The sequence below is a fragment of the Rattus norvegicus genome, chromosome 11 (genome assembly GCF_021556685.1).
Source record: "Rattus norvegicus strain SHRSP/BbbUtx chromosome 11, alternate assembly SHRSP_T2T, whole genome shotgun sequence".
Lineage (NCBI taxonomy): Eukaryota > Metazoa > Chordata > Mammalia > Rodentia > Muridae > Rattus > Rattus norvegicus.
Window position 1 is genome coordinate 46,088,115 of NC_141544.1, and position 72,089 is coordinate 46,160,203.

Genomic DNA, 72,089 nt, shown 5'->3' on the forward strand with positions numbered 1-72,089 from the left:
ACAACACACATACACACACACACAAACACACACACACACACACACACACACACACACCTGTTGCATACATGTTATGGTAGAGAAGGCATCGGTGCTGGAAGCCAAAGATAAGCAGCCCAATGGAAGCACTCTTCTGTCTCACTGCTGCCATTTTCACGGAGGCCGTGTTGCCCTCTGTCCTGACTTCCATGTGATGTTTGGCTAGGGTGCCTGTCTAAGGGTCCACCTGCAGTGTGGCCCTCGCCAACCTCCAGCTCTGGCTCTTTTGCTGAGTTATTCACATCCGCTCTAAAGACACCTCCTTCCTGAAGCCTCCTCTGACCACGTTCCTGCCAGCAACTGACCTCCAGGCCCCTCTATCTTAGTCATAACCTATCCAACTTCATTACTTTGTTCTACAGCACAGATGGCCATGTGACACCAAGGTCCGCTGGGCTACGGGCTTCCTCTCCTGTCCTCATCTTCCTCATGATTAACAATGACTGTCAACATTACAGGACCTAGACCCTATACATGACAAGACCCTGGGATGCCTTGAGGGACTCCCTAGATTAAATTAGCTGATGTGGGAGTACTCATTCTAACTTGTGTGACAGTATCCCATGCACTGGAGTCCTGATGGAAGGAAAGCGAGGAAGGGAGGGAGCACCAGTTCTCACTTATCTCTACTTCCTGTGTGAGGATCGAATGTGGAAAGCTGTCACTCAATGTTGTCACCATGCCTTCCCTGTCACAATGGACTGTATGTTCAACTGTGGCCAAAACAAGGCCTCCATTACGTTGTTTTTACCACAGTAACGGGAAAAGCATCTAATATCCCCCACATGCATTGAAAGACCCATTGCTTAGATCCCTTGTGCACCAGGGTCTCTCAGGCACCAGGCACAGGTTCCTGGTACTCCAGTGATCTGTCTTACACTACACAGGGGAGGAACAAAGGCCGCAAGAGATGAGATGGCCAACCAATGTCACCCAGAGAGAAAAACACGGAATAAAAAAGGAAGAAACAAGAGAAGAACTTGTCCAGATTTTTCTTCCCCAAAGGGAGCCCAGAAAAGTAGTCGTATCTTCTGAAAACAGCTTCAATATTTCAAGGAATTCTGGACTCTGACTTTGCCTTCCCTGGGTAGATTAAGAGACAGAGTGACTCCCGCACACGGAGATGCTGTAGGCCAAAGACTCATTCCTCCTTCCTCTGTTACTCTTGGCTCTAAACTGAAGGTTTAACACCACCGTATCCCAAGCCCCTAGGGCAACCAACCTCCTTCCCTCAAGGTCCATTGTTTTGTTTTTCTTTAATTAAATTTGTTCTCTGACAATTTCAAGTATGTCCAGGAAGCATTCTAATTGACCTCCTTTCTCCCTCCCATCCAACAGCCTTCTTGTCTGCCCTGTCCCATTTGTGAATGTTTGGTTTTGTCAGCAGAACTCGAAGTGTAACCAATGAAGAGCTCTCCCTGAGAGACAGGGGGATAAAGACCAGATAGGATATCTTCTCAGTCCCAGCTCTGTCCAGCCACAGAACGCCACGCATGCTGGGACGATGGCTATATCCCGTGATGTGCAGTGATGACCCAGAGCTCTTCCAGACAGCAGAGAGAGCAGGTGCCTCCCCCACACAGAGATGATACAGGGACACTACCAGGACCAGAGTTCTCTCAGAACATCACAGGACCCTTTTCTGAGGACCGGTCTCCTAGATTTAATCTACAAGAACAGAGTGCGGTAGTTACCTTCAAATGTTAAACAATGGATATACATTTACTTTGTGTGTGTCATCCACAAGGTTTGATGACCCTAGCTATAAGGAATGCCCAATGGTCACCAAGTCTCTCTTCTAGGCCAACCATCGTAGATGCCATGGCAATTGGAACCACTCATCCTCAGATGTCCCAGTGATGGCTTTTACAACAGGGAGGCAAAGAAAGGCTTGTGAAGGCCAGGTGGCACAGCTACCACTCCTCCATAACACCCTCTATAATGTGAACAGAAACCTCTCGTGTTGAACATGTAAGATGTCTTCTCTCAAATGTAAATCACGTATTTTCTCCTAATTTTCAAGTTACATATTCTTCCCATTAAAAAAAAATAGCTGACATTCACAGACAAGCTGCTCATAAGTGCATAACACAAACATTTCCCTCTCTGTCTTTACTCACCCCACCGTCTGGTAAGATACTTGTTCCTGGTTGCAATGGCCCACATAACCAGTCCTGTCTTTCTTCTCACTATCAAAAGCAACCATTCTGGCCTTGAAGGAATCACAGATATTTAAGATTTCGCAAGCACTGTTCTTTCAAAGTTTAGGAATTCTAGGTCTATACAAAAGACTATTTCGAAAGGCTCCAAATAAATGGCCATGAGTCAAGCACTCCGTGAAGGGGGTTAAGAAAGCCCATCTAAGTGGGCCTATCTGCCAGTGGAAGACGCAGCCGGAGACAGCCAATGCATGACTCCCACTCTTTTGTTTCTCATTGCATCTCTGTCCTATCCTTTTGAACACCATTGATAATCTTGTAATCTTGCCTCCTACGCAGGAAAAAGCTTAGTCATTGAGACACATGGCTCTGACATTGACCTGCCTTAGTAGAACATGTGTAGAAACACATTCAAATGATACTCCCATCAAAGAATTGTGTTCAATTAAGTCGGGAAGTGGGGCCAGGGGAGGGTTCCCTTGGTAAAGTGCTTGCTACACAGGCATGAGGACCTGAGTTTGAATTCCCAGCATCCCTTGGCTTTTGCACAGGGAGGAGCTGGCTCAGGAAGTGGCAGACAGATCCCAGAGGCTCCCTATCATCCCTAACACACACTAGCTCTCTCTCTCTGTCACTCTCTCTCTTTCTGTCTCTCTCTCTCTCTGTCTCTCTCTCTCTCACTAAACCACATACACACACTAAATTATACACCACACACACACACACACACACACACACACACACACACACGAACTAAACCATGAAACACAATACATTATGTACAGATTGTGTAGAGAATCCTCTAAGAAACTTCAAACCTGCATCTTAGGCAGAAGCTTATCTGACCCAAATGCAGAGGTTCTCAGAGAGCCAGAAGAATGGCTCTGTCCGCTCCATCAAGTACTCAAAAGTCTGTAAACATGCTGTCAGAACTCCAGAGCTGGCTTACAGATTACAGACATCAGTAGATCTTCCACTTAAGACCAGAGATGACAAAACAGGGCCTGGGGTGTGTCACATGCTAGAATCCTGGCCTGAGTGCATGGAGTCCGGAACTCCATTCCAGCAGCTCAGGATTCAGGGGCAATGGTGCAAGCCTAGAATCCTAGCCCTTGGGAAGAGCAGGCAGGAGCTTACGGCAACATCATAGTCCTGCTACAGAAAGAGTCCGAGGCCAGCCTAGGTTGCCCAAGACCCTAACCTGAAAGGAAGAAAGGAATTTGATAGCAATTTATTTTCCAGAATTTAGACAAGGATTGTCTACCTATCTCTTTGTGCTCTCTCTCTCTCTCTCTCTCTCTCTCTCTCTCTCTCTCACACACACACACACACACACACTCACACACACACACAATTATATATATAGTATATAAAGAAATATATTATCAAGAAAAAAATCACTAGCTTGATAATTCAATCTAACAGGAACAACTTTATTCAAAATTGTTTTTCAAACTACCCACATGAGCATAAGTGAGAAACTATATTGGCCTGGAAGATGAAGGCCTCAGAGATTTGCTCACAACCACCCATTCTCCAAATCCTTCCACTCCTCCCTGGCCCATGAGCACCCCAGATGAACCGATGGATCTGTCCATAGAGAAGCTTCTGTACTTCTGCCATGACTGGCTACTCTAGGACCAGCCCTCATGGGACAAGCTCTCCGCTGTCCATCAGCACAGCTCCTGACACGCTTTGCCCTTTGACATCAGAGACGGAACACTGGGATGCCCTGTGCCCAGCACTGGCCTGGGGCTGCACCTGTAAATGGAATTTCAAAGGCTTCCAGAGCAAGATGAGGAGAGACACCTGCAGAAGAAGCCATCAGCGGAAGTCAGGAGGAGAGCTACGTGGCCGCTGAGTCCGGGGTTTTCTCACAGAGAGAAGACAGTTGGGGAAGAGAAAGAGGAAGAGAGAGGGGCTGAGATCATAAAGTATCTGTTCTCCTCAAAGAACAAAAACATTTCCTAGAAGCCAGGGTGGGAAGTCAGTTGTTAGAGGTTCTAACATTTCACAACTTCTGAGGGTGCAGGTGCTTAAACGGACGTACACATTTCTGAGACAGCGTCTCCCGGGCACCTGAGCTCACAGGGGTTCTGTGTCCACTTCTCCACATCACAGAAATACTTGCCCCTGGAGTCCTTGTCACTCACTCCTCATATGAAATGTGTAAGAGAGTTTCTATGGATACGAAATGGTCTTGGAATGCATGGGGAGCCTGAGTTGTAATTGACACCTTATAATTACAGAGAAAAATACCCACAGTTTTGAGATCATGCAAAAAAAAAAAAAAACCCAACCTTGCATTATCATGGTAGCACTTGGGGGTGTATTGATTAAAAACTCCAAGTTATAAAGTATTTTTCTCATTTTCCTATATGTAGTGGCTCAGCTGGAGTTTACAACTGATACCTACGAATCGAGTGCTTCTCACTGTAACTCCCATTGTTTTCTGAGGTGTTCATTGTTTTCCGTAGGTGAGACACTTGGCATATGAACATGGGGATTGAGTTTTGATCCTCAGAAAGAACCCATGTAAAAGTCAGACATGGTAGCAGCACATGCCTGCAATCCCAGCATTCCATGGGTGAGGTGAGAAGCAGAAACAGGAAAATCTCTGGAACATCCTGTCTCAAAGGAGGTGGAATGCATCCAAGGCCATCCTCCGAGCACCACGTGTGTGTCGTGTCATACACACACGCATGCACACACACATACATGCACAGAGAGAGAGGAAAGAGAGAGAGAGAGAAGAGAGAGAAAAACAGAGAACAGAGAGAGACAGAGACAGAGACAGAGACAAAGAGAGGCTTCGTGGTGGAAACTTGGTGTGAAAAATTTAGTAAAAATCCAATTTAAAATGAAGATTCTAACTGAAAGGAATTTAACTATAAGTTTAGGGGAAATGTGCTACTTTAAGATATTTTTCCTACAAGTGCAACACTTGGCAAAAGGGTTTCCTTACCTACCTTGTACTCTGAACATCAGAGCACAAGGAGACCTTTGCCCCACTTACTGATCCTTACTGATCAGAACTGGCTGTGACATCTGTACCTGGAGACTTCCATGTGTGGGAGAGCACCTGTCCCCTTAGCTAGCAGGAGGGGGTGCAGTAGACTTGCTTCCTGTACCCATAGGACCTTTCCCTATTCTTTTTATTTCTCCCAAGAACAGTGTTTCCCAGGCCGTTTGAGGAACTTGGGTGGCTGATTTGTGACATGTGATGAGGACTTTAGTTCTGCATCTTAGTTACCACATTAGCACTAGGGATGGGACAACAGGATACCATCTTAAATACATATTTCCAAACAGGAAAAACAAATTTCAGTGTTATTTCCTGACAAAGGAGCCCTGTGTGGATCTTCTTCCTTCACAGCCGGGGCATGTCGTGCCCTGCAAACACTTCCCTTTGGTGTGATTTCCTACTTCTTGTGCTCCTGAAGTAAACCATGAATCTAGAACTTCTGTAGGCTCCGATTATTTCATACTGTAAACAGGAAGTCAATGCCACAGGGTGAGTGGCACCTGAAACGCAAAGCCTCTGCTATTTCAGCAGCAGCAGCAGCAGCAGCAGCAGCAGCAGCAACAACAAGAAAAATTAACATTACAGGCTACCAAATTATTTACCCAAAAATGAGAGCTGAAAGGGCATGGCGTGTGCTGATGTCTTCTTGAAGGACCACTACCACACAGGTGAGATGGCCAATAGATGCATTGTTTTGTTTGTTTTTTTTTTTTCTAATCAAGGAGTGACATTGTAAAAGTGGCAGAGGAAACTGAGACAGGCTACAGAGATGTGTCCGGGCGATTTGCTTTCAGACTTTACCCAAGAGAAAGGGACTGCAGAGTTGCCCAATCCTGCTATCATGTTTCTGGCTGTGACAGGAAGCGATAGATCACAGAGATAAAAATGGAAAATGTGAAAATAAAATAAAATTTTCTAAGAAAGGCAAGGCACAAGTCCCAGCTGCAGGCCTTGTTACAGGAAGTGACTCCAGTCTAAACTGGAGGAGGGAGGCTCAACCATGCTCCGACCGGGCGACACTGGGCTATGGAAGCCAGAAAGCTATGGACCCTTCCCAAGCTCCAGGATCTGTGTGGGCAGCTCCATGCCCAATGCTTCTCTTGGAATGTCTAGGTACTCTATCCTGCCGGCCCTTCACAGACTTGCAAAGCCAATTCCCCATCTGTGCTTCACTAGGAAAGCAGAGATTCTGCCTGATTGTGGTGTGTTCCTCAAACCTTGCACAAGCTAGCTAAGCTCCTTGTGAAACAGCCTCAGCTCCTTTGAACTCTATGGGTGGCAGAGAGTCATTATCCAAATTGCAAACAATCCATTCCCTTGCACACAAGCTCCCATGATAAGGGATCCAGCAAATACTCAGTTGCTTCCATCCCAAGGACACAGGAGGGACTCCTAGTTTAGAAAACAATTCCAGCAATTATCAGCTTAGCCTCCTCCTTGGAGAAAGAACACAAAGTCCTTAAACCAACCCCCACCCGGGGGCTACCAGCTCAGGGCCAGCACTGAGTGTGGATCTGTAGATATGTGGATTCCTGAGCAAATGCATGAACTGGCAAATATTACCCAAGGCAGAACGTGCCTTTTCTCATAAACTCATCTGTTCTGTTCACATGAGGCACAAGACTTCCCTGAGAGATGGGCAAGTTAACACTGGGAACACAGAGCTGTGTTCTTGGAAAAACATGATAGCAGCAAGAGGAAGGGGAAGTGTGGTTGTCGTTTGTTCTGAGAGAGCTGGGCCTAAATCAAACATGTCTGATGACCCAGATGGCTTCCAAAAACAAAGACAGAAATTTATTGCCCAAGGTCCCAGGCAGACCTAGGATGAGCAGACTTGCCTGGGTTCCCATTTACAGATGAAGTACAATGTGCCCTAAAAGAAAATCATGTGGGTAAATTGGAAAGAGTCTTGGGATTGCCTGGCTTGTGGGAAATGCGCCCCCCCCCCCCCAAAAGTACCTCAGCCTGAAATCTTCTTGTGGGCTAGTGGCTTTCATCAGAAAATTTTGGAATAAAGGAAATTAATATTTACTTTAAAGACAAGAAGAAAGTCCCTGGCCCTGTCACTAAGCAGATGGCATGGTCATCTCTGTGACTGACACACAGGGGCCACCTGAGTAAGAACAGCCTGCCCACAGCCTATACACCAAACTACGTGCACCCTGGCTTTCTCTTCAGAGGCTCAGTAGAAAAACAAGAGTCAGAATCACGCTCTAGGGGCAGTGACAGTGACCTGATACACTTTACATTTTGTGTGGTACTTTTTGGTTGGCATAGGCAAATATCTACATATCAAATGGGTAGGTACACAGATAGATAGATGATAGATAGATAGATAGATAGATAGATAGATAGATAGATAGATAGACAGATTGATTGATGGATGATAGATGATTGATAGAAGATAAAAGATGATTGATGTTTAGATAGATAGATAGATGATAGATACATAGATGATTAATAGATGATAGATACATAGATGATTGATAGATGATAGATACTAGATTGATAGATGATAGATTGATTGCTAGATAGATGATAGATGATAAATAGATAAATAGATGATAGATAAGTCATTGATAGATGATAGATGATATATAGATAGATAAATAGATGATAAAAGATGATAGATTGACAGATGATTGTTTGATAGATAGATAGATAGATAGATAGATAGATAGATAGATAGATAGATAGATATCTCAGTAAAACCTGTGACACCCCTAAGAGATAAGCATGCCAGATACTACAATTCCCTGCCTAAAAGAAGATGCCTACAGAGCTAGGGGATAGCCTGGCCTGGCTTCTATCCTGTGGTAGTCTAAAGTTCGGAGCCTTGACCAATGAGCCTCCAAAGAGAGAGTACCTTACTGACGACTGGGATGGGACCACTGCTATAGCTTCCATCCTGGTCTCTACTTAAAACAGACACCACAGTTACATTGATGGCCTAGAAATTCAGCTCATATCTTCTCAAAGACTTGAGGTAGGCACATTGTGGGAAAATAGCCCATTAAAAGGATGTGGAGGAGAAGGCTGGTGAAATGGCTCAGTGGATAAAGTGTTTGCCATGCAAGTATGAGGACCCAAGTTCCCATCCCCTGAACCCATGTTATAAGCCAGAGGTGGTGACTCAAGCCTACAGTCTGAAATCTAGAGAAAGACAGGAGGATCCGTGGTCTCATTCACAAATTAATCTTGCTGAAATGTGACAGCCCCGGTTCAGTGAGAGACCTTGTCTTTAAAAAACAGTGTGGAGAAAGACCCAGACCTCCACCTCTAGCATCCACATGCATGCACATACACATGCACACGTGAACATGTGATGTCCTAACACACATACATGTGCACACACATAAACATGTGATGTCCTAACACCTTTCTGGGTGATCTGGCATGAAATGAACCCACTATCTAAAGGTTAATTTATGCTGATGAATCATTTCATACAAACCTTTGTGAATGATTTCTGAATGAACATGCGCCTGTTAGGAATGTGCATTCTTGGAACTAAACCATTGGGGCAGTGCTGAAAAGCTGCTGAGGCCTCTCCTCTCTGCTGGGAGCTTCTGGTTCTCAAGCCAGGCCCCTCCACTGTGCATTAGGATTTCCTGTGTAAGAAGGTTGTCTGTGTACAATGCATAGCTACCAACTTTGAGACCATACTTTGCATAACAGTATATAACTGACCTACTTTCTAGACCTAGAAGGAAAGCAGACAAATAAAACAATATAAGAGTCTGCAAAACCAATGGATAATCAATTTAAAAAAAAATCCACATATGGGGAGAAATATATAAGAGGTCATTCACCCTCATTTTCATAGTCTAGATATGGGTATGAGCAAGCTAAAGGAATAACACAAGACTGTTTTACACCCAAATGCCAAGAAGCAATCTGTAATGAGGGGCAAGGTGGCAGGTTGAGGGGGCCTAGACGGCCTGTCATCACATCCTGACTCCACGCACAAACTGTGAGGTCTGGAAGCTACCATGTTATTAAATAAGAGAGTAATAACTAGTATTTGGGATACAGTGTACAGGGAGGGCAGAGTGATTCTCCATGTACAACAATAACGGCGAGCTATAGGAAACCAGAAGCAGCTCTGGGGACTGGCTGTCACCCTGCTCTAAGACTTGGGGAACAATTTGTCAACCCTCTTAAGATTCCAAGAACAACCTTTCCGTGAAGGACTCCACCATTATCCCTGTGACGTAGGGGTAAATCAGTACACACACCCTCAAAGAGATGGGAATGTATTTTCCGAGCAGCACTGTCATTCTTTTTAAAAGGGCATCTCCGTAATACTAAGGGTGATTTTTACGTGGGGTGGTGGACATGACCACTTTCTAGGCAAGAGAGTCTCCATCTTTGAAGATACTTTCCCATTCCTGGAGCAGGGTCCATAGAGCAGACTAGCAAGAGAGTAGAGCATGGCCTGTACTATCCAGCACCATTCCAAGACTGACTAGAAGAGGAGGGTGTAGAAGAGGGGGGAGGGGAGGGAAGATGAATGGGGAATAAGAGGGGGGAGAAGGGACAGAAGATGGTTACAGAGCCCAGAGCGAATGCTCATACCAGCAGTGAGAAACAGAGCTGACAGATGCTCCAGGCCGAGACTGGTGCCCAGGGTGTGTGTGCTTACCCTGCTCTGTGCTCTCTATGGCTATGTGTCACTTTATCTTTTCTCAGAAGTACAGAGGGATCATAAATGGGAGCCACCATGCAGTGTATGTAGAACCCCAGTTTCCATTCAATACACACAGTGGGCGAGTGCTGCTAGCCAGGGTCAGTCCTGGATCCTTCAGTGACTAGCAGTGCGGTTGCTCTGCCCCTCTGGGTCTCAGTGTTAAGACTCGTGTTCAAATCCCCACTCTCTGTTTGGCTATTATGAGTTACCTAATGACACGGAATCTAAGGAAGTAGCACATGTCACCCCAACCACATGACACACTAACGGTCAAGCCCTTCCAAACTCAAACTCCAACAGTTATCATTCTGCTTATGATAGAGTCCTTGGAGCATTCCAAACCATCAGTTCTACGTGTGGGTATCATAAATATCAGACCATCTGGAGATGATTCAACCTCACCAGAACCCCCACTACAAAGTCTACACGGCCCATTTATTATTACACATAATAACTGATCACACTAGTCATCGACCTTGGAGGCCAAGCCATTAAAGCAACAGGATTCTTAATTTACTTAGTGCAGAGTTTATCAGTCTGTGCGCAAAAGCTTCCTTACTCAGAGGCGCTACATCACCCAAGCGTGCGGTTGGGTAAAGTCACCTCCCAATACAGCAAGCCTTATCTCCTGCCCAGCAGTTTCCAGAAGTAATTCTTCCTAAGCCGGAGACCTGTTATCTGCTGGCTCCTTCCTAATGTGTTTCCTGGAATAGGTCATGAGCAGTTGAGTCAAAAGCTTCCATAGAATTAACTCCACACTAGCGGAGAAGAGTCGCTGTGGAACCCTCGGAGGCGAAGTCTCCGAGGCACAAAGTAAACTTCAAGTGTGCCAAAACAGCAGACAGCGAACTGCGTAACTGAAGTACTAATGTTTCGAGCAGTCTATGTGTTTAAAAACCTCCGGTGCCAGAAGCGCAGCACCAGGTGTGTAACCATGGAGAATTGCTTGCCTAACTAATACTCGCTTGTGTAATTACTTTGGATCACACAGCACATTTTGTAATTTCAATCCACACGCAAATCAAGTCCCACCTGGTAAGCTGGGAATAGGAAAAACATAAGCTCTCACATGCCCTCCCTTGCTGCTTGAGGGTGGTACCTTAACACTTCCACCACGCTCCGAGAGAGTCAGGAAAGGGAGGTCTGGGTTTGCGGTAAACTCTGACATATTCTGTACCTGTCCCATCCTTCTTGGCCTCTTCTCTTCTTCCTGTCCAATGTGTCACAGAAGAATAAACACAATGGATTTTCTTAGATCAGATGGGGACTCTTGGGGGATGAAGGCTTCTTGGGAGTCAGATGGGGATCCTCCGGGGATAGAGGTTCTTGCTGCTTCCTTTGCTAAGAACAAGCAAAGGACAGGTTGGGCTGCATCCCACATCTTCCCCTCAGCCCTCTGATGACCCCTCCTCTGGCCCTGACGCCGCTTGGATCACTTCATCCCCATCCTGCCCCCAATCGAGAGGCTTCGAGGAATAATGCCCTCATTTTCCTTTCCTTCCAACTCTACACTGATCCTTTTCTCTTTGGTGTGTTTCTGGGCGGGGGAGGGGGTGAGTGCTCATTTGGGTCCTAGAGATTGAACATGGTCCTCACGCTCACAAAGCAAGTGTATCACTGTCGGAGATGCCCCCTGGCCCACTTATGTCAACCTTAATTAACCCCGCTCTATAGCGCACCTCATTTTAGCAGATCATGTCTTCATCATCTGAGAGCACCATCTGGGTGCTCCATTTCCTTGGAGCCATTCCCTAGAAACGGCTCCCTTACCCCCATTTCAAGCCAGAGGTGCTTTCTGCCTTCTTGCGTTCTACTGAGAATCCTTCTTTGTCTTGTCCATGCTATATTTGTATTTTAAATGTATTATACCAGTGTGTTGGTGAATACTCGTGCGCCCTAGCCATCTCTTGCCCTTCTTGTTTTCATGTTTCCCAGCAAAGCCCAGACTCCCTTCCCTATCATCCTACTAAGGGGCTTCTCTAAAGAGTTACCTACAAAGCCACAGGACCTTTTTCAATCACACCTTACCTTGGGACTCTCTGGAACATGTCTTCCCACTTCTCATCAACTGCCGTCCTTAGAGATGATCCCTTGGGTTTCCCTGCTTAGCACACTGTGATCTCTCCCCTCTCTTCACTGTCTGCCCCCTATTTTCCTTCTTCTCCATTACCATTTTTGAACTGATGGAGGCCTTACCTGGCCTCCCCTCTCCACTGTTCTCTCAGCCTTGACTTCAGCAACTCCTTCCCTCTTCCTACTGATGATAATTTACTTTCAAAGTATTGAGCACCGTACACTCCCTCCCAACCCTCCAAGTCATCAAGGGCATGTCTTTCAACTTGTATCTCCAATGTTCTTAACCACTTCAAACCTAATCCTTTCAACCTGACCCCTGCCTCTGCCTCAGCTCCTGCTCCCAAATGCCTCCCTTATTTTGCTAATAGGCACCCAGATGCCCATCAACCAGGGCCAAAACCTAGGACAATTTTTTTCCTTTTCCATGATGGTCCTTACATTCATCCTAAACACCAAGTTTTTGTGTTGTCCAAATGTCTACATTTTCTTCTTGCTACATGTTCTAGTTTGCTTTGTGTTGCTGATAAACGTCATGGCCTAAAGGAATTTAGGGGGAGAAATGGTCTATTTCAGCTTGTACTTCCAGATCATAGCCCATCATTCAGGGAAGTCAGGGAAATGCAAGCAAGTGCTAGAGCAGAAATTACTCACTGGCTCATGCCCAGCTGGCCTTCTTATATAGCACAAAACGTCCTGCCTAGGTATGGTGCTGCCCACAGTGGGCATGGCCCTTCTACACCCAGCACAAACCAAGACAATATATCACAGATATGGCCACAGACCAATACCATCAATCAATCTAGTAGTGTCAAGTTGACAAAGAAAACTAACCAGGACAGCACAGTTTTGTTTTGTTTTGTTTTGTTTTGTTTTGTTTTGTTTTGTTTTCATTCCTGTCTCTGGTCTCTACTGACCATAACCACATTTTAAGGAAATCTAAGATTACTCTTTGAGCCACATCAACCATCTCTACTAATTACAGTTATGAGATCAAATACGCTCTTAGTTTAGTAAAACACTGCCCGACCTGGCTTTTCATGACACTTTATAAACCCAATTTCTCACAATCCTCAGGATAGCCATCACACACTTCCTCATGTCCACCTTATGTCCTCTGTTTCTTGGACTTGAAGATGGTCCGTCTGCTGTCAGCAATCACACTCCATCATCACCTGTACCAGTTCCGATACCTTTAAAAGCCAGATCAGGCAATGTCTTTCCTTGCTAACACAGCCTTACTCTCCCAGCAGGCTGTTCTCTCCTCGTGCTGTGCACCCAGCCATCTCTTTTATGACTTTAAGCTGCCCTTTATTATACACTGATGCGGGCGTCTGTGTTCTTTCCCCAAACATCATGCTTTTCTCTCCTCTGTTTCCTAACAACTCCTTGCTCTCAGCAGATGCTCAATGAAGAGGGGTGGATGTATCAGTCATTGATCGGGGTGGTTACGAGTCAGAGGTAGCGCTGACACGAGACTCATGAGATTCTGGTCAATTCCCATCAGGCTCTCTAGACTTAGTACCGTACACATAAGATATAGATAAAAGGTTGCTACCTCTGAGCAGGACGGCAGTACCGAAGTCAAGTGACGTGCACAGGAACCTCCTGCTTGGCACCTGGTATTGTGATACTGTTACAAATGTGTATCAGGAAAGTTTGTCTTGAAAGTAGCCCAGGCTGACCTGAAACTCTCTAGATAGCCAAGGATAACCCTTGAGTTCTGTTACTGCTTCCACTTCTATTGTCTTGGATATACAGATATGCAGAGCCACTCCCATTTTATTAGTCCTGGGGACTGAGACTGAAACATTATGGATGTCAGGCAAATATTCTGCCACCTGAGCTGAAGCCATAGCTCTGGGGACTTTTGTTTGTCCGTCTGCTGCTTTTACTTTTCAATCTTAATTAGAAGACTTAAATGTATATGGTGACAACTAGTAAAGGATAAAAGGGCATCAGGATGAAAACAAGAATGAAACTCAACATAAACAGTGAGCTGTGCAGACTCGGCGACACAGGACAGCGCCTCAGTTGCAGTACCCTCAGCAGAGGGAATACATCTGACATAGAGAGGAATGTTTTGTAGAGATTCCAAAAAACATCAGAAATTTATCATTTTCATACATCAATTGCTACTTATGTTTATTTCATTTACTGTGTTTGGGGCTTTGGGGGACAGGGTACCATGTAGCTCAGGCTAGCCTGGATGTAGCTAAGGACGGCCTTGAACTCTTGATCCTCCGATTTCATATCATGAACACTGGGGCTACAGACATGAGCTATTATGCCTTATTCTTTATTTCTGTAAATATTTCCCCCCTCTGGGCCACAGATATTAACGTTATTAATGAATATGCACCGACCACACATGGTATTAACATTCTTAATGAATATGCATGGTATTTGACCTAGGGATTCAATTTCTGGGAACTTCTATTAAGGAAATAAGTGACGTCCAGCACTATGGCTATCACTGAGCAGAAATGCACTCTGCTGTAATGTTATGGAGGGAAAACTGTTTAAACTGCCAACAGAGTGACATCAAGGAACCGAAGCTTATTGCATCTGTAAGAAGAGCCATGGGCAGCTACCACACGCACTTCCCGACCAAACTTCACAGCATATGTTAATGGCATTCCATAAAGGAGGAAGTTCAAGGTCAGGCTCAGGGACTTGGTAAGTTTAAGGCCAGCATAGGCTACTGAATTCCTGCCTTAATCGTCCTTAAAGGTACAAAAAGCCTTGTCTACCAAATCACCCTTCACACACATGTAGCTAAAAAGTGGCATAAACGTGTGTATATACAAACACACACACAGTTGACAGAGTCACCTGGACGTTAAATGGCTTTTTCTTTCCCCATATGCTGTCTGCTTCTTTGAATTTTGGTTTTCGTATGCTCTGAGGCAGAGTCTCATGTAGACTACAGGGCTCTCAAACTGGTTAGACAGCCGAGGCTGACATTGAACTCTGATCCTCCTGACTCTATATCTGGGATTCTAAGCATGTGCTATGACATCCGGTATGTGGTACTGGGATGGAATTCAGGGCTACCACTCCAGGCAAGCACTCTACCCACAGGGCCACATCCCAGCCTCTTGTACTTTGAGCATAGACATCTTTCTTTTTTTCCTGCTAAGCATTGAATATTACCAATTACTCGTATCTTTATTCATTTTTTTCAGTTCAAGTGCTGCCTAAAAATAAAGGTACTATACTCTTTTTTTTTTAAGTTCTATTTTTCGGAGCTGGGGACCGAACCCAGGGCCTTGCACTTCCTAGGCAAGCGCTCTACCACTGAGCTAAATCCCCAACCCCGATACTATACTCTTAAACTCGCCTCTACTAGATCTCAGAATCTATCTTTCTCCCTCCTGTCTCTCCAACTGTCCAACATTCCTCCTTGGCTTGTGGGTAAAACAAACTCAGAGAAACAAAACCAACAGAGATGAAATCAAGACAAAACTCATGGCAGGAAGCCCTCTGAGATTGCTTTAAAGTCTCACTGCAGAAATGTGTGCAGACAGTACTGCATCCAGGCCAGCATCCCGAGTGTGTTGAAAACGAGCCGTTGTTCTGGGTGGTACTATCATACCATAGTGGTTGACCATGCTGACAATGGAAGAGCAACCTGGATTAAGGTCACAAGGAGGTCCAGAAATGGAAAATTCCTAGAATTGCTCTTGAGTTCAGGAGGACAACATAGCACGTAGACAGACAGGAAACTACTCTGTCTACCAAGCAAATATTGATGATGGTTTTCAAGCCAAATTGATTATTAAAACTTGAGTCAAAAGCAAAAATGCAGGAGTCACTAGAATTTCGACAGTCCAGGCAAGGCCTACACGTGATACTTCAGGTGTGCCCAACATTCTAATAACAAGAAGTTGGTACCAGGGCACACACAAAAAATAAAATCACAGTCTCTGGTGTGAAAGTATGTTGCCTGCCAACTGGCCTGGGAAGGAAGAGTGTTGTGCTGCTTCCTTGGCAAAGAACATAGATAGGTATGGTTCTTGCTTTTCAAACTCTTTGCAGAAATGGAAGCTTGTGTCAATGTAACATGCTGGAGAAAGCAGTTATTAGAATGGCCAAACCAAAGGCAACTCAGGGACCCGTTCAGGAGCCAGAGTTCATGCATCCTCCACTGGGTAATTGTTAATGCACGGTGACATGATGGGAGAACACCAGATGCTCCCACTGACCATAATATAGTTCTGAAGTAAGGACTGAGGCTTCCTGACCATGGTGAGCAAGTGCACCGGTCAAACATCAGACGTAATCACTCTCGTTATTTACCTCCCCCACCTTCAGAGATGTGGCAGGCCTTTCTCAATACACAGCAGAAGCAAGATGACTAACCGTTGGACACACAAGTCCAAACAGACTGGAAGGTATAGATTTCACACGTGCATGCATATGTGCACACGTGCAATGCATCTGTGTGCAGGTGTGTGTGGACACCAGAGGATGTCTGCTGGTGTCATTCATTGGGAGTCATCAGCTAGTTTTGAGATAGGGTCTCTCAGGGGCCTGGAACTCGCCATGTTGTCTAGGCTGGCTGGATCTCTGGGATCTACTGTCCCCCATCTCTCTAACATTCTATTGTAAGAGTACACTCACACACACACAGCTTTATATCTTTGTTTGTTTGTTCCTTTGTTTTTGTGTGATAGGGTTTCCTGGAACTTTCTCTGTAGACCAGACTGGCCTTGAACTCAGAGCAATCGGCCTGCTTCTGCCTCCTGAGTGCTGGGATTGAAGGTGTGCACCACTAAGCCTGCTTCTCGCCCAGTTTTTTTGCTTGTTTGTTTGTTTTTGTTTTTTGTTTTTTGTTTTTTTTTAAATGAGTTCCAGAGATGAAACTCCAATCCTTACAAACAAATTGATTTACCAGGTAAGCTAACTCAGCCCAGACATTTCTGATTCCACACCATCACCAGTGACCAATTCCTTGTGGTTGTCATGGTGATAAATTGAAGAGTTGCCCTCCCTTTCAAAATCCATCCCAAACATTGTTTTCTGTCAAGGTCAGGACACGGAAGTGGTGGGGTACACAGCAGGCAGGTGGGCACTTGTGGTCCTCACATTCTTTCTCAAAGAGTTGAAGGAGTGAATTCTCCACTTAGCCAAGAGCCTCAGGGAAACAGTGACAACTCAAGACTAAGGAAGAGACAGCAACAGGGAGCTCCCCACGCAGAATCCATGCAAGTGATTCTTCTTCCTCCAGGGCATTAGAAAATGAGACAGGGGCACATGGGCTGAACCCCTGAAAGATGCACTTTTAAGTGCTTTTCCCCCCTGAGAGCAGAGAGGGGGAGAGAGAGAGGAAGAGCTGATGAGTGTGTGGAGGGCGGGGGGCTGGGTGGTTAGGCTCCAGGAGCCATTTAATAAATGACTGCTTGTCCCTGGGCAGCTGAGCGATGTTGGAAAACAAGAGAGAAGGCTAAAGGGCAAACTGAGCCCTCTGCCCCAACTGAGCTTTTCACTCTGCTCTCTCATGAGGGATGGAGGCTGAGGGGAAGTGCCATTGAAGAACCAAGCCAAGAATCTGGGCTGAGCATTGCCCCATTTCTTCCCTTCCCCTTTTTAGTCATAAAAATACACATTTTAATTATGCTGAAATTAATAGAGACCATTTCCACTGAGGAGAGATTAAATTACTGCTCAGCTTTGTTTTTGTTCCAAACTGAACTAAAATAACATCCTAAATTTCAAGTGGCCTTGAAACAAGTACTCTCAGGGCTCATCCTGAGACAGGGACTCACAGGGGAAATGACCTTTGAAGGTCAAAAGTATGCTGCAAGGACACGTGTTGATTCTTTATCACATTCATCCATTCATCCATTCATTCCTGTATGTGGAGGCATGTATGTCTGCTCTAGTGTGTGGGTGCATGTACGACACAGGTCATGAAGGTCGGAGGGCACCTTGTTGCGTTCAGTTTTCTCCTTCTAATTGTGGACTCCACGGATCGAACTCAAGTCGCTTGGTTTCAAGCAGCTTTGCAGGTTGAGTCAAAGCCTGTATTTTAAAACAAACAAAACACAACAAAAACACCTCACAGCTTTCCATATAAGATGTAGATCTCGGTAAGCTGAGAATACATCAAGGTTCTTAAAGGAGTCCATGAGAGACTGGTCACAAGGCGTTTAACAACAATGATCGAAGACAAATGTGGAGAACTGAGGCTCCTCTTGTACACACACACACACACACACACACACACACACACACACACGAATGCATGCATGCAAATACATGCACACACATATACACATGCATACATGCACACACATACACAAATGCACATACATATACACACATGCATACATAAACACATACACACATGCACATACATGCACACACATATACACATGTATGCACACATACACACACGTGCATGTGCACACATACACAATGGCATCTTGGCTTAGACCTAAGTCATCCTAAGAGCAAATTTTCACAAGGAATGTTCCTGAGGTCTTACCGCTCCCTTACTATGTGGCAGAACTGGCTTCATGCTGGTGCCAGTCTTCCTTAGAGAAATCAGATGACAAAAAGCACAAAGTCAAGTAGAAAATATGTACAAAGCCGAACTCCATTTCTCCTGGAGTTCAGTAGAGAAGGGAGGGGTTGTCTCCTGCTAAGTTACCGTTCTGTGTTGTTGATTAAGACAGGATACATATGCCTGCATCTGCTGCACTTTCCATATCTAAGGGGTCCTGAGAGGGCACTGCATCCTGGGCTGGCTCTAGTGGCAGCCAGCACACACCATTAGAGACAGCACTGGGTAGCAGGGTCCTTTAGGGCAGCTGGCGTCGCTGTGGGATGAAATGGTCCCTAATTGGACTATTGATTTTCTTCCCTTCTTTAATGGATTGCTCCCTCCCAACAAACTCCAAGTTGAGACTTCCCCATGTCACAGCCACACTGCCATGGGTGCACGTGAGACTGTACATTCTAAGTATGTGGGGCATTGCTGTGTGGGTCCTGCAGCCACGAAACACCCAAAAGGAAGGACCACGTTGAATAGGCACACGTCTATGTGAGTACCGGGCAAGCTAACACTGTGTCTTTCAACTTTGTTTAGTCCCTGGAACACTGTTGTTATGTGGACTTTCTCCTTCTGTAGATGGAAAGCAGGAGCTTATAAAGGCAAGACGTGCACCCGTATCAAACAGCAAAATGCAGAGCCCGCATTTCCCAGAAGAATGCCAATTCCTGTGTGTAGAAAGCAGTGGACAAAGGAGACAGAAGAGAAAAGGGAAGGGAAGGGAAGGGAAGGGAAGGGAAGGGAAGGGAAGGGAAGGGAAGGGAAGGGAAGGGAAGGGAAGGGAAGGGAAGGGAAGGGAAGGGAAGGGAAGGGAAAGGAAGGGAAGGGAAGGGAAGGGAAGGACAAAGTGCAGTTGTTGGGGGCAAATGAGGCTTTGGGTTTTCACTCCTCACACAGATACTGTCAGGGCCTCCCTCTGAACTCTTGGATGTGGAAGTCTATCTCCTAACAGGATGGGAATTGGAGACAGGAGATTTAGGACATAATTAAGGTTCTATTGGGTCATGGAGATCGGGCCTTCACAGTAGGATCAGTGATCTATAAAGAAAAAATGGAAAAAAAAAATCTGTGTGAGGAGGATACAGGGAACAGGGTGATTGACTGCAAGCCAAGGAGAGTCTTCAAGCCAGCCTTAGCCACACGCTGCTCAGCACTAGAAGCCTCCAGAAGAATGAGTGAGAGACGGCTTTTCTTCAAGGCACCTGTCTCTTGTGTCTCTTTACTCCCGTAGCAAAGAGAAATTGTCGAGACACTGTGGGTGAGCTGGGTGGAGCTCATGAAGCACAGTAAGGAGATATCTATGAGTACAAATTGCTAGAGCAGGCCGCTGGCAAGCAAGCACAGAGGGACACTTGACACTCACTGTCTTTTCCAAGCCTTGGACTCTGGAAGAGCATGGGAAGTGGAAGGTGAAATGGCTACTTGGTTCTTGATTTGAGTAGAATTGCTGATGGATGGCATCAAATCCTGTTCAGTGTACTACAGAGAGCATTCTAGATCAACTTAGCTCTGTGAAAATCTCACTCCTCACACACTACAACCCAGAACACTTGGCCCCCACACCACTCGGCAAACCACCAGCCTCACCGACTACCCCACTTCAAACTTATCTCCTTCTGCATCAATTGACTAATATTTAGAACATGATAGGCTTCAGAGGAGTTGTGGAGAAAGCTTAACCCTTTCCACAGCCCACCCACCTCACCCCCTCCATGACTAACACCTTTTATTATGGTGGATCACTTCTCATTCCTAACCCTATAGTCACAGTGTGACCATCTAGAGCCCACAGTGTGCATTAGGCTCCTCATTCAGTGATGAATGTCTTGTGAGTTTAGACCATCCAATCTAGTGCTGTTATAGAACAGAGTCACTGCCCTGAAGAACCACCATTATGGAGTATCATTATAGAGTATCATTATAGAGTACCATTATGGAGTATCATTACAGAGTACCATTATGGAGTATCATTATAGAGTATCATTATGGAGCACCATTATGGAGCACCATTATGGAATACCATTATGGGGTACCATTATGAAGTACCATTATGGAAATATCATTATGGAGTACCATTATGGGGTACCATTATAGAGTACAATTATGGAGTACCATTATGAAGTATCATTATATTCCTTTCGCCACCTACAAAGTCCTCAGCAACCCCCAGCCCCTTATTCCCTCTGGTTTTGCCTTTTCTAGAACATCACAAAACCAGAACCAGACACTCTGCATCCTGTCAAATTGGCTCTGAGCTGGTCAGAGGTTTTCAGCACATCTGGCTAAGTCAATGTTGCAGCAGCCATCACTGTTACCCGTTCCCACGGTAGATTATGTCTAGCTTTGTAAGAGACAGCCTGATTGCCCAAGTCTCCTGGTCCCTGTTATCACTTGACCTTCTTCTGTAGAACCATGATGCTCAGGAATTTGTGCAACCACACTGGTCTGGTTCCACCCACAGAGATAAAACTGTGGGACAGGAGGAGGGCTGGAAGGAAAGAGTGGTACTTCCTTGGGTGCTGCTTGTGATTTCCAAGTGACCACTGGGGAGTGAGGATCCTTCTGATTGTTTCCTGGGTTGCAGACTTAGTGCCGAAGGTCCCTGGAATCATCACTTCAGGGTGCGGATGCTGCAGGCTTCTTCAGGGACATTCACAGTGACGCAAGAGCCCAGCTGCACAGACACAGTGCATATGAAGCGGGAACAGCCTTTTCTTCTCATCGTGAGTGAGATGCAGTTACCTCTCCTGCTTTGTGAGCCCTGACTGATCACAGAGCCTGCTTTTAGGGTCAAAGCTAAAACATCAGACTACAAACAACACTGCAACTTGCTAAACAAAACAGTCTAAGCGGTCTAGAGATAAAGCCACAGCGTATGTCTCCTGTGGGAGAAGAAGGCCAAGGTTCTATTCCAGCTTTGGGCACACTCCTCTCAGAATGTGAGAAACATCTCTGCCCCCTTCCACTGTGGCTGGGCAGCCTGAAATGGGAATTACAACCCAGACAATGCAGGCATGGCCTAGAGGATCATCAAATCACTTCCAGGCCAGACCAACCCCTTCCAATACAAACTGCCCTCGCATCCTGCAGGCTCTTTATTCCCCTCCCAGGAATCCACACAGCCCCCCTTGGAGACATTGTGAAACCTCAGAGGCGAAGAGCACAAGTCTTTCCACCAGGCACATATGTCTCTGAGAAAACGTGGCAAAACAAAAAGTTAACTTCAGTGTCCTGGAAAGCCTCACTCCAAAGGAGACAGACTGCACTGAGCACCAAAGACATCACCAGAGACAAACTGACAAATGGTACGCATGTGCAGAGAACACGGCGTGGGTTCTGAAGGCAGACCCCTAAAGGCACACTGCCTGGAGATGCAGACTTTGGGGATCAGCCATCTTAGCCTTTGTGCCTCTTGCAAATGAATTCCTCCAAGGGCTGGGCCAGATGGTTGGACCGGGGCTCATGAGACCACATCCTCCCTAGGTCTAGGCAGTCGATGGTGGCTGGGATCACCGCCATTATTAGTATTGTAATGCCAGCAGCAGATTGCTCTTGCTCAAGTAAATGGTCTCCCTCTCATGCTCATGTGAGCAGCCCTGGTTACAGGGAGGGGCAAAGTCCAATGCTAACAAAAGAAATGGGCACGATGGGACGTGTGGAGAAGCAAAGGCCTTGGTCATGAGTGGAAGAAGATATGAGAGGACAATGGGGGAAGACCATGAACGTGTTCCAAGTATTTAACGTGTGAGACCATGAGAGAACACACTTCTTTACTAGAAAGCTGGCCTTACTCTTCCTTTTCAGAGATAGCCACAAAGACTGTGCTATTATTATAAGATTTTTAATGCTTCATTTTTATTTCATGTGCATGACTGTTTTCCCTGCAAGGATCTATGTCTGTGTGCCGCATGATGCCACGACTGAAGAGACCAAAGAGGGCATCATATCCTGTGGAAATGGAGTTACAGATGGTGTGGGCCATCACGTAGGTGCTGGGAACTGAACTTTGGTCTTCTGGAAGAGCAGCCAGTGTTTAACCTCTTTGCCCCTGAGCCCTCTCCCGGCCTGCCATAAGATATGATTTTCTTATATTAAAAAGCACATACATGTTGGAATGAAAGACACTAGGACACTAACACAGGTAAAAAAATATACACATACACACAATACGCACACACTTACTGTCATATTTAAATTAGGCACAAGTATAGGAAGGAAAACATGACCACTACAATCCTTAATATTATCAACTTGAAAGGATTTAGAATCTCACAGGAGAAAGGTTTCTGGCCATGTCTCTGGGGAATTATAGACATTAGATTAACCCTTGGCCATGCCTGTAAGAGATTAGGTTAATTGATCTTAATTAGGTTCCTGGAGGTGGAAAGACCAACCCTCTGGAAGGTCCTGAAGCTCAAGAAAAGAAGACAATGAGCGAGGCACTCCTCTCTCTTTCTGGTCCCTGAGTGTGAATGTGGTGTGAATGCAGTGTGACACGCTGCCTCAAAGTCCTGCTCCCAGGATGTCCCCACCAGGATGGACCTTTGAACTATGAGCCAAAGTGAAAGTCCCTTTCCTTAAACTGCGTCTGTCTGGCATCTAGTCACCCAGACACAGTCTATAATTAATACAGCCAAGATTAGCAAAGTCAGAGTGAGAAGTTTTACATAAGGGCTTTCAAAATCAACAGGCACGAGAACAAATTCAGCTGGGTTTTCAGGCCTATGAGCATCTTGCTGGTGGTTCTGGTCCTTCATGTTGTATCCTATCATGTTTCATGCACACACACGCACACACACATGCACACACACATGCACACACACACAGGTACACACACAGGTACACACACACAAACATACACGCACATGCACATACACACACATGCACACACACACAGGTACACACACACACACACACACACACACACATACTCCTATGACTTTTCTCCCCTTTAGATCCAATGTCACACTCACCCATCATCGACTGAAGCACTGGCATTTCTTTACAGATCAAAATAAAGGCTTCACCTTTGGTGAGCTTTGCCTGACGATGGCCTTTGAGAAGCAAGGCTCACCGAGCAGACATCCAGATTCCACAAGAGACCAACGCTTCAGCCTCCAGCTTGAGCACAGCAAAAGCAGATTCTAAAGGAGGCATCTCATCTAGTGTGTGCTAATCAATGTCGGACGGCCTGTTATTGGGCCTCCCAGGGAAGACAAAAATATAGGCTACTATAGGGGAGAAGCTAGTGTGTGTGTGTGTGTGTGTGTGTGTGTGTGTGTGTGTGTGTGTGTGTGTGTGTGTGAGAGAGAGAGAGAGAGAGAGAGAAAGAGAGAGAGCATGCTGACTCAAGTGCTCATGCGCACATGTGTGTGAGTGTGCAAGCTAAAAAACAACTTCAGTGTCATTCCTGAGGTGATATCCACCTGGCCCGGAACTTACCAGTTTGCCTGGTCTGGGGAGTAGCAAGCCTCAGGGATCCCCTTGTCTCCGCCTTCTCAGGGCTGGGATTATGGTACAGACTGCCAGGCTTGACCTTCTTAACATGTTCAGGGCCTTGAACTCCAGTCCTCATGCTCAAGACAAACACATTTCTGAAGGAGCTAACTTCCAAGCATGAAAAATGCATTTCTTATATTCAAGTTCATAGACATTTTTACTTTTTATATTTGAAACACACACAGACCACACCACACAAACCGACACCAGACACACTATAAATACACACTCACACATAAATATCACACAATCACACAAACACATACCACACACATGCTACACACTCTCACATACAAACACACAAACACCAGAGACACATACACACACAAATATACCACATATACACACCAAAAAACACATCATAGACTCACAAATACACCACAGACACACCTGCCCACCATAAATATAACACACACACACACACACACACCACACTCTCTCTCTCTCACACACACACACACACACACAAATATACACTCACATACCACAGATGGACAGACCAACACATACACACTTACACACCACAGATGAACAGACCAACACATACACAGACACACACACACACACACACACACACACACACACACACACACCCTTCAGGGGGAAATATCGTTCCCTGTTATCAGTAAATTCAAGTATAATATCCATCAATTACTTCATGATCTTCATGACACTCAAATGTATATTTTACATATTCAGCTTTTGAAACTGTTTCATTCGGTTTCCTCGTCTCTGAACATTCTATGTCCACGGTAATATTTAACCCAGAGAGTTCCCAAATTGCTGGTCCCTTGTTCCACTATGTTTGGATAAAATTCCAAGACCAAAGTTCAATTTCAGCCCGAGCTCTCTTCTGAATACTTCTGTGTTCTGACGTCAGTGCGTATGGATAGATAGACCCAAGGAGGTCCCACCCCTACACAGTTTGCACTGTGGTCCACACTTGGTTTTGATTAATTTATTAACCCAAGATGTCCCCAGGGAGTAGGGTTATGGGAAACACCTTGAATCCTTTTGTTTAGACATTTCAGCACTGCTATTCATGGCACAGCTGAGCCTTCCATTTCCCCACTATCTTTCTTGCCAGCAAAGTAAAATATGTTTTAAGTGTTTGGAAGCAAACGAGAGACAATGTGTTTGAAATGTATTACACACACACACACACACACACACACACACACACACACACTATTGTTCTCAGCACTCTCCTGCATCCAGAGACTGAGAGCGTTGACTTGCCCTCTGACCTCTTAAATTATCAGAGGTGAAACTCCCTGTTCAACAAGATATATAGCTTCTGTGGTTTCCTCCAGCGTTAGCATCTCCCTAGCCCATCTTTAGTCCTGAAAGTGTCAGTTTTATGGGAGGCAGAATTCTTCCCAGGGCAAATTCTCCCCACGCTATGTTTTCAGAGAGGCACTCGCAAACATTTAGTAATGAGGTGACTTTGGTGCCACCAGGGTTCACAAGAAGCTTCTCTGGTGGGAAACACAGGCTCACTGCTCCCGGGTCTGCCTGCTGTTCTATTCCCTTAGTGCTTGCTTCAGCTCCCACTCTCCAGGCAGAGAAAGCAGCTTTCACTCCCACAACCACGCGGCCAAATTATCATACAGTTAGCAGTAATCCTTAGGAATCCATAACTCTCAGCTCATAGTAAATCCTCAATAATTCGGGTTTGCCAGGGGGAAATAATATTGCATTGCACGGCTATTCTGTTGTGCAGGAAGCCTGAGGTGCTACTGTGACAGACATGTGCCTGTTATTTCAAGATGCACTAGCCATATGCACACCAGTCCAGTTCCTCACAAATCCTCTTGCATAAGATAAAAACTTACAAAGGGGTAGGAGTGTGGCTCAGTGGGCAGTGCTCACACAACATACATGAAGCCCTGAGTTCAACTCCTGAATTGAACATAATGGGTGTGATGGCAGAGACCTGTATCAAGGCACAGAAGCTTAAGGTCATCCTCAGCTACAAAACAAGTTGGAGGCTAACCTGGGCTGTACGAGACCTTGTCCCAATAGAAAAAGTTTGCCCATAAGTGTGCAACTTAAGTCTGTTGAGCTCTGCTTTTAGTTCTCCAGTTCTTTTCTTTTCCTAAGCATTGGTCCATGACCAAATCACTCAGACCATATACTAACCTAGGAAATAATAATAGATTTACTATAAAATTATAAACCAGTCAGAAAGCAAGTATTTATCAATGCTATTCCTTCTGTGTTTCAGTCTCCTGGCTCTGGAGCTTAAATGAGATGCCATTTTCATTACAAACGGTTTATAAGGTATTTGGGGATTTAAAGAAACATAATGACATTTAGAAATGTAATGGATTCCCAAAGAGAAACATTCTTTTAAATTTATGTGTATGGGTGTTTTGCATGTACTTGTGGAGATGTGAATTATGAATGGACAGAGGAGTGTGTGTGTGTGTGTGTGTGTGTGTGATCATGTGTGTATTTGAGGCCATGTGTATAGTATGATTAGATGTGTGACCCTATTATGATCACCTGTACGTGTGATCTTACATATGTGAGCACTGTGTATGGTCAGGTGTGTATGATTATGCAAGTGTACAATCATCTGCATGTGTGATATTGTGTGTGACCATGTGTGTGCGATCATGTGTGTGATCATGTGTACATATGAGGTTATAGGTGTGTAATTATGAGTATATGTAAGATCATGTGTGTGAGAGATCATGTGTATGGATGCAGGTGCACATGTATCACTGTGCATATGTGGAGATGAGAGGACAAATTACAGCTGTTGGCCCTCACCTTGTTGGAGGCAGACACTATTATTCACCACTGCCAACCCCTGATGAGCTGTGAACCCACAGAGAGTCCCCTGTCCTTGCATCCTATCTCACTTTAGGAAATCTAGGATAAAACACACACACACACACACACACACACACACACACACACACACAATTTTATCCAGCTTTTCACACAGGCTCCAGGAAGACAAACTCAGCTCTTCAAGGTTGTATGTGAGTGCTTCCTTACCTACTGATCCACCTCCCTGGCCCAGATGATCATGGTCAGGGGACATACTCAGCCTCCTTCTCAGTCTCGTCTCTGCTTCTTCACAGCCAGGAAATGAGCCTGTTTTGGAATACCAACTTCTTCATCCATACAGTAGGGTCCTCCTGACGAGGATGGCCCTTGTAAAAATTAATATAAAAATGCAAATGCTCTGGACACGTGTCAGGCATGTATAACTGCATGCCATTGGCCGTCTGCAGTCTAGAATGCTACCTAGATTCTGTTGTTCCCTTGAGCAAACTTGGCTGTGTGCAGACTAGGATGCTGCCATGGCTTGTGTAGCCTAGGATAGCTACAAATGTTGCCTAAGGAAAAGGGTGAACTTAAGCATTGTGATTCTCTTTGAGTGTGATTTTTTTTTTATTTGTAACTTGATTTCATGACTCTCAGGTGTGAACTTTGTAGACGACAAAGTCATATTGCAACAGTATCAAAACCTTGGGCCTGTTTGCAGGGATTCTGATGCATCGAAGAAGCTTCACATCAGCAGTCCCTCCCCCACCCCAACCCCTGCATCAAGGAAAACCATTGGCCTTGCTCTGTGGGCCCATGTCCCTTTGCTGACCTCTGTATGTCTCCAGGCTGTCCTCGAACTAGCCTAGCTCAGGCTTCTCCATGATTTTGTTGTCCCCTTGGGCAAAGCACCCTCGAATTCTCTCATTAAGGTATCTGTGCATCCCCCCCCCCCAACATGGAGCTATGTCCTTTTTCCAGGTTTTCTTGGTTGGTGCAAACTTAGGGAGCAAATTCATTTCCTAGATAATCTACATGCAACCTCAAAGGAAATTTCAAAACTTGTCTGTCCCCACTTCCTTCTCATTTCAGGGCAAACACATCACTAGCCTAGGTCACACAGTCACCCACTGGCCCTGCCTTTCACATGTAAGGAACCTCGGTGCTTCCAATATCACCTCGGTACAGCCAAAAATACAGAGAAAAAAATCAGAAAACAACAACAAACAAAAACAAATAAATAAACAAAAACGAATGAATTCCCCAGGTAAAATTGAGCTCACAAGTCAAATGAAGCTACATCCTAATCTGTCCTGACCAGGGCTTTTAAAAATACACACCCAAGTACCAACAAGCTCAGGTCCTCCAGGAGAGCACAAGATGCTGAGCTCTACACAATGCAACACCCAGTAGTCCTGCTCCGGGGCACTGGAATTCAGCTACCATGGGCTGCAAGGCCAACCTTGTGTCCTTGCAGGAAGCCCCAGAAAGCAAGACTCTGTAGAATGGTGGTACAGTGCTCTGAAGGTCAGGGAAGCCATGGACCTCATCCTCCCGGGCATTCTTCACGGGGTCTGTATGTCAGAGGAGAGTCCCAGTTGGAGGAGCAGTGAGAATGTCCACAGCCCCATGGCCTCGAGTATTGCAAATGCAGATGTAGCCATAGGAGTTGGCTTTGTGCTGCACCAGGAGGGTAGAGTTCAACTCCTTTCCCAGAGCAATCTAAGTGTGGGTTCTGTGTCCCACAGGACGAGCAGCCCCGCGAGCCACTCTCTACCTCCCTTGAGATGCATGAGGAACAGACAACAGCAACTTTTGGAGATCCCCTGGTGACAGAGAGGCTGTGGGCAGTCTAGGCCTCTCACACAATATACAGGTCAGTCTTCACTTAGAGTAGTGGTTCTCAACCTTCCTAATGCTGAGACCCTTTGATACACTTCTTCATACTCTGGTGACCCCCAACCATAAAATTATATTTGTTGTTACTTCATAACTATAATTTTGCTACTGGTATAACTCATAATGTAGATATCTGTGTTTTCAGATGGGTCTTGGGTGACGCCTGTGATAAGGTTCTTTCAACCCTCCCCCCAAAAGGACATCATGACCCACAGGTTGAGAACCACTGATGTAGGAGCATATCTCCTTCCAAGAACATTTATACTTCTTGATGCTTTCACCCTTACAAAGCATTTTGCAAACAGTCAGCTTCCTCTTTCTGACTCACCATAGAAAACTTAGGGCACGCAAACAGGCAAATTTGGAGAAGTTGAAAGTCTACACTCCCATCGTCTGAGAAGCAGCAACAAAAACTTTCTTCAGTGTCCTTCCTGACTCTACCAAAACCCTGTTTACGATAAGCTTGTATTATTTACATGGCCTTCGGTGGGGGGGTTCCCTGGGTTATTGTTTTTGTGGTCATTTTTCTCATCACTGGAAAATTCAGTCCGGTGTTTTTAACAACATTTGTAGGTTACATATAGTGTATATGATTCCAAAAGTGGTGCACCTTGATCACGTCATAGCCAACAATTTCTTTCTTGTTTCATGATGAGAAAACCAGTCTCTGTAATCACCCAAGTAATCCATGAGCAAAGGGAGGGTCTAGCTCCCAGTACTGGACTTCATGAGCTGCAGCAGCCCACTAGACAGCAGGGACATCTAGGGCATGGCAAAAACACAGTGCCCTTCATGTATCACAGACATGAATGAAGCTTCATATAGCCCAGGCTGGCCTTAAACTCATTATATAGCCAAGGATCACCCTGGACTTTTGAATCCCCTGCCTCCACTTCAGGGGTTGTGACTACAGGCTTGCACCACCACATCTGTTTTATCTAGTGCTGTAGAGGGAACCCAGATATTCATGTATGTTAGACACTCTCCCACAGAGATAGGCCCCCAGCCCAAGAAGTCTTCTGAATAAATATAAATCATATAAACATCTAGTGGGAGGAAGTACTCCAAATTTGGAGAGTGATAGCCATAAATGATTAAAGTCATTTAAAGGAAATTGTAGCAAAAATGTAGTTCTCATTGTGCCTTTCTGTGCAACTTCTAGTGAAACATGAACCAGAAAATGTACAATCCTCCTTTTCTATTTGGCTTTATGACAAGCAGTTTCCAATTCGAGACTAAATACTGCAGAGGCAGCCTGAATCTGTGTCCCCAGGCTATGTCACTCAAAGCTGGCTCAGAACAAACCCACTCCCATTCCCCTCCGAGTGAGAGCCGAGCGTGGCGTGGTGGGTTTCACTCGGAGAAGCATCTTCGGCCAGACAGAGTACTTGCTGGGAGTTGCATGTGAAATGCCCACCCTGGACGGACTCGTGGTTTCACACATCCTCCGAAGGGTAAAATGTAGTGAGACCGTTTCCCCGAGAAACAATTAGAGAATGCTGGAGCCAGATAATTTACAACCCCATGTTACCAGTGAGAGGGTAGATTCCCACAGACGTGTCCCCCCAGATAAGGACTGGCTTATTTGTGTGGAAACTGGCCCCACACAAATCTTAGATGTCACAACACAGAGGTCTGGGCCTCCTCCTCCTCCTGAAGAAAAGCAAAGGCAGATCCCTTCTCAGTGAACCCATGTAAACTACAAGATTAGCTAGCTTTGCTCCATCGTTGAATTTGCAAATTTACTGTTATTGTTGCTTTTTAAATTTTATTTTCTTTTATTTCACTGAGGCTAAATAAAATATGAAGCAAACTGGCAAGGTTCCCACCAGACAAAGAGGCCATTTGGTCCCGTTGAGGGCAGAATGAAGATTCTAAGTATGCCATGAGGCTAGCACCTGCTCTGGGGCCAGGAGGTCGACAGGGCCACGGAGGAGGCCAATCTCCTGCTCCCTCTCAGCTGCAATCCCAGAAGGCCTGAAGTTATCTCTGCCCAAAACCTGGTTGCCTTGGCTGACAGGAAGGAAGTGATCTTTCCCAGGATTCCAGCAGACCTAAGGCCAGGACCGGGAGGGCAGGTGGATCCTCAGCCCAGCTCCAGTCTTCAGTGGGAGGCGATTAAAGGATTAAAATTTGCAGGCAAAGCAACGGAGATCCAAACCCTCCCCTCCCCTCCTTGTAACTGAGAAGATAAAAGCTGTTTCCTTTCAAAGCTTCAGGTTAGAGTTGGAAGTATTAGCCAATATGTAATCTTATAGCCCGGCACTCAGCTGAGAGGGGAGAAGCAAGGATAGCCAAGTGTCAATCTGCATTTAGAAAGAAAGAAAAAAAAGTTAACCCTTGAAACCCTCCATCTGAAAACGAAGAAATGTCGTTTCTCAAGCGATGGTTCCCAAACAGGAAAAAGGCAGTTGGAGATACCTGTCACAACTGGAGGAAGTCGGGTGCCCCTGCCATCTAGCAGGTGGCAGGTGGGGTAGATTCTACTGAATACTCAACGCATAGGGTAAGAGTGCTGGACGGGCCCACGGGTCCAGAGCGCAGGGGCTTGGGCTGGAAATGTAGCTCAAGGTACAATGTTTGCTCTGTGTGCAGAAAGCCTGGGTGAAGATGCACAATTGCAGTCCCAGATCTTGGGAGATGGCGACAAGAGGATCTGAAACTTAAGGTCATTCTCAGCCACATAGTGAGTCTGAAGCCAGAGGGAACTATAAGACACTGTCACTAAAAGACAGGGAGAGGCAGGGTTTTGAGAATCCCGGATGGGATGATTCCATTCTGGTGTATGTCCTCATTCATCCAATAGGGGGCGTCCCCTCACACCACAGCCATTCCCAAGGAACCCCGGCCCAACCCTCTAAGTGCATCCTCAGGAATCCTTGCCTGCTCGCCCTTCCTCCTGGACTGTTCCACATGGGAAAGTACACACTCGAGGAGCGCTGTCTCCCCACCCAGGATAATTGATTGCCAGGAAGAACTGCCTTTGCGGTCAGAGAGAGGACTTAGGAGGCACGTGAAAACCTATCTGTGTCTTTCTTTGTAAACAAGTTGTTTAGCCGTCTCGGCTTTCCATCTAAACAGCTGCAGACTCGCTCTATCAGACTCCGTGTTTTCAAAATAAGACCCTGCACTTACCACTCTGTTAGCACTTTGGAAATGAGACAGTTCGGCAACATTGGCGCCAGGACAGCTGGGTGCTTAGTGACACCATCAGGGAGAATCTTGACTTAGTGTTGTCAGTAGGACACACTTTTCAGTACATCTCTGTGTAGTCTAGGAGGAGACGGGGAAGCCACAGCTCATAGCTTCCGATTGCAAGAGTCTTCTTGCAAAGGGCTCGGGGTTCACGATTCTAATCAGGTGGAGGTACAAGTAAAAGTGCTGGTTCACAGCTCGGTGTTCCCAGAGAAACCAGAAGGAGAGCCAGGAAGAAGGCAGTACACCATGCAGTCTGCCTAGGACTCTTTATGGAAAGATTATTGATCTTTTGATTGCCTTCGTCTGGTAAGAAAAAGAGGTATTAGCTATATTTTTGTGGACTGACTATATTCATTACGGTGTTATACCTGGCCTGACTACATCTCTGTCTTTCTCCACCATTGTGCCCGCCACAGAACCACTTGGACATCTTTCTCCCCGACCACCTTGCTAAAAATAAAGTCCCTCCCCAGCTCCGAAAAAAAAGAACCAAAAAAAATAAATAAATAAAGTCCCAATTCAATACAAGAGTGTCTGGCTGTACACGAGACCCTCCCAAGGGCCGCACCACACGTTTACTCCCTTCTGAAATCTGCCTTTGTCTCTTTGGAGGGGATATTGGCTCCTTTATGATTGGGTGGGTACACGACAATCTATGCACATAATTTATCTGTGACGGTAGATCTACTGAGAAACACTTCGGTAAAACTTTGATATTTAATTATTTTTGTAAGAAGCTTTATACAAATGCTAGAGAGAAAAGTCGGGTTACCTGATAGATTTACCCACTCGACATTTGTGTGTGCAGTCTGCACATGTGTGGATTTATAAAACTGGCGGCTGTAAGATACACTGTTTCACTTGCTGCTTTACTTGTGTTTGAGACAATGGTTTACATCATGACATAACGACTTGTGGATTCTTTCTTATAAGTGTTAAATATTGTACCATAGATGCATAGGTTACCAAAGCTAAAGACCCAGTTCTATCAGCGGTTCAAAGTTGATAGCTTTGATCAGCACACTCTGCGAAGGACAACTTTCCCTTACCCACCGTGACTGCCCCGGGATTCACATGGCGAAAGTTAGGATGTTTTCTTTCTTTCTCATTAACATTGCCAACATTTAATAGTCTAATACCAGTGTAATACCACTTCATAGATTATAAGGACAATGAGACTTTGTGCATGTGTCTGTGCATGTGTTTATGGGTATGTCTATGTCTCGGTGTGCATTTGTCGGTGTGTACTAGTGTAGCCACATGTGCATGCATCTTTGTAGCTGTGCATACACACACTCAACGTATGCTTTCATTTATTTGACTTAAAGCAATATATCCCTAAATGCTGAACAGAGAAACCTCCCAGAGGAGACCAGCCTCTTCCCCTTTGCAGAAGGGTTGCAGAAAGGGAGAGCCAGTTGGAGACATGCATTCTCACAGGATGATTTAACAAGGAGGTTGGCTCATGGAGCTGCAGAGACTCACCAGTCCCTCAGTTTGCCATAAACAAGTGGAAAGTCAGGAAAACTGTGGCATAACTTGTTCAATCCATGGGATTGAGACTAAGGGCTTTAATATCTAAGGTCAATAAAAGATGGATGTCCCCGAGTCCAGGGTCAGCAGGGACTGATTTCACATAGATAGAGGGCAAGAAGTGATGGATGTCCCATAGTTCAAGGGTGGGAGGAGCTGATGTCTCATAGTCCAAGGGCAGAAGGGGTTGATGTCTCATAGTCTAAGGGCAGGAGGGATGAATGTCTCATAGTTCAAGGGCAGGAGGGTTGAGTGTTCCATAATCCAAGAAAGAGTTGATGTCTCATAGTCCAAGGGCAGAAAAGGATGGATATTCCAGAGTGTACAGGAAGGAGGGATGACTGTCTCATAGTCCAAGGGTAGGAGAGGTGGATATCTCATGGTCCAAGGGTGGGAAGGGATAGATATCTCTGAGTCCAAGGGCAGGAAGAGTAGATGACCCAGAATCCCAGGAGAAATAGATGTCCATTCTCATAAGAGAAAATGTGTCCTTCCTCAAACCCTTGTTCTCTTCAGACCTTTTGGTAATTCACTGAAGCGCACATGTTGGCGAGGGCCACCTGTGTCCTCTCTACTGGTCCAGACACCCATTCCTTCCAGAAACCCCTTCCCAGACACACTATACATGTTTTCCCATATGTATGGGCATCCCTGGGCACAGTCAGGCTGATACACAGAATTAACTCACCATCACATCCAACAGAAGAAAGTCTCACCAAAGATAAAGCTTCAGTCTTCCTCTTTCTGGTAATGTGGGGGTGCTTGACTTTAGAGAGTAGTTTCAACTGAACCAGTTGATTCCCCCATCCAGATTTACATATCAATGTCACCTCACCAATTAGACTAGGCCTTAATCAGAGCATCCCAGGGATCTACCTATTCTGCCTCTCCAGGTCTGGGATTGCAAGCACATACAGCCATGGCTGGCATTTGTTTACACAGTTTCTGAAAGTGTTTTGCCAACTAAATCATATTCCTCAGTCCCTTGACTGCACTTTCATATCTCTCCAAATTTCATACTTTGAAATCTTTGTCCTCACAGTGACACTTTTAGGAGGACACCATGGGAGTTGATTGGGAGGGTGAGGGTGACGCCATTAATGCCTTTCAGGAAGCTCCAGTGAGCTTGCTCATGCCTGCCACGTGAGGCCACTGTGAGGAGATCGTCTAGCCGGAAGCGGGTCCACATCAGATACTAAATATGCTAGTTGTTCAATCCTAGACTCCCCAGCACCAAGAGGTGAAAGGGTCAGCCCCAGAGCTCACAGTCATCATTCTAGGGTACTTTAGTTACAGCAGCCAGAAGCATCTGAAGGCAATAGATAGCGAAGGGAAATTGATGAAGCAATAACATATTCCGTGGAGGGGCCTGGTCCTCAGAGACTCTTTCTCTGATCCATGGAAAGAAGGGGCAGGGAAATAATTAGTTTTTCCAACAGCAAAAGCCTGGTCAGATTCACTGCCATTAGCCCAAGCTCCAGTAGCACAGTCCAGACAGATTTGTTTCCTGGTGAGGAACTTGTTTCCTGGTTTCTCACAGACCAAAGAGAACAGTGGTTTCTCTCCTGTCTAAGCAGGGCATTGACCTCAGTGAAGAACACACTATCCTGTGGTAGTTGAATGAGACTACCCCATAGTCTCTGACGTTTGAGCATTTGGTCCCCAGTTGATAGGACCATCTGGGGAGGGTTAGGGTGTGTGGCTTTGTTGGAGGAAGGACTTTAATGGCGGTGTGCACAGAGAGTTTAGTGACTCCACTTTCCTTGCCACTTCCGGTTCAACCTGCCCAATGTTCACTGCTCATGGGCTATGCTCTCAGCTTCCTGTTCCAACTACCATGTCTGTGGTGGCTGCCACACCTCAACTTTGCCACTATGGGCTCCTGTCACTCTGGAACCCTAAGCCCAGTAACCTTTTTATTTCTATAAGTTGTCTTGATCATGGTATTTTATCACAGCGACAGAAAAGTAACTAACCCAATCTACATGATATAATGCCCCACCTCCCAGAAGAGCTATCTCTAATGACCATGACCATAGGTATAGGTGGAGTAGAGGGAACGCTTAGTGGGTTCTTTAACTCTACTTCTCTCTTAGTCCTCCATGGAAGCAAGGGAGTATGGGAGATTTGGAGAAAGAACACAGGTGTAGTAAATGCTGAATACACAGGAGCAAAATTACTCTGGAACAGCTCAGTCAGTTTGAGTGACGTCAGCGGTCACCAATGACAGGAAAAGCATCTCTCCTAAGGGATGCTGGGAAACACAGGGAAGGCATTGGTGAGAATTCTTCCCATTATCACCTGACCTCTGCTTTTGGAAAGACAAAATACAGCTGGTGGCTTAGAGGAAAATGCCTGTCAACCCTTCAATCCAGAGACTTCTGCGCTGCATGGGAGAGCAAGCATACAGTCTCTTCACTGTTAGCAAACCAAAGGAAAAGCCTAGCGCTTGCCTATGCATGATGTGCAGCTGAGGCAGGCACTGACCAAGCAGGAGACGAGTGGCCATGACATAAGTCCTCTTCTTACTTTTCTCAGTGAGATAAAACAAGAAAGCAATAACATAGTGCTGGGGGAGATGGCACAGTGCTTACCATGCAAATGGGAGAAGCTGGGTCGGGTCCCTAGCAACCCATGCTAGGTACTGTGCTGCACGCTTGTAAATCCAACATGGGAGAAGCAGTGACAGGTAGATTGTCTGATGCAAGCTGGCCAGCCTAGCTGAATACACACACACACACACACACACATACACACACACACACACACACACACACACACACACAGAGAGAGAGACAGAGAGAGACAGAGACAGAGAGACAGAGAGACAGGGAGAGAGACAGAGAGAGAACACACAGAGAGACAGAGAGACAGAGGCAGAGAGACACAGAGAGACACAGACAGAGACAGAGAGACAGAGACAGGGAGATAGACAGACACAGAGAGACAGAGAACTAGTAACCCTTCCACATTGCTGAGAGCAAAACCTTTAGCATGGACTCCATGGAGTGCCCCCTAGCCCCAGAGTGTGTCTCTCTGTGGATGCTGATATCCTAATCGAGAAATGATACCAACTCGAAAAGGGAGAGAGATGAAGTAGGTGCACTGGGCTCTGGAGGCTGCCGGCCCTGCTCTAATTTGAAACAGGACCACCACTCCAGAGCTACTGTAGTTCTGGTTGAGCACTTCCTGTCAGGATGTGAAGGCTGTGTGTCCCCCTGGGATATGAGGAGAAGCCATCACAGCTCAGAACTCAGCAGCCACCCAGCTCTCCCAGTTGGGCTCATTTACAGTGAGCATCTCCAAGAGTCAGTCATGAGGAAAGGGAAACAGTGAATGACAACCCCTCATACAGCCCCTCCTCCCGGCCCTGGGCTGGCCAGCCTCCCAGCCTTCCAGAGTAAGCCAGCTCCTGGCTCTGCTGTGAGACAAGATGGGGCTCTGTGCCTGTGTCTATCTGCTGAACTGCAAAGCTGGATCTCTGCAGGTGGGAGTGATCTGAGCTAAATGGGTCTCCAGTGGTCCAGGGCTCCCAGCAAAGGCCAGACCACAGCAATCAGCGGGCGGCTTATTTACTACAACCGTATACAAACCACAACAGAGTTTCCTCAAATGCATCTGAGGCGGTCTATACCTCTTCATTAAACCTGTCAGGATTTGTTACGGCCCTGCCCACCCAGATAAACGGGGTTTTTTGAGGCAGGAAGCGAACATCACACCCTAAAGTCAAACCCAGAGCCCAGGCAGAGGCCACCTCTCACTCACCCTTGGGACTGATTTTTAACTACACTTGAGCATTGAAACGCACAGTGATATACAGCTATAAAATATTTTAATCATTCATAAATAAAATATTTACTGTGTGTCACTCTTCCGGTCCCTTCCACATTAGGGAACTCAGTGACCACCTCAACAGCCCATAACCATTGATCTCGAGTTTGCATTCGGTGGGGAGGAACTCAGAGGCTTTGGCTGGTAGCATGTTTTGTTGTTGTTTGTATTTGTTCTGCTGTTTGTTTGTTTATTTCTCTGATTCTGGGAATTTTCCTCAAAGCAATCATGTAAATCATGTATTCCAACACAGCAACATCATTTCAAGTTTCAGTGGATGTTTAGATAAAGAAAAATGTTATATGGAATTTGAGGTTTTTGAAATGATGTTTATGAGCAGGAGAGCGCATAGTCAGTAAAGTGCTTACCACCCGGAGACCTGAATTAGACTCCAGAACCCAAATAAAGAAGCGGTGGGTGGCTGGAGTTTGCAATCCCTTTGCTGGGGAGGTGAAGGCTGAAGAATCCCCAGGGCTTACTGGTCAACCTGGTGGAATCTCCGAGTTCCAGGGAAAAGTGAGACCTTGTCTCAAAAAGACCCAAGGTGGACTGAGAAGCTCACCTAAGAAAGGGTATCTGGACATCTAGACATCTGGTCTCCACACATGCAGAGACAGGTACACATGAACACACACACACACACACACACACATACACACAAAGATACACATGAACACATGCACAAACAGGTACACATGAACACATACACACAAAGGATGCACATGTACACACACACATAGCAGATACTCATGAACATACACACACAGAGGCACACATGAACATATACATTCACAGACTACATGAACACACACAGAAGACAAGTACACATGAGCATACCCACACTACACACACCACTTATTACAGACACACACATACCATACATACTATACACAAACACCACACATACTACATACACACACACCACATACCACATGCACACACACACACACAAACACACACATGTGCACACATACTTGCACAGTCTTTGTTACAAACAAACTTCTATGAAGGCTCTAGTAATACTGACCAAAACAGAAGGCTGTGACCAGTGGGTGAGAGAGAAGAATGAAAGGCCTTAAGGCTGTGACTGGTGACTGAGGAAGAAGAATGAGAGGTCCTGCTTCCTACTTTAAATAACACAGAAGTTTGAAATGCAGCTGCGGGTATGCAGTTGTGGGTATGCAGCTGTGGTATGCAGCTGTAGGCATGCAGCTGTGGGTGTGCAGCTGTGGGTATGTAGCTGTGTGTGTGCAGCTGCGGATATGCAGCTGTGGGTGTGCAGCTGTGGATAGGCAGCTGTGGGTGTGCAGCTGTGGATAGGCAGCTGTGGGTGTGCAGCTGTGGGGTAGTAAGCCTATTCAGGTTTGCCTGATCCCTCCCTGGTTTTCACATTCTGAGGATCCCCACTCTATGGTGTCCCACCCCAGGCTACCCTACTACAAAAGTTTCAGGTTTTGCCCTATGTACAAACTTTTCACACATTGTGTAAGACAAAAAAACAACAAAACTCACACCTATGGTGTGGCCTGTACACTCCCTCTGGCTTCTTTCCACCTGTCACCACTGGCTCTGGGTTTAGTTAGCAGGACTCTATCCCTGAGGCTTCTGGGAACTTAGAATTGAGGCTGTCTAGGATGGGCTCCAATTCCTTTTCCTCTGTCTAAGGAAAATGGAAGACAGGAAAAGCAGACAGCTAAAGTCCAGAAGTCCCCGTGGGCCTTTCTGATATTGTTCTCCCCTGAATACAACCACTGTCCAGATGAATCAGGATACACAGCACACACTTGGAATCATTAAATTCTATAGCATAAGACATGCTAACGTGCTCACTTCTGTGGTCCAATATTGAAAAGCCACTGTGTCTAATCTGAAAGCACACCCTGGTGGAGAGTGCAGATGTGGCCCCACCATAGCCCCATATAAGTTTCCATCTGTGTGGAGTCACAGGGTCTCTACGTGAAGACCTTTTATTGGGTTGACTCTGGGGAGATGAACTGCTACCTTAAGGCATTGGTGATGACTATTGCTTTATCCTTGCTGGGAAATGTAGAATTTACAAATTGCCAAGAATTGTTTAAAAACCTTTAAATTTAGTGTGGTAAAAACGTTTCACTTCACCAGAAGATTGGGTATCTCTTCTAGTATGTTAAGACTTCTTCAAGAAGTAAATGCATTTAAATATCTATTGTAAATATATCATCCAGAATGGAGTTTCTCCACAATCATACTTACTGGTTTTAAGGTCTTTTCATGCCTGAGGCATGGTCTAGCTGCTCATGGGACCTGACACTCATCGGATGCCATCTAGTTACCTTGGTAGATTTTTTTCCAAAGCTGGTCTAGCCGCTAAGGTACTTACACACTAGCCCATGTTGAACTCACCATCACTGGCATGCTGGCTTACGATTGTACAAAACAGAGACTTTAACCTAGAGAACAGAGGATTAAGCTCTAATGTAAGCAACTGGAAAATGTCTGAAGCTGCCTTTGTCCTATGTAAGAATTTAATTACTGTGGTCTCTACTTGACCAGAGTGTAGACAACATTCTGGAACCGAGTTATTGACTGTGTATATACCATACCCGTGATAATCTGGGCACCCAACTTAATTGCCAAAAAGGTTTTAATTTACCTTTTGAAATAAAGCATATCAAATATACTTTACAGAGGAGCTCGCATATTGTATCTTGGCCAGTCTCCAGGAACACAGAGTCTTGTTCATTTCGGTTTCTTCTTTATTTTGGATATTCCCAAATGGTTTGGGCATGACTAATTTCCTGTCCTCCACATCTCACAAGCTAAACCAGATAGGCAAATCTAGTTTCAAGAGGACATTAATTCTAGGAATCAAACCCAACAGGAAATTCTATGATCAACGACTTTTAAAACTTTAAATATTACGTTTTGTTTCCTAAGTCATGTTCTCCCCAGGTGAAGCTGTGGTACAACTCCATTGAAAAGGGCGAAATTGTGTTAAATAAATGTCTAAAAACAGAGGGAACCTCCCTGCAAAACATCTCCAAGAATATTAGAAAGCATGGGGAAAACACAGCCCAGAACCATGTCTAGAAGCGCATCGCAACATCTCCTATTATTGCCTGAAGAATACACACACAGTGCGTTCATTATTCAGAAACACGGCTGCTCCATTCCAATGCCACCCAATTAGGTTTTATTCCTGACAGGCCCTGGTTCCATCTAATAAATTCGTTAAGTTCTGTCAACACTTACAAGACAGGATTCGCAAAAATCGTGCTTGGTGCTCCTGTGGTCTCTCATCAGTCCCTAAGTGGAGAAGAGGCTAGCCAGGAAAGGCAGTCAAAAGTCCTTCTAAGAAAAAGAGTTGGAAAGATGAGCATCGTCTCCGTCGCCTGTGAGACCCTCTCCCACCCCTGGGGCCTCATTTTCAAACCGACTGAAAGTGAAGGGACGAAAGAGTCTGAGTTTGTGCAGCATAATTAGTGGAGATTTACCGCAGCAAGGCAATCCAAGTCTGAAACCCAGAGTACAGTATCCTTCCTTAGATATCAGAGCATGGTGTCAACAGTGCACAGAGATTCTTAACATTTACAGGACCAGAGTGTGATTGAATACATTGGGTTGTTTGTGTTTCTGTGACAGTACTTTAATGGAGAATTTATAAGGTGTGTGGGGGGGGGGGACAAACAGCTTTTTTTTTTGTTTTTTTGTGCTTTGACCAAAGCCCTTTCTCATGGCTAAAACAGAGAATGTACGTTGGACCCACTAGTATGCCTCAGATAGCTCTAGATCTCTACTGTGAATCTCAAACTTGACCCAATGTATTTACTGCTCCTCCCTTTCCACAGACAACCTTGTTTCTGCCCTTGTGGTGGTACTTACTACAAGTTACCATGTCACCTCTTAAGATGCTGGTCTCAACCCTCAGTTCTAAACACTGACGGGAATGAGTCATGGTGCTTGGAGAGCAAAACTGCCATCACTATGTCAGGTCAAACCCATAGGTATCCCATAGTCTCTAAATCCATATATGGTAATACTGATACACTGTAGTATCTAAATCCATACACAGTAACGTAGACACACGCATAGTCTTTAAACTGATACACAGTAACTTACACACAGGCATAGTCTCTAAATCTCAACCTCTCTCCCTCTCCCTCTCCCTCTCTCTCTCCCTCTCCCTCTCCCTCACTCCCCCTCTGTGTGTGTGTGTGTGTGTGTGTGTGTGTGTGTGTGTGTGTGTGTGTGTGTGTATGACAACATTATTTCATGGAGTGTGAAGACTGGTATTTAATGTCAGGCAAAATATATCTCGCAAAGTTCCTAAGACACACACACACCCTCCAAATCTCAAACACAGGCCTACCAAAAGCTTGCCTTGCCTTCTTGTTTAAGAACATGCTTCCGTTTGTGGCCTAAAGCTGTGTGGAGAGAAGAGGCATCTCTCATCTACCCCCTTCACTGCAGCGTGGCTCTCTGCTCCTCGCTGACACATGTGCATATGACATAAGGTCAGTTGTCACTAGTGTACATCCCATGCACGTTTTTACACCTACCTATTTACCTTCCTCCTGCGAGCAGGTTTCAGAATTCCCACAGAATAAATCTCAGCTCCTCTCTAAATCTCCAGGTCGCACTTTAAGAAAGACTCATCCAACACAGCCTCTTAAGAGAGGCCAATTTTGCAAACATGTGAATTTGTAAATGCTTCAAAAGGGTAAATAGGAAGTAGGGGTCACTCATCACCAGGTTCCCAGGGAAGGCACTGAGGATAAAACCTCCTCTGCCTAGGAAGTGACAACCCCTTGGCTTCATACATGGACCTCTGCTTTTTCTCTTCTAATTTCCGATACTAAACATGAAAAATTACTTCCAGGCTGGCCTATTGAGCTTCTAAAATTTTTGTTGATGTATTTTCTAATTGTTTTTTTCCCTCAACAAACCCATCAAACCACCTTTCCACTTGCTCCATGCTCACCACCCTCACACAAGATAGATGCACACCGCTTGGTTACAGCCACACAACATTCAGTCCAGGTTTGACTCATATGACCCAGAGCATTTGACATGTCACCAGGAGACATCCGTTTAAGACAGACTGTTACAAAGCACCAGGGAGAGCTGGGGGAGCATTTCCTGAACCAATTCTTTTTTTTAAAGGAAGTTAACATTTGGATCACTTAACCACCAGCAATGTCTTATTGTTCATTATTTTTGACCTTGCCTAACTCTTGCTAATTGTGAGCAGCAGTACAAAGAACTGGTGCAGGTGGAAGATTGGATTTGCTATTTCTGTTCACAAAGTTCATGGCTGGATTGGTTAGTTGTGATGCTGCTGTGACAAAAATGTGACAAATAGTGACAGAATCCACTAAGGAATCAAGACTTTATTTGGGCTTACAGCTGAAGATAAATTCAGTCTATCACGGCAGATGATAGCATGAGGCAGTTGGTCACTGCATACATAGTTAAGATGCAGACTGGTAGGTGCTCCTGCATAGCTCACTTCCCCCTTGTATGTTGTTCAGGACCACAGCCGGTGGTACACAAGTCCTCCCACCTCAATTAATCTAACCAAGAGCATCCTTCACAGCATGCCCAGAGGCTTATGTCATCCCTTTGACTGGAGGCCAGTCTCCTAGGTGATTCTAGAGCCCATCAGGCTGACAATCAGTATTAACCGTCAACTTGACAATCAATATCATAGTCATTGAGGTGTGTTAATTAGTTTCTCTGTTGCTATAGGACATGAACAGTTCATTGTGGCTTACAGTTCAAAAGGATGGTTCTGTCACAGTGGGAAAATCTTGACAGCAGATGCTTTCTATCATGATGGTCGAAAGGCTGGCAGGATAGTGTTTGGAGGACAAGAAAATCTGGGAATACATTGAAGAAAGACTTGTGATTATTCTTATAATCCCTGCTACGCTTCTGCCATCTGACTTGGGCCACAAAATGTCTTAAAGTGAGCTCTAGGAAGCTGCGTAGGAATCCTGGAAAGTTACACTCAGCAGTTCTGACACTGGAAAGATGTCTTTTTATTTTGAATAAACTTCCAAATATGCAAGTCTCTTTTGGGTTTACCTTGAAAGTCTCAATCTCTCTTAGTTCCTCTGATGATGATCAAGAAGCCTCTGGAACTGCCTCAGAAATACTATTGATTTCTAGTCAGCCCCAAAGTGAGCGTCTCACACACACACTGATGCTTTCCAAGAGAAACTAGCCAAGTTCCCCATCAGTCAACCAGCACAACACCTACCTGAGTCCTGACTAGAAACAATGGTGTCCTAGAATTTAAGGCTCCAAGGTCATACACAATGTACCACAGGCATCACCTGAATGCCCTACTGGAGACTTTGAGACAATCCGTCTCTATAGACAATGTTGAGCTTGACTCCCTATTCCACAGAAAGGAAAGCACTCTTTTCTGCCCAGCATTACCTCAGACTATGTTTTAAAATGGCTCTGATTGGTGGATAGGCTAGCACACACATGCAATCCCAGCACTCAGAGGCAGGAGGACCAAGAGATACAAGTCTGTTACCATCACCATCAGCATCATCACCATCACCATCACTATCAGTGGAACTATTGTCTTATTTTAGTCTAGGGAGTACTAAGCACATCCACTGACCAACAACTAGATAACCCTATTGAGATTTTACAAAATCATACTCTAATATGCAATTATGTCAAAGAACAAAGTCTAGTGGCCACCCTAACTTCCAGAAAGAGCTTAGATTGTACAGTCAATCTTCCATATCTCTGGTTTTATGAGAATATAGAGTAGTGCCTTGGTTTAGAGAGGGGTTCCTGAGAGAAGGGGCATCTTGAAGCAGAGAAATGAATGGCTCAAATCATGGGTTATTAACTGATGTCTCTGCTTAAGACAGCTTTCTAAACAAATCTCTCTATGTTCTGTTCAAGACAGCTTGAGATAGCTATTTTTTTTTTGTTCAATTCTAAAAACTTTCTCTGGATAACTCATCTCTTGCAGACCAGAAGCCCAGTCTTTTATTTACATATCAATTAAGGCATTACCCCAGGATCCCTTTTGATCACCTATGAATCAGCATCCCATGATCCCAGCCTCCTGATTCTTAGAAAGAGACAGTAAGCACATTTTTAAACATTGCAATCAAATTCAGAGATCTGCCTGCCTTTGTTAAGTGCAGGCAATAAACTAGCTGTGTAAGCACCTGTCATGAAATTATCATTCCTACCATGCCTGGGCCTGCACCTAACCTCCCTCTATCCCAGGTTGATCTTGAACTTAAGAGTCTGCCTGCCTTAGTAATCGAAAACAAAAAGCTTAGTTGGGTGGGATCATTGCCCTGCAATCACCACTCCCTAAATCTCTTTATCTCCTCCTTTCTGACAAGCTGTCTCACCGTGAAGCTGCCTCCTCATGTCTTTTAGACCTGTGAAGCTCCTCATACAATTCATATCTCATCCTCACATTTTGCATAGTTGAGAAATTACATATTTTTGAATCCATGTTTTCAGAGTTCTTTCCCACAGCCTTAAGGACTGTCCTGAAGGTCTCCGCATTTCCCATTTTGCTGAGACATAGATAAGTTTGTGCTGCTTCTAATCATCAGGAAGTCATTAACCTCGGCAGGGAGAATATTTCTCGAAGGAGGACCACGAAGATACACACACACACACACACACACACACACACACAAAACCATTGACATACATGCCCTATTGGCTCTGTTCCAGTTACAGCCATGTTGTGTCATCCCTGCCATAGCTAAGCCAGACTCAGCAGAAGGGTAGACTCTAAAAGCCAAATGAAGACAGTACCAGTTCCAGGTATTATTCACGGTGACATTAGCGCCACTCAGTGTCCCATCTGGGATTTCATCCCACGAAACTGTGTTAACACAAACTCACTGAAGCCCACAGTCCTGAGCAGTTAACTCTGCCACCAACGTTTCACCCATGTAAAATGAAGACTATCAACAGAAATGATTGCTAAGTTCAGTTGACTAAGAGAATCACTTAGAGGCCCCCAGTGAAGAGTGAAAGGCTATTTTCAGCTGTGGAAACCCCTAGAAGGAGCTGGTGGTCACACAGACCCATTGACTCCGGTAACAAGGGAAGCTTGCAGGACCTGAGACTGAATCACTGCAGTGGCTCCACTTTCTAACTAGACATTCACAGTTGTGGGGAAAGGGGTTAGAAAGTCATTGAACAATAAATAGTATTATTCAGAGATTTTGCCAAACTCTCAGTAGAATGTCTTTTCCCAAGGAAATGAGATGATACTACAGGTCAAGCATTTGGGTGTGCCTTAATAGAAGGCAACTGATACATCATTAGGATCCCTGTCTCTTCTCTCCTCTACCCACAGGTCTCTCCCCCTTTAATAGGCACTAAACTAATTAATAGTCACTAAACCTATTAATGAATACTCACTTGGATCAAGTTGACATGAAAGTTTCCAGCACATGTGTTTGTTGGATTTTGTCACCACGACATACACCTGACAAATTTTTGTTGGCCTCAAAGTTTCAGAAGTGAAACTTTCAGGAATGGACTGTGCTGTGGAAGTGCAATCTGAAATACGCCCTCTCCTCCCCAAGTCACTTTGGGTCATGGGTTTTGTCACAGTAATAGTAACTCTAGCTAAGACACACATTATCATCACATGTTCATGCTTTGTCAAAGGGGCACCTTGGACCAACAGCACAATGGGGAGGTGGGAGTCAACTGAAATCAGTCCTGTCACGTTCACATGCCAAGTTCCCTGCTTGGTTGGTTGAAATTACTACTTACTAAAAATTAGTCCTTTTTTAAGTTAAAAATTTTTTAAGTAAAAAAAAAAAAAAGCCTGTGACTAAACTCTCAGGAAACAAACCACACACGAGGATAAAAAACTCTAAGATCTTCCCTGAACTTCTCCGAGCAGCAGAGGGTAAAACAGAGATAGGAAGCCCATATTTGACCCCAGCAGAGGCCCTAGAGCAGTGCAACTTGGTAGCATTGACTTATCCAAAGCTCTCCCCAAATTACATGCAATTATCAACTCCATTCCATTCAAGCCACAGCCTTTAAGTATCTTTATCCCTAAATTATCTCTCTGATCACATCCTGAAGGCATGGATTTCCCCCAGTGAAGACCCCCTGGTTAAGAATAGTGTCCTAGATCTCAACACCTGCAGGATGTTCCCTCTATGGCCACTTAACTCCTGAAAATTCCCTCAACACTAGCCTGCAACATGAGCTGCTGGCAACGCAATAGAACGAGGGGGCAGAGAGGCCCAGAGAAGATGTGCTGTCCCAGCTAGTGGTCTAGGTGATGACATACACTTCAACAGAGAACCCAGCAGCACGAGGTTGTCCTTCACTTTCCCGATCCTACTGCAGAACTGGCTCTCGTATGTGGAGCCAGTATCTTCCAAAATGGCACCTTCAAAACCAGCACAGAGCATGTCAGACATACAAATCCACTGCTATCTCTAAGCAGTGTTCTCTAAAGATGCCCATTATCAAGTTCCACACACGGACATAATCCCTGTGCCTCTTATGCACTTAGCACAGATTCTTATGTATAGGAAGCACTCAATCCTTTTTCATGAGTGACTGAATTATGGCATTCAACTTAAGACCCTAAATCCCTAGACTTAAAATATGTTAAAAGTTAAGTCACGTTTTTTGGAGCAGTGTTATACCAATATGATCCGTAAAATGATAAAAACTAAAAATGAACATTTTTGACAAAACCCACAAATGTCTGTTAGGAGGAAGCTTATTATAACACACACCTGGATCCACACACAAGCTTAATAATATCCCCACAAACAATATTGCTACTGCAAGCATCGCGTAATACACCTACTTATAAGCCCTAAGTCGCCCTCAGGAAACTCGAGATCTCCGGTTTCTAAACCACTGTGTATGAATTCCTGCCCCTTCTCTTTGTCATAATCCCTAATGGAATCATCAGAAATCTTAATTTTCCCATTTCTGCACCCGCCTCTTCTAAATTTTCCCTTCCCCCTCATCTCTCACTCAAAGTTCTTCTCACATACTTGCAATTTCTTTTATTTTCACACCAGAGATTTGTTATGCATACTCTACCTTTTCTAACCACTGTCTCAGCTCAGAGCCAAACCATCTCTCAGCCCGCCTCGCCTCTAAACTTCGTACACAAAACTGTTCTACCATAGCGGAGAGAGCTCCGCCCTTAGCTCAGAGAGCCCCGCCCCCAGATCAGAGAGCCCCGCCCCCAGTTAAAACAAGCAACACTGAGCAAATAATCCCATCAACCTTCTTTTACCAAATTTAGAACAAAATTCCAGTACCAAAAAGATAAAATGCCAAGTCTTTGTCTGCAATGAGTGTGACCCTCCTCTGGTAGAGTGGATATAGGGACACGGGGGCAGGGGGTACAGGGCTGTCCGTCTTAACAGCACCTTGATTGTACCTTGGTCCTTAGGGAGCCTTGTCTCCCAACTCATGTCCCAGTGAATACATGGGACGCTTTCAACCCTCTTTTTATGAGTGTTTTACGTACGTACGTACGTGTGTGTGTGTGTGTGTGTGTGTGTGTGTGTGTGTGTGTGTCTGTGTCTGTGTGTCTGTGTGTCTGTGTGTCTGTGTCTGTGTGTCTGTGTGTATAAGAGATAGAGACAGAGACAGAGACAGAGAATGCATGACTATACACCACATGTGTGCAGAGCCCATAGAAGCCAGAAGAGGGCACCAGATGCCCCAGAACTGTAGTTACAAGCCATTATGAGCCACCATTTGGGTGCTGGGAGCCAACCCCAAATCCTCTATAAAAGCAACCAGACTCTTTTCCTCTGAGCCATCTCTCCCGCACCCGTGTTTTCTTTTGATCCCAAGAAAGAAAGCTTTCAGAGACTTGTTATCGAGACTTGTTTCGTGCCCTCATTCTGCATACTTTTTCCATGGAGCCATTTTGCTCTGTGTGGCTTTTTTTTTTTCCAGACTGCTCATTCTTAAGCAATTAGAGACCTCACCAGACTGACCTTTGATGGCAGACAGGGTGTGCATGTTGCCTTTGGACTCACTGCTCACTCACTTGCCCACTGTGTAACTAGTCACAGCCACTTCTTGGAAACGCAGCAAGAGCTCAAGATACAGTCCCGGCCCACTGCCTTGTCTTGTTGCCTTTGTTCAAATCTAATGTCAAGAAATAAGTTCCATACGTATTGATAGATGATAAATAAATAGATAGACAGATATAGATGATAGATAGATAGATAGATAGATAGATAGATAGATAGATAGATAGATAGATAATTGAGAGACAGATATTTGGATGAGTTTGGGCAGGTACTCATGAAGTATACATCCCATTAAGAAAGAACAGCTCTATCAATGAAGAAACTTCCCTTTTGTCTCCTTGCATTCAATTCTTCCCACACAACCACTTTCCTACTTTCTATCAGAGTCTCCCTGTCTCAGGAGCCCTGGGAAATGCCTCCACATAGGGTAGCCTTTGGAACTTGGTGTCTTTGTCCCAGTAGAAGGCTTCTGAGATGCACCCCTGCCATTGCACAAACTGCCCCCATCCTTCTGCTGCTGGGCCATGCCTCAATAAAAACTTAACACTCCCAGTGCTCTGTCCACTCACCTACTGATAGGAACCGGGATGTCTCCAGCTTGTGAGAACTAGGAAAAAAAAAATGTGTGTCCTTATAAAGGGAGGAAAACTAAGGAATCCGTAAGATATTTTGAATCTAATGAAAAAGTACAAGAATTTTAGTTGATTCATTTATTTTATTTTGTATCTTTATGCTCAAATCTGCTTTAACATAATTAACAAAATTATTCTCTTGTCTTATAACACATATACCTGTGTATTTTGTAATTATTTTTGAAACAATAATACTGACACTATCATTGTAAATAAATCTGTAGGGTCCAGAGGCAAGGCTCAGTGGATAGAGCACACTGTATCTTAAAGCTCTTAATTGGCATTTGGCCAGGTGTGATTTTAATTTGGAACTAAGTCCTTTTCTTCTATAACTAAAGGACGTCTATAAGTCCTTTTCTTCTCCGTTCATACTTACATCTACTCTCCTAAATGTCGGTCTTGCCTCATTGTAGCAATTCCCCTTCTTCTACAGAACCTGCCCATATACCCCTCTCAGGGGTACAGGATGAAATATTACCACGAGATTCAAGTTACCTCCTCTCCATGGTGGAACCAAACTGAATCCCGTGATCCCCAAGCGACAGTGTGCTTGCCCAGAAGCAAATTAGAAGGCAACAACATAACCCTATACAGCTCTAGTCAGAAGTACCCTTGAATTACCCTGGTACCTTGGAGTCTCCATTATTGTCCCTATAAGCTGCTGGTGTGACAGGATCAAACATGAGAGACACCAGCTGTGAGAAGGCAAGCCACTGTCTCACCAAACCATCCAAAACTGAGACTTTGACTTCTGGGCCCTGGACAGACAAGCTATGGGATATCTGAAGGACTTCTGGGTTCACTCTGCCCACAAGGACTTCTCCTTGCCACCACAGACTGCCATTGGGGGAGGGACGAGAAGAAGCCATTGGGGTTTAGCAACAACAACTTCCCAGTGTGGAGAATGGAAAGGGTCAGTATGATGCAAAATCTGCTGTGGATAAAAGTCTCTGTCTCCAGTTTCTCCTGTGGTGACATTCTGGGAAACTCGGTCCACATGGCACTGGCCTGCTCAGCAGGGGAATGAGTCTTGGAAACCCCAGGATCTGTCCAGGCCCTAACAGGAATTGGCCAGTCTGGCCAGACCTCCAAGGACTTACCCACAATCCCCGGGTCAGGCCAGCATTTCTGTTCATTGCTCCACCCTCTCTGTCATCTGAAGAGGTTTTGGGTTCTGAAGCCAAATCCCTTGCCTTTCCCACAAAGGAGGCTTACAACACTTTCATACAATCACACTGGGCATGTGGGGAACCCGGACCTCAGACCACACCCCAGTGGTCAGTTTAAAATGTCAACAAGAAAGGCAAAAATGTTCACCCCAAGCATAGCAAAAGCCACTGGGGTTCTCAGAGGGCAAACCGCACCCCCTTCTAAGAAGCTGGCGGAGGCATCCACTGAGCAACATGGGGTTCTGGCTTCTCTCACAAAGGGCACACAAACTCGGCAGCTTCGGAATCCAGCCTCACCTCAGGGGATCATCCCAGCAGAGGATGGAACAGGGGCCATATTTACACTGGATCGCCAGTGCGGTTGTAAAAACTCAGCCTCAGACAGTGGGTTGGCAGCAAATGGCTTTTCCCCCCATTAGCAGTTTGTGGACTGGGGCAGATCTCCAAACACTTTGTGGCTGTGCCGCTGAGCAAGGACCGGTTGCACCTCGGTTGCCTAACAACAACACTGACACCGTCCCCACCGCCCTCCTACAAAAGGACAAGTGTAAAGTGACTTTGGGAAAGATGAGCCAGGTTCTTCCTTGGGATGAATTATTTAGCTTAACGGACTGAACCAAACTTCTGCTGCCCCAGGAGGTGACTGGGGACTGGTGTGCCCTCCTTTATCTGAGGTTTAACACAACTTAGCAGAGCCTTTGACACCCTAGCCCTCGACAAACCCCAACAGTGGTTATCAATACCATGGGTTTGCCTCAACTAGAACATTCCAACAGTGGCTTCCCAGAGCAGTAAAGTGGTGGCCTCTGTGGTTAGCTTTTCTGTTGTTACAAGTTATACATGAGGGACAGCCAAGGAGCCACTTTGACTCCCGCCTGCCCAGGGTGACCATATCTGTGCCAATGAACCTTGTTGTCATTAGCTTGGACCCCTGAGAATTATACTTCAGCATTGGGTGTTGGGCACTTACAGACAGGGACAGGGCCTTCCTGTGATCTGAGGCCGCAGAAGACTGTGGGTCACCCAGGCTCCCATGGGAGCCAAACTCAGATGGGCTAGGTATAAAAGGGACACCAAGAGTCCCCGCTTGCATCAAGTTCCCGGGACATGTCTGGAGAGTTGGGATGTAGCTGGTCTGTGCAACGCACCCTGAAAAGCAAGACTGGGAAACATCGATGGAGAATGAGACCGTGTCTCACCGGAGTCGCTCCAGTGTCACATCTGCGGCTGCTGTTGGAAGTACTCAGAAGTATTTCCTTTGGAGCTTGGAGTTCTCGATGTTTTCTGACACCCATCGTGTTCTTGTACCCCAGGCTTCTGACGCGTGATAGTGATTCCCCATTGGTTCATCAACTCTCCTGACAATCTTGTTCCCCCAAAGTTGTGAATTCAGGAGGTGCCCCAAGAGCACAGGGGATGAAGACGTGTCTAAGCGCTGTCTGACAGTTGTTGCTGTTCTAAAGAGACCTGTAAGAACTCAAAAGCTTACTTCAGGAAGGTGGGCTAAGTATGTGTCTTTACAATTAGCACTTCAATGGAGAGCAATAATTACAGAAAGCTGTAATGACCCCGATCGGATGGGCTCTTGGCACTCACAGGCTGAAGGGATGTCCAGGGTTAAACAGTTAACCAACCAACCCGCTTAGCTTGGTACCCCGCATCCACACTGAGCAGCTGTCTTTGTATATATATAAAGAGCATTTCATTTCAGTTGGCTTACAGTGCGAGGTTCAGTCTATTGTCATCACGGTAGGAAACAAGTCAGCATCCAGGCAGACATGGTGCTCGAGAGGTGGCTGAGAGTTCTACATTTTTATCTGTATGCATCAGGAAGAGACAGTGACACACTTCCTCCTACAACAGAACATACTCCAACACAGTCACACCTCCTGGGTGGTTTGGATAGGTTGGGTCCTCATAGACTCATATGTTTGAATGCTTGGTCCCAGGGAGTGGCACTATTAGGAGGTATGGCCTTACTGGAGAATTGTGTCACCATCGTTGTGTGTGTGTGTGTGTGTGTGTGTGTGGTGTGTGTGTGTGGGGTGTGTGTATGTGTGTGTGTGTGTGGTGTGGTGTGTGTGTGGTGTGGTGTGTGTGTGTGTGGTGTGGTGTGTGTGTGTGTGTGTGGTGTGTGTGGGTGTGTGTGTGTGTGTGTGGTGTGGTGTGTGTGTGTGTGTGGTGTGTGTGTGGTGTGTGTGTGGTGTGTGTGTGGTGTGGTGTGTGTGTGTGTGTGGTGTGGTGTGTGTGTGGTGTGTGGTGTGGTGTGTGTGTGGTGTGGTGTGTGTGTGTGTGTGGTGTGGTGTGTGTGTGTGTGTGTATGTGTATGTGTGGTGTGTGTGTGGTGTGGTGTGTGTGTGTGTGGTGTGTGGTGTGGTGTGTGTGTGGTGTGGTGTGTGTGTGTGTGGTGTGGTGTGGTGTGTGTGTGTGTATGTGTATGTGTGGTGTGTGTGTGTGGTGTGGTGTGTGTGTGTGGGGGTGTATGTGTGCGTGTGTATGTGTGTGTGTGTGTGTGTGTGTGTGTGGTGTGGTGTGTGTGTGGGGGGTGTCTTTGAGGTCTCCTATGCTCAAGTTATGCCCAGTCACTCAGTGTCTCCTTCTGCTGCCTGAGAGTCAAAATGTAGAACTCTCTGTTCCTCCAGCACTATGTCTGCCTGCATGATGCTTCCCACCATGACCATAATGGACTACACCTCTATAGCTGTAAGCCAGCCCCAACTAAACGTTGTCCTTTATAAGAGTTGTCATGGTCATGGTGTCCCTTCACAGCAATAAAACCCTAAGACACCTCTTAATAGTGCCACTCCCTCTGGACCTGTGGGGGCTGTTTTTATTTATACCTCCACAGTGGCTCACACATCTCTAGCTGCAGCCCTGGGGGAGCGTAAGAGCAGTGTGCTCACATGACATAACCACACATGGATGCTCGTGGATACACAATTCAAAAACAAATGTTTGAAAATTAGGAAGCGTTGAGTAACTGACTATAGATGTCTACAGCAGTTCACTCGTTCACCTCTGGGCAGCATCTGAGGGATTTGAGGGGGAGGGGTCAACCCAACACCAGCCAAAGCATAAGCAATGATTCTATTTTGCGTTTATATCATAATCTGTGCTTGAGGTTTATCTGGCAGGGATGTGGAGGAGGGGCAGACAGGCCAGCTTTGAGTGTTGCTCTCCATGCATTGCTCATCTTGCTTTTGGGACAAGATCTCTAAGTGGCCTGAAGCTCGCTAAGGACTCTAGGCTGGCTGCTCAGTGCATAGCAGGAATCCTCCTGTCTCTGCCTCCCCGCCATTTCTTCTACTTTCTTACTGAGTTCTGGGATCAGACTACTTGTTCATCAAGGCCCTTTGCCTTCTTAGCTGTCTCTCTAAGCCAAGCCGAACATATTTCTTTAAAAAAAGAAAAAGAAAAAAGGCTATCTCTTACTTATTCCTTTGTAATGTCATGCATGTAAGCAATGTGTCTTGATCAAATTCACCCCAACTCCTTCCACCCCCCCTTAGGTATCCCAGTAATGCCCTCCTCCTTTACAAAGGGTCGTTCTTACTCCTTAAGGAACAACTTGTCATACTTCCAGGGTTAGGGCTACAGAGAAAACATAGGATAAAATACCGTGTGGGCCACAGGTATGCAAGCATGCTATTTGTCTGTGATTCAGTGTAACTGTGTGATGGTTACTTCACTGGGTATAGAATAGGTGAGTGACTGTGAAGATGCCGTTCCCCAGTGAGGGACGTGAGAGGAGAAGGAAAAGTCTCCAGTACTAATTATCTCTAACCTGGTTAAAACCCACAGTCAGGGTTTAACAACTGATGAATCGATGTAAAGGGACTCAGGAAAGAGGTGACTCTGAGTCTTTTCCTCTGCCCCACTGGCAGGATGAGCACCCCCACCATCTCATCCCACCGCACGGTCGGGATGAGCGGCTCTTGCATCACCTGTGGAAGGTGGACATCCCACCAATCACATTCTTTGAACTTTAACATGTTACTGCTAATTAATGTTGAGTAAACTTGTGGGAGAAGATTAAGTAGTTGCTATTTTTAAAATTAGAAATGTGGTCTCTATATGAAACAATGGCACACTAAGCTAATTATTGGTTTTCTTTATATTTACCATATCTCATTTTTAAATGGCTCATATACCTTAATAATTTTGGAGGGTACTTCTCCAATATAGACAACAGGAGAAAGACTGAGGGTACAGCCCATAGTATATGGGGTACATACTCCACATATACACATGCCTTCAGAAGTCTTAACAACTAACCCCTTTGCCTCATCCAGCCTGAGAGTATATTAAACTATGTACTTGTCAATCAAGACAATTTGTGTGAGTGCATGTGTGTGCATGTGTGCACATGTGCATGTGTTTGTCTTGTGTTAGTTATATAATGTGTGTGATGTATGTGCACATGTGTGTGCGGGTACATGTGCCCATACATGCATGCAGAGATCAGGCATCAGTGTCCTGCTCTACCATACTCTGCTTCATTCACTTGAAAAAGTGTCCTTCTTGAGCATGGAGTTAGGCTGGCATCCAGAAAGCCCCAGCTATCCTCCTGCCTCTGTCCTTCCCAAACTCTGGGGTTAAAAATGTTCATGCATATATTTTTGTTGGTGCTGGACATTTGAACACAGGTCTTTGTGCATGTGAACCCAAGTGTTTTCACCCATGGAGTCATCTCCCAGGCTCTCAACCAAAGTTATTGCAATGTCAAAACTTTTATCAAGATAAAGTAAATATCAGCATGTACTTAGTCTTCTTTTTCCATGATTATCTTACCATTCTCATCCAGTTGGTTAAATCATTCCACTAACAGCTTTTTAAAATGAGAAAAATCGAAAGTGACTTAAGAAAATGACTACTTAAAATAAGGAAACTCCATCAAATGCCAAATGAAGTGACTAGATTTTGATACAAAACAACAATGCATTTTCTCATAAGCTTGCTTTTTAATGTATGGACTGGAAAAAAGAAAATATTCTAATTATAAATCTCTGATTCTGTGTCAGGCCAGTTTTGTTAAAACAGTTATGTGTACAGAATAATACCTGAAAAATAATCTCAACTATGCCCATTGCATGCGTTGGGTAATTTTATCTTAAGATACTAGAGAGATAGCTCACCAGGAAGATCCTGGCTACTCTCCAAAGGCCCAGATTTAAGTTCCAGCATTTGCATGGGAGCTCACACTTGTCTGTAACTTCTGTACTAGTGTACTCTACACCTTCATAGGTACCAACCACACATGTGCACACAAATGTACATGCAGGTAAATACTCATACATATAAAAGTGAATTAAAGATAATGCATTTTACTACAAACAAGAAGGTAGCTATTGTATTGGTTATTTTTCCTGCTACTTGATAAAATACCAAAGCATCTTACAGCAGAAAGGGTTTATTTTGGCTACAGTTCAAAGCTCACAGTCCATCGTGGCAATGAAACCAATGTGGTTGGTGCTTGAGTCAACTGGACTCTAGACTGGACTCACTCTAGAACTCCAGCCCAGAGAGTGGTGCTGCCCTTCTTTATGGTAAGTCTTCACCTAAATTAACTAATCAGGACCATCCCTTAGCATCATGGCCATGGCTTACCTAGGAAGTACTTCTTCACAGGTAGGTATGCCTGGTGCCTTGGCTACAAGGTGATTATGGATATTGTCAACTTGACACTCTGTATTAGGCATCACCTCTGTCTTAAAGTTCACTTTTTTGGAAGTTTTTGAGGATATACCCTTTTGGGAAAGGCAACCTCATAGACAGATGGTGGAAGAAACGATCAGGAAGATGCACAGCCATTCACTAATGTCACCTCTGCTGTGCATTCACCAACTTGCTTATTGACACCTCTGATTCCATTTTATTATCCCTGAAATGTCCACAAAGACCATTATCTCACTAAATTGCCATGAAGACGTGATGAGATAAAATACCCACTGTGTTTGTCATCTACTAAGTGCTTGGTGTGTGTTCTCCTCCCTCCTGTCTTCCTACTTATTCCTAGTCCTCTTGTGTTGCTAGTAAGGCCGACAGCAGACTGGGATTAAAACCTGACTTTTACAACCCACAGCTCCTGTTCAGTAATCAAAACTAACACTACAGATGGATTTGTGATGGCTCTTCATGATTTTCAACTTGGCTACGTGTAGAACTAAAACCCCAAAATGGACAACACATCTGAGAGGGGGGTTTGCTTAATTTGATCTAGGAAGATCTACTTCTAATCTGGATCTTTGAGGTAAGAAAACACATGTTAATCTAGATCTTTAGAACTAGGGAAAAGACACGCCTTTAATCCAGGTCTTTAATCCATATCTAATCTGGGTCATGCCTTCTTCTGTAAGCCTATATAAGGACACAGAAGAAAGAAACTTTTGCTCTTTGCCTGCTCGCTCTCGCCTTGCAAGCAAACCAACTCACCAGCATTACAGCCTTCTTTGGGATTCCAGAATGTACTGAAGACCAGTGGAGACATCCAGCCTCGTGGGCTGAACAACTACTGGATTCTTGGTCTTTCCATTCACAGCCAGATGTCCTTGGATTAGCTGGACCATAGCCTTAAGTCATTATAATAAACCCCCTTTATATAGAGAGATTGATTCCACAAGGTCTGTCACTCTAGAGAACCATGGCCAATGCAGGATACAAAATAAAGGAACACATGGAGAGGAGAGTCTCCTTCTGATGCCTTAAGGGCCATTTCAGTCTCCCTGGGTGCTTGGATCTTCTTTGTCCTCATGTGGGGGTCCAATGAGTCTTTGAGGAACTGTACTTTGGTTTGTTGTTGTGACCTTACAAGTAGAAGGCAGACAGTGTTTATATCTCCCCAGTGCAGGAGTTCCTGCAGTCAGAGGAGAAACATAAACCTAATGAAAGAGACACACATCTCTTCTTTGGCATCCCATGCACTCAAGACAATGCAGTGCCTGTAGCACTGAAAGTCTGAAGACCCAGATGTGGCTTAGACACCAGTTTGGGAAGTGGCATGTTTCTGAACCTCAGCTGTTACATGAGCCTGTTACATGAGCATCATAAGCACGGCATGGTGGCAATGCAATATCATGATAAGAAAACATCTCTTAGGTTGGAAGAGACTGGAACTTTCACCAGACCCCACAGATAAGCTAAAAAAGTACTTTGAGGTCACTTGAGACTTAAGACTGCTGTCCTACTGTGTTTATTTAACCTGCCTTTAAGAGAACAACCAACCTTGCTTGGCTTGGAATTTACACGTAATCAATGTCTACACTCCAAGGCAGTGCAGCGTTTTAATCTTAAGATATGTCATCTTCCTTGCCCCAATCCTAGAAATGTATATGTGTTTGGATGTGTAGTATGATGATCATAAAACACACAAAATAAGCTAAAAGCAACCTTATAAAATGACTATCCACCATAAATGCTAGAAGTAGTATTTGGTTATCCATCATAGTGTTTGTTTGTTATCTGGGCCAGCGGGGGTCAGTTGGAACTTATAAAACTCTGTTAAGGATTTCAATAAAGTAGCCCCCGTTCCTTCCCCATGTGATGCTTTCTGTGGTACTCAGTAAAAGAGCACGTAGAGCCCATTGCTAGTGATTCTCAAGGGCAGAGAGAGACATAGGGAGAGAGAGATTCAGAAGGCGGCATTAACACAGGCACAGATTCGGACTCATACAACAGACAGAAAGGGATGCTGGAACATACACACACTCATGTATACACACACACACACACACACACACACACACACACACACACACACAGGGGAGCTTCAAATCTGAGCTCACCATTGATCAAATGACACTGAGAGAAGTGTTTAGATTTCATTCCTCTAAGAGACACTAACATCTTATTGGTTCCTGTGAATTGAATATGCCTGTGTTCAAATAAACACACTACCCTAGTGCTGGTGTTTAAAACCAATGGGGACATGCATGAGAGGTTGGGATTTGGAGACAGGTAGATGTTACATCATCTCTGGGACACCCCATCTTCCACACACCTTTCATGCTTGCCTGCTGCTAACATGCCCTACTAACTTTTCTCTGCAATTAAAAGCATGCTTTTCTCTGCCTAGAGTTTTTTTCCAACAGGCAATCACTATTGTCATCCAATCATATTATCATTTTAGACTCTAAAGGAAATCTTTAAACTTTGCAACTAAAAATAAAATTGTGATCAGCAACAAAACTGTAAACCTGACTATTGGGTTTTCATGTTCTTGGCATTGAAAATAAAGCATAATCCATAGTAAAGTCTATTTATTGACTTTAATATCACTGATTTAAAAATACCAGCATATTGAAAAGTATGCTGATGTGTGCGATAGATACAGCATGTGACATTCAAGAGTCACACCATGGCCTGGCCATTACTCCAACTCATTGTCACCTCATTATGAATGGGTCCTCAGGCAGAGGGAGAAATTCTCAGACACAGAACATTGAGAAGCTGTATTGAGACCTAAATAGGATCTTGAACATGTGAACACTGGGAGGACTGATATTTTGATTACCTATAAACCTCTCTGTATTTTGGAATTTATTTGAAGACTGCCATTCTCTTATAAAATAACACATGACACTTTTGTGTCTCTGTGATGGTAATATCTTACAGTAATTAGCTAGGACAACATTGTAGGTCACAGATTCAGATGGTCCCAGTCCATCAAGGCAAAGAAGACCAGATGGAGTGGTCCAGTCCAGGGCAGTGGGAACGTTAGACAGAGAGTGCTCACACAGTCGCATATAAGGAAGTAGGAAACTAGGCAGGTCTACCTAAACTTTCAAGTACCCATGGCTGGAGATTTCTTCCCCCACAGAGACTCCAATCCTTCCCAAATCCCTTCAAATCACAAGCATGTGAAAGCACATCCAGTCAGACAGTAGCATGACACTGGCCCTCAAAGACTCAGGCCATCTCACGACCCAAACCTGCATTTAACCCAGCTTCAACAGTTTTCACAGTCATAACTGTTGCAGCATGTTTGAGAGTCCAAAGCCCAAAGTCTACCCTAAGACTCAAGACCAACTCAACTGTGAACACCTGTAAAATCGCAAAAATTAATGTTTTTATTCCAAGCTTCACAATGGATAGCAAGGGAAGACCGGCTCCAAGGAAGACAGAAGCCTTTCTGGGTAAATATTAAATCCTGTCAGACCTGGAGGACGGATGGTAAGATATAAAACAGACTTAGGGAGTTTACCCCTCTGGCACTCCAGCTGAAACACTCATGTCCTTCTTCTGGGCCATGTCCACTCACTGCCTACACGTCTGGAAGGCAGACATCTAACTTTTTCAGCATCTCTACCACCCTGGAATCTCTATTTGGCCTAGATTTCATCTTCAGAGTTTTGGGTAACTACCCCTTAAAGAATTCTTACAGGGAAGTCAGTCCTGATATACACTGTCTGGCTTTGTAAGCTTCCTTAGCACAGGCAAACTGCCAGGACCCTGTTATTCGGACATCTTGGCACAAAACAGTGCCACATGGATGACACCAAGTTTGATTACCTGTATGAACAGGATCAAAGCTCCCTTGGACCAAGGCTGCAGCAGCCTCTTCATGCTTTTACACACACACACACACACACACACAAGCGCACACGCACACGCAAACATACACACACACAACTATGAGCACATATACACATGAGCACATACATATACACACATAAGCGTGCACGCACACACACACACATGCGCACACACGCGCGCGCGCGCACACACACACACACACACACACACACACACACACACACGTACTTCCCAGGGGGGCATCTTAGGAGATATTCTCTTTTTAAAGAAAGGTTTTTCAAACGAATTTTCAGTTTATCATCTGGAGCTCTTGAGGGTAAAATATCATTTAGCATGGAAATATCACCGAGCAAAGTGAAGGGCTTATTAATGATGCTGGCCTCTTTAGCACACCATCACACGAATACTGTAATGCCTTGAATTCTCTTCTGTTATACTAGTCTATTGATTTTGAATTTAGCCTCACTTAAATTATCAAGACAAGGGTTGAATGCAGACATACCTGAATATAACACAAATAACCTCTAGTATAGTTCTCAGTAGAGTTCTTGTTCCCATCTGAAACATCCCAGGCACAGGTTCCAGCAATCCTGAACCCCATCAACCACCCACTGAACTTTGAGTATGACATCATCGTGGGGCTTCTCTAAGCCACACCTCCAACCTCACCCACATTCATCCCTCAAACCATTTCCAAAGGCCTAGGCCCAAATGGTCAAAAGTCATGTCATGCAGAAACCTCACTTCTCACGTTTCCTGCATTCATTACTTGGAGTCACAATGACCACAAAACTTAACAGAAGGGACTTGTTGGAAACGAGGATTATTCTAGCCACCTGTTTCAAAAGGTTTTAGTCTCTCATGGTGGTAAATGCTTTAGTCCCTGGTGGCAAGAGTGGTCTTCAAGTAACCTTCAAAGTCCTATGCCATTTCTGTCAGCCAAATATCACCTTCTAAAGGTGTCATAGCCTTCCAGATAGATGCCACAAGCTGGGTAACATGCATTCAAAACATAAGACTAACAGGGAGCCTATTCAAACAATGGCAATATCCAAAACTATTGCCAACACTCTGAGGTATCCGGATTACTCAAAATTCCGTAAAATTTGTGCACAGAGGTCAATACTCCATATTCACATATTTGGTTTGAGTACATGAAATGCCTGCATATTTTCATAGCATTCACAACCATCATAGACACGGATATAAAGGCTCTACAATTAGGCCAATGTTTTTCTTTTAATTATATCCAAATTGGGTAAATAATTCATTATTTATGAAGACAATATGAGTTGCCCTTAGGACAATGTAATAGTTTTTTAAGCAGGCACAAAACATCTGAGGCCAAATGTTCATCTTTCAAATCCACAAGTCACTTTTCCACCTTTGAAAATGTAGGACTTGGCCTCTGCCTCATTAAATATCTAAGGTCTGTGGGTGGCATCTCACCGCCATAGCTGTGACCCCACAAGCTTGTTCTAGCTCACACAGAAGTGGTAGACTTAGCATAGAAGCATCCTTTGTAGGGCAGCATCAGTCAAACTGCTCCAGCCAGCCCAGAGAGCCAAGGTCAGAGTCCCGGAGGGCCCTCCACACAGGATACGCATCTTGTTACAGAATTCCTCTATGCCTCATCGCTGTCTCCCTAACGACCAGTTAAGTGGGCTCCCCCGAGGATGCTTGAGTCAGCGCCAGCTTGAGAACGGCTGCGGAAACATCCTCTTTTACTGGAAATGATTTTCGCCAGACTGCCCTGTGCCATATTTAGACTCCTGGCTTAGTAACACCCAACAGAAGGGGCTAAGTTTGCAGGACAGGAGGCTCTGGGCTGTGAGAAAAGAGCTTGCTGTTGTCTGGACCGAGTGACCACAGGGGACAGAGCTGGCAAGTCTGGGGTGGTCTGTGACTCAAGGGACAGAAATACTCCATTTTTTTTCCTGGCAGTACAGACACAGAGAAGACCTGGCTGAGTCTTCCCAGACTGTTTGTCCCCAAGTTAGAGATCAGATGGGAGGTAGCAACCCAAGTGTCTCCCATGTCTGTGTGAAAATAGGACCCGAATCCAAGGACTTGGAGCTAAACTGTGGCATGACAGGGGACCCCAGCTGGCAATAATATATGTCCTCTAACTGACAAGAAGGGAAAGTTTTGACTGTCTCTTTATAGGTGATAAGAATTGGAGGTGGCTATCACTATATAGTTTGTGATAGCCCTGAAACAACACGTTTCAACTCACAAACATACACATTATAAGACGACATTAAAATATCTAAAATTCTGCTCAACTGCAAGGCCACTAAATTTCAGGGTGTTAAGATGTATTTGTACATACTATGACAACACAAAAAGTAATGCTCTGGGACTGAGTGGGATGCCCTTGGGGGGCTGTCAGGGACATCCTTCTTCTATTGCTCCCTGGCCTCTCTGTCCTCAGCTTCTCCCTACCCCTGCCATATTGAAGCATCAACAGCATAGTTCCCATATTCCCACAGAAATCTAATTTTCTATGGAGACATATATGTCTACATAGGTCCATGACGTCTGCTACTGTTTTCTACCAAAAGATTCATATCCATACAAAGGTTCCCTGCAGTTTGCTCTCCTAGCCCAGAAGGATTTAGAAAACTTCTCCCATATCAACCCAACAGGTCCCACCGGGTCCCTTTAACATTTCTACCCCACCGTTGCCACGTCTTAGGAAATACCATGCCAAGAACCCAATAGGGGACCAAAATGATGAATGGCGCCAAGTTCCAGTCCCAAATAGGAACCTGCATCCTAGGGTGTGTAAATTTGTAACGTTTTTGGCAATTTCACTAATGCTAGTCGGAAGTTCCTGAAACCTAGTCCTGCTGTGTCTCTACAACACCTTACATAATTAACTAATTAATGAAAATGATGAATGTACACCCACATCCCAACTGCATTTTCTTTAGCAAAAGAAGTCAAATTCTCCTTTGAGCCATAATACAAACATATATATATATATATATATATATATATATATATATATATATATATATAATTTCTAGTGTGAGGAGATGGCTCTTTCACAATGTGAATTGTAATATCATTCAGGTGCGATCACTGATGGTCACAGACCAGGGGAAAGCTGGTGTAGGAGAGGGTGTTCATCAAAGTCCTCAAGAGAAGAAAGCCCACCAGGTCCTTAGGTCCAGCTGGGGCTGTAATGGAGAGAGATAACATAGGAAACTTCTGTGGGTTTCACCGAAGACATAGGCATGTCAGGTTCGCAGCAGTGAGCTCAGCATTGCCTAGTTTGGAAGGACTGTGAGACTGAGGAGTTTCCACAACTACCTGAGGTGAGTGGGAACTGGAGGAGAGCCTTGCATAGAACAATCCAGAGAAGGAACCAACCTAGATGGCTTGGCTTTGGAGTCGGTAGGTCTGCCTAAGAACGATGTTAATAGATATGATTAGTTTCTCTTCTCTGTGAATTAGCTTACCATAGAAAGGCAGTCCCTCTCAGCCAGCCATGGCAGCCCCAGGTGTCCCCAAAGCAGCTAAGTAACAAAACACAATCTGTCCTATGTGTACATTCAAGCTGTGCTTGGCGAACGATGGCACGTGACGCAGCATCATTGCAGCTCTGCCTGCAGCCTGGATTCACAGCCCACAGTCAAGGTTCTTAACACAGGGCCTGGGACACCTGGAGACACAGAGAAGGTTGTCCCACGAGGAGCTGGAAAGGACTAGAGATGGGCTCAGGGGCTGATGAGCATAGCACCATGACAATCTTCCTGTTCAGCTGCGCTCACAGCAGTGACTAAAAGAGACATCATGATCCTTTCCTTAATGGAGGGAATAGTGTTATAGGATGAACGTCGGAAAGAACTATGAAGACTCTGTAATTTTGTCATCCTACCCGAAAGCTCACACATCGACTGGCCACTATTTCATGGATATGGACAGAAATCAAGAGGCTCCTGATTTTACCACAGTACAAGCACTGCACTGCACACACACACACACACACACACACACACACACACACACACACACACACAAGTAAAAACCCTCAGAGAGGCTTTACCTGGGCGTCTCACCCATCTGCAGCTCCACTCTCCAAGGTCTCAGCTACCTGTGGTAACTTTAGTGCAATGTATTGAATGGGAAAATATGTAGCCCAGAACAAAAGAGGTCCTAAGTCACTTCAACTACAACTTATACCATATCATACTCTTGTCACAAATTATCCTTAATTTTTTTTTACTGTGCCAAATTTATAAGTTGAGCCTTAGGTCAGGCATGTAAAAAGGAGGGCAGAGTATACACAGAGTTCCTTGCCACCTCCAGCTTCAGGCTCTATGAAACCAGTGGGAATATGGAACGAATCCCTTCAGGATAAGTACGGAGTCATGAAAACATCTGACAGAGATGTACTGCACTGACCCTCACAGGCAGCCTCCTCCATGAAGTTCTCCCCATATAATGGGTATTTTCTGCTCACTGTCAAATTTTAAAAATATAAAAAATGGAATTTTAAATTTTGAGTTTTTATTTTCAGAACTCATATTTATGATATAGGGAAGTATTTAATAATGTGGAATGTGGTAACTTCCTATGTCACTTGTGCATTCTGGGAAACAATAGCTTATTTAAGTTGTTTTTATGTTTTCTATCAATATGACCTCACCTAAACACAGTTGGGGTTTACATTGACTCATTCCTTTGAAAAACATCACTTTAGGCTCTGTCCCTTCTAACATTTCCTAAGGAGAAAAGTAGGATTCTCCCAAGAGCAGCGAGTAAAGTAAGTGCTGCCAACCTTTGAACAGATAAGATCATTTCCACAGGGACACCTAGAGAGACTCCTGCACCAACCCTACTCCCCACAATATGCAAAGCAAAACATTATTGCCCCCCTTTTGGTTTCTTGGTATTCTGAGATGAGGGCTCACTATGTATCCCAACCTTATGGGAGAGCCTTGAACTCATGACTCTACCATCTCAACCTCCCACGTGCACCTCAATAGCCAACCCTATATTATTATAACTTCCAAGCATGTGACATTTGAGGATCCCCAGTTCCCATGCCTATGGGCCATTCAGACTCAAATCCTGTCCTCAGTCCCATGCCCAATCCCACCTCAAGTTCAAAGACTTATTTAGCAGTCACTTAGTAGACTACATTGAGTGATGTTACAGGCCAAATCATGTCCCACTCCGTCCTACCATACATGAAGCCTTAGCACGACCACCCCCAGTACTAAAGAAAGCATGAAACCTTTTTAAAAAGAAAAAAAAATCAAGATTATTGTAAACATAACTAATCATATTACAATGAGGCCATTAGAGTGAGCCAACATGTTTGATTTTCTTATGAAAAAGAGAAATTGGGACAGAGTTATGCTGGAAGGATGACAAATGAGCAGCCAGGCAGACAACAGGATAACCCATCTATCCATCAGGGGAGCTGGTGGTTACCAGCAATCCAGGAAGAGCCATGAGAGAGGCCTGAAGCAGATGCTGGGTCGACAGAGTCCAAGATTCCCAACCTTGTTAATGTCGTGACCCCTGACCTCCATCTCTAGCACTTCAGAACACACAGGTCTCATCTCAGCCCCCTAGTTTGTGATGAGCACAGTAATGTGTGTCTTGATACCCCACTGGAAGAATGATATGGGAAGTATCATTGTCACTTGGAGCCCAGATAAATCAAGACAACACTAGAGAAATGTTACAAAGATGTAGTATGGCCAGTTCTTAAAGCATTCTGTTCCCCCATCCACAGGGCCATGGGAAGCTATGCAGTACCTCTTACCTCTGTCCAAATATCTATATATTATAAATCAAATTAAACCCCAAAATAGGTCCTAACTTTTTATCTTGTAATCAGACCTTTATAAAGAACAAGAAATGTGAGTAACTCAGGATTTGTAAGAACATATGCCAGCAAACTAGAATAATACTACTAGGTATGCCTGATGTTCATACAACTGGACCAGAATAAAATAATAATAAAAAACCAAACTACATATTCATTCCATGGAAATTACTTTTACTTCCACTTCAAATAACCCTATAACCAAAAGGATCATAGGATTCTTTTAACATGAGTGTCAGTTGAATTGAGGCAGGGTTTTTATTTATTTCAGCATCAAAGATCAGTTTCCCTGTTCAATTGTTAGGGAATGACATCATCGATGTCAGGTTTAAACTGTATTGAAACTTGAAAGGAACGTATGATTTTTACATCCTCTATAGTGCTGGACTAGTAGAAAGATTTTGTTTAAATTTGGTTTTGTCATGGAATGTCTTGGCTTTTCCATTTATGGTGATTGAGAATGGGCTGAGTATAATAGTCTGGACTGGCAACTGTGGTCTCTTGTGGTCTGCAAGACATCTATCTGTCTAGGATCTTCTGGCTCTTAGAGTCTCTGTTGAGAAGTCAGGTATAATCCGATAGGTCTGCCTTCATATGTTATTTAGCCTTTTTTTCCTTACAGATTTTAATGTTCTTTTCTTTGTTCTTTACATTTAGTGTTTTGATAATAATGTGGCAAGAGGATTTCTTTTCTGGTCTAATCTATTTGGTGTTCTATAGCCTTCTTGGACATTTATAGCCATCTCTTTCTTTAGTTAGTGAAGTTTTCTTCTATAATTTTTGTTGAAGATATTTTCTGGCCCTTTAAATCAGAAATCTTCACCATCTTCTATTCCTATTATTCTTAAGTTTGGTCTTTTCATTCTGTCCCAAATTTCCTAGATGTTTTGAGCTAGTAAGTTTTTACATTTGATGTTTTCTTTGACCGATATATTAGTCTCTTCAATGATAACTTCTACACCTGAGATTCTCTCTATCACTTGTATTCTGTTGCCATTAATGGATACAATAAGATTGAAATAAGCCCTTGCATTCTATCAGATTGCCATGGATTAAAGATGGACTTCAACAACAGCAGAAAACCCACAGGCTCATGGAAACTGAGCAACTCTCTTGTCAATGATCACTTAAGTCGGGGAAGAAATAAAGAAATTAAAGACCTTTTAGAATTCAATGCAAATGAAGGCACAATATACCAACACTTAAGGGACACAATGAAAGCAGTGCTAAGAAGAAAGTGTATAGCACTAAGTGCCTCCATAAAGAAATTTGAGAGATCCTATACTAGCAACTTAAAAGCACAACTGAAAGCTCTAGAACAAAAAGATCCAAACACACCCAAGAGAAGTAAACAAAAATAGTCAACCTCAGGGCTGAAATTAGTCATAAGCAAAGCGAACAATACAAAGAATCAACAAAACCAAGAGCTGGTTCTTTGAAAATAACAACAAGATAGACAAACCTTTAGCCAAACTAACTAAAAGGCACAGAGACAATATCCAAATTAACAAAATCAGAAATGAAAAGGGAGACATAACAGCAGAAATACCATGAGGTCTTACTTCAAAAACCTATATTTAAGCAAACTGGAAAAATCTAAACAAAATAGGTGATTTTCTAGACAAATATCTTGTACAAAAGTTGAAATCAAGATCAGGTAAATGATCTAAACAGTCCTATAACCCCAAGGAAATAGGAGTAAACATTAAAAATCTTCCAATCAAAAACAGCCCAGGGCCAGATAGTTTTAGCGCAAAATTCTACCAGCCTTTCAAAGAAGAGCTAAAACCAATACTCCTCAAACTATTCTAAAAAAAAACTACATGATTAATTCTATGAGGCCACAGTTACCCTGATACCTAACCAAAGGCCTTTGACAAAATCAAAATTCCCCATCATGTGAAAAGTCTTGGAGAGATCAGGGATTCAAGGCACCCACCTAAACATAATATAAGCAATATACAGCCAATAGCCAACATCAAATTAAATGGAGAGACTTGAAGCTTCCTGCTCTCTCCCTATCTATTCAATATAGTATCTGAAGTTCTAGCTAGAGCAATAAAACAACAAAAGGAGATCGAGGGATATAAATTGGAAAGGAAGAAGTCAAGTTATCATCACCATTTGCAGAGTATGGGATAGTATACATAAGCAACCCACAAAATTCTACCAGAGAACTTCTACAGCTGATAAACAACTTCAGCGAAGTGGCTGGATATCGCTTGGAATGTAAATAAATAAAATAATTTTTAAAAATTAACTCAAAAATTAGTAACCCTCTTTTATACAAATGATAAACAGGCTGGGAAAGAAGTTAGGGGAACAACGCCCTTCGCGATAGCCACAAACAATAGAAACGACCTAGATATGACTCTAGCCAAGCAAGTGAAAGCCCCATAGAACAAGAACTTCAAGTCCCTGAAGAGAGAAACTGAAGAAGACCTCAGAGATGGGAAGATCTCCCATGCTCATGGATCAATAGAACTAACAAAGTGAAAATGGCCGTCTTACCAAAAGCAATCTGCAGAATCAATGCAATACCCATCAAAATTCCAACACATTGTTTTATAGACCTTGAAAGAGCAATTCCCAACTATATTTGGAAAAACAAAAACCCAGGAAAGTCAAAGCAATCCCGAACAATAAAAGAACGGCTGGAGGAGTCACCATCCCTGACCTCAAACTGTACTACAGAGCAATGGTGATTTAAAAGAAACCACATGGTGTTGGTATAGAAGCGGACAGGTTGATCAATTAAATAGAATCAAAGACAGAAATAAACCCGCATACCTGCAGGTACTTAAGTTTTGACAAAGAAGCCAAAACCATACAATGGAAAGAAAGAAAACCCAATCCCAAAAGGACAGGTATAGTATGTACTCACTGATAAGTGGATATTAGTCAAAGATTGATACAGAACGTGCACGATTGATACAGACCCAAAGAAATTAAACAAGAAGGAAGGCCCAAGTGAGGATGCTTCAATCCCACTTAGAAGGGAGAATAAAATAGTCATGGGAGGCAGAGGGAAGGGAGGAACCTAGGTGGGAGAGGAGGGGGTAGGGGAATGGGGCAGGATCAGGCATGAGGAGAGGCAGGAGAGAGGCCCAGAGGGCCAGGGGAGAATGAATGGAAATCTGCAGCTGCTGGGAATGGGGAGTGGGTGAATCTCTAGAAAGCCCCAGAGACCTGGGATGAGGGAATCTCCCAGGAGTCAGTGCAGGTGACTGTAGCAGAAATACCCAACAGTGGGATACGGAACCTCAAGAGACCACCTCCAATAGCCATGCAGGCCCCCTAGCGGAGGGATGGGGACCCACCTACAAAATTTCGACCCAAAATTGGTTCTGTCGAAAAGAAATGCAGGTACAAAGGTGGAGCAGAGACTGAAGGACCAATGGCTGACCAATCCAACTTGATGTCCATCCCTCGGGCAGGTACCAATCCTTGACACTATTATTGATGTTATGTTGTATTTGCAGACAAGAGGCTAGCATAGCTGTCTTCTGAGAGGCTCCACCCAACAGCCAACTGAAACAGACAAAGATACCCACAGCCAAACATCGGACAGAGGTCAAGGACCCCTGTGGGAGAGTTAGGAGACCCTTTAGGAGATGGAAACTCTATAGAAAGACCAACAGTGTCAACTAACCTGGACCCCTGGGAGTTCCCAGAGACTGAGCCACCGACCAAAGAGCTATACATACTGGTCTGAGGGCCCCAGCACCTAGGCAACAGAGGGCTGTCTTGTCTGGCCTCAGTGGGAGAGGATGATCCTAATCCTGCAGAGACTCGATGCACCCATAGTGGGGGGGAGGGGGGGTGGGGGGGTAATGACACCATCTCAGAGGTGAACGGGAGAGGGGAGAGGAACCATCTAAGAGGGGAAGGGGAGACAGGAGAGGAAGCATATGAGAGCTGACCAGAAGTGGGGGTAGCATTTGGGATGTAAATACATAAACAAATTTTCAAAAGAAAGAAAGAAGATAATGCACCATTCAAAACTATATTGCTGCCTAGAAATCTAGTAGTAAAATGGGCAAACCATTCTCTTATCTTTCCTCATCTCTCTTACACTAGGTCCCTCTCCGACAGCAAGAATAGCAAGTTGTAGAATTAAGAGATAAATTACAGCACATTTGAGACACACATAATCTAAATATGTGTGTGTGTGTGTGTGTGTCTGTGTCTGTGGGGTGTGTGTGTGTGTGTATATGTGGTATGGGAGTGGGTAGGTAGGTGCGTGTGTGTGTCTCTATGTGTCTGTGTGGTGTGTGTGTCTCTGTGTGTATGTATGTGTGTGTCTGTGTGGTATGTGTGTGTCTGTGGTGTGTGTCTCTGTGTGTGTGTGTGTGTGTGTGTGTTGTGGGGATGGAAGGGTATGTGCATGTGTGTGTCTCTGTGTGTGTCTGTGTGTTGTGTGTGTATGTGTTTGTGGTGTGTGTCTCTGTGTGTATGCATGTGTATGTCTGTGTCTGTGGTGTGTGTGTGTGTCTGTGGAGTATATGTGCCTCTGTGTGTGTGTGTGTGTGTGTGCGATGTGTGTGTGTGTATATGTGGTATGGGAGTGGGTAGGTAGGTGCGTGTGTGTGTCTCTATGTGTCTGTGTGGTGTGTGTGTCTCTGTGTGTATGTATGTGTGTGTCTGTGTGTGTGTGTGTTGTGGGGATGGATGGGTATGTGCATGTGTGTGTCTCTGTGTGTGTCTGTGTGTGGTGTGTGTATGTGTTTGTGGTGTGTGTCTCTGTGTGTGTCTGTGTGTGGTGTGTGTATGTGTTTGTGGTGTGTGTCTCTGTGTGTATGCATGTGTATGTCTGTGTCTGTGGTGTGTGTGTGTGTGTCTGTGGGGTATATGTGCCTCTGTGTGTGTGTGTGTGTGTGTGTGTGTGTGTGCGCGCGATGTGTGTGCCTGTCTGTATGTATGTATGTATGTCTGGCGGCAGGGTAGAACTGAGGAGCATGTCAGGTGTCCACTTGTATCAGTCTCTACCCCATTGAGACGGGAGCTGTCGCTGAACCTGGAACTATGGTGAGGACCAGCAAGCCTCAAGGAGCCTCCTGTTGCTAACAGCACTGTCTGATCTTACAGGACTATGCAGCCATGCCCAGTTTTTCCCTCGGCCTCACATATTCAAGTTCAGCTCCTCGTGCTTACACTGTGTACACTTGTACCGGCTGAGCGACCTCCGAGTTCGACATGCTCTTCTTCCAACCCCGCTCTCTGTTCACGTTTTGTCTCATCCCTAAGACCCTCTCAGGCATGCACTGTGCTCCCAGCACTGTAACGGGCCAGGAAGAGAAGAGACTTCAGAGAAGGAGAGAAGGGACCAGAACCTGGGCTGTCTGCTTTCAACAAGACAAACCCTTCTCAGACACCAAGGAGCTGCACCAGGAGTGACATCTGGGGAGACTAGACTCTTCACAGGGAAGCAACTTCCACAGTTGCCTTAAGGCTGGGCAAGGTCAGAAAGAGAGAGAGGGATGGTGCCTCAGCTGACAACTTGAAAAAACATTACAAAGCAAAATCCTTATCTTAGAGGTCATATTTGAGAAGTCCTTCTTAAAGCCATCCCTTTAGTCCTTTAGCTATAGAGAAGTTGGCCAGTTTGACCTTAGAATGGACCAGGACAAAACTGCAAAGGGATCCAGCTGTGCCAGGGAAGGAGACAGGTGTAGGGCCTGCCTGCTCTACTTTCACCCACTCGGGAAGGAGCCACCGTGTGCACTTCCAAGCAGGGGTGCTCAGCAGGGCCTCTCCTGCAGGGCGCAGGTGGCACTGTGCCTGGGGCTATTAAGCTGGAAATGCAAACCACTTTTTGTGGTTCAAATCATCTCAAGGAGAGAGTTTCCTGGAAGTTTTAAGTCCTGTTTCTCATATCACCTCCATCTAAATTGATGATTTCTGTGACCTTTTCGTCTAATTACACCAGTATTTTGTACCTATTTTTATTAAATGGTTCCATTACACAAGCCATTATGAGATAGCTCTTTCTTTGCCGCTCACCTAATGAGCCCACTCCTGATCCCTTCCCATGCTCGCCCCAGGAAAGATGTTCTTAATAATGCCACGCTTTCTAAGATTGATCTAATATCTTCATGAAAATTTTCGCTAACAATTACACGAAGTAATCAGACATCCAGGTCCTACCCACAGCGTAGCACTGGAGAATTACAGAGGAGGAATTAGCAGCATGGGAAAAGGACCAGGCAGAGGGTAAGAAGAGACCAGAGGAAGCTCCTGAATGCCACCTGCCACTAAGAGATGTCACCATGGACAGCCCACATTAGACCGCATGCCGCTTGCTTTGAATCACAGAAGACTCACAAAGCAGCGGCCTCGTAGTAATGTAATTTGTCAGTCTCGCTGGGCCTCGTGAAAGGTAGAAATACAGTCAACAAACAGGCTACGGAGATTCAGACTTCCCTGCGCTGGACTCTGGCCGTGCTGATTTGCATATTAACATCCTACATGCTGCCCCTGAGACCTGAGCTACTCACTTGCTGTGGTGACGCCCTGTGTTACTGTTTTCATTCTCCTCTCTCCTGTCCAATACTTGCTAATCCCCCAGTCAACATGAAACACTGGTGCTATTCGTGGCA

The 72,089-nt window shown here is 44.8% G+C and overlaps 2 long non-coding RNA genes across 2 annotated transcripts; both read left to right on the plus strand.

Moving 5' to 3' along the window:
* Window positions 1-5,570: 5,570 nt before the first annotated feature.
* LOC148002538 (uncharacterized) lies at window positions 5,571-30,859 on the plus strand. Its single transcript, XR_015633330.1, has 3 exons — window positions 5,571-5,891; window positions 28,574-28,701; window positions 30,516-30,859. It is a non-coding gene; the product is annotated as an uncharacterized LOC148002538 (long non-coding RNA).
* Window positions 30,860-49,375: 18,516 nt separating this feature from the next.
* Window positions 49,376-58,352, plus strand: LOC148002539 (uncharacterized). Its single transcript, XR_015633331.1, has 3 exons — window positions 49,376-51,609; window positions 56,194-56,361; window positions 56,468-58,352. It is a non-coding gene; the product is annotated as an uncharacterized LOC148002539 (long non-coding RNA).
* Window positions 58,353-72,089: the final 13,737 nt, after the last annotated feature.